Raw genomic sequence first — 68,848 nt, forward strand, 5'->3', positions numbered from 1 at the left:
TAACGGGAGCTCTGTTCCAACAGCTCTTGCAGAAAATCTGAGGATTTAAGATGCTGTAAGACACCCATTTTCTTGGGCAGCCAGAGCCTATTGCCTTTCCAAAGCCTAGTGCAGATATACCCCCAGAAGGATGGGATAAGCCAGGCATGGCAAAGCCTGCAGAACACTGACAAAATCTTTTTCCCCCTATCTATGCAACTCGGGTGATAAAATGATACAAATTCTTGAACCAAAAATGCAACTGAGAAGCTGAGATAACATAACCTGCAGAGTCAGTGTAAGGGCCCAAGGTGTCCCCCTTGATAGAGAAGCAGCATTTGGCAGCTGTGCCCTCTTCCATCTTCCCTGTTGGGTTTGCCAAGATTCCCAGCAAGACTCAGGAGTTAAGCACTCCGATCCTTCTGTTCAGGTCTGAATCACAGTCAGCCATAGATAGCACAGGGGAGAAGGTGCTGTTTCTCAGCCTGAAAGGTGAAAATATCTTGCAGAGTTGCAATAACTTATATGAAAGATTTCTACTTATGGGTTATCATCAACTTGTAACCAGAAGGGCTGCAAAGCTGATGATTCTTCCCAAACGGGCCCAGCTGACAGCTATTCACAGGGAAAAGTATGCATCAACTAAAAGTTATCAGAACAGTAATTTTTCCCTGAGATCCCCTACCAATTCCACGTTTGTCACTGTCCATAACTTCTGGCAATTCTGTTTATGCTATAGTGTATGTACCTAAAAGAGGCTGTGTAACAAATTACTGTCTTGAATGTAATCACATTTCTTTTGTCTGCTTCCCAGAACAAGAAAACAATATTGCATATACACAAGATATAATTATAAGTCAAAATGCTCAGCATTTAAACCACCAAGGCTCTGCAGCTAGTACAGCACATATGGGATGATGGGCCCTATTTCAGGCAAACAAGCAAGATGCTGTTAGAGTACACACTGCAGAGCGAAAAGGGCAACAGCCCCCATTGGGGTTGGGAGAAACTACTGTAATATAAATAATTTGCAAAAGGAGATCTCATTTAACATCCAAACTCAAAAGAGAAATAAAGATAGGCCATTGTGTTTAGGGCTGACATTTCAGATACTGTTTAGGTCAAGAGAAGTTTCCTGATCCTCTCCATTTACGGCTGAAAGTTAACGGAGTTTACGGAGAAAGTTAAGTCAAATTAAAGAATAAAAAAAGCACTGATGGAATCACAGCCTGCTCATAGGCATTTCTATGTACAAACTTCATCTCAAATCCAATAACTTCTGTAGCAATCCACTCAATACCACTTCTATCCAAGTGAATGAAATTTTACAGCAAAGTTAAGAGAGAAACAATAAAGCACCACATTAAAAATCAAGACAATATTATATTAGCTCTTCTGTGTGCATAGGAGATATCTCCTATCCAGGTGTTAAGTGGATTAACTTCTATTGCCCTGTAAGACGAAATCAGGTTTGCCTGGCTGGATTTAATTTCTGTTCTACTTATTACACTTCAGAGTTCCCATTAACTCCAAAGCATTTAAGCTATTTAGGAACTTAGGTCAAAACAGAAAAATCAGCAAGCCTCAAAACAGCGGTTAGACTAATCACGTTGTGAATGCTACTGTTCAAATACCCCATCTGCCTAATTTCAGTTTGAAACCAGTTCTCTCTCCAGAAGGAAGCTGGGAGCACCAGCCTGGACTTCCTTAGACACTTCTCCATCTGCTTTGCTGCAACAGCTTCATTTCATATATCTGATTCACTGAGATAGGTACAAATCTCTGCCTTCTGTGCCCAAAGCAGGTGCTCAGACTCCTCTGTCCCAGTATTTCATGCTCTGTATAAAGTAAAGAGTAATGCATCAGTACACGTCCAGTTCCCAGCATCAGTTCCACTGTCCCCTTGGAGCTGGACACGGGCTAGAGGCCTCCAAAGATGGTGACTACAATTTCAGACTGGGAACACCAGGTGATTCTCTTGGGGAGTCTCATGTTAGCATCATTAGTTCAACAGTTACTAATTATCTGCTTTTAAGGTAAACCTACTGGAGAATTGGTATCATACTCAGAGTAGTTACCAATACCATAATACTTAAGCAATTTTGTTAAGATAAAATCACCAACAACTTGTGATCCAAACATGTTTTTCTAAAAAGACAATTTTATGCTACATTAACAATCAGCCCATTAAACTCTGGAAATATTTCAGTGCAGTTCAGCTCAGGAAAAGGACTGCAAAACCTCTTAATCAGATCTTGCTATGCAACCACATGCATGCAGTAAAAATCCTGCATTTCAGGACAACACATTAACATACTGTTAAGTCTTGTGAACAGAAGCAGGAGTTAACCTCTTCTTAGCTCCAGAACTAGGAGAAGAGTTCTTCATCTGCTCTGCTAGCAAAATTAGCAACACAAAAAAATAAATCCTACCCTTATACTCAATAACCTTGTGAAGCCTGACTATTTTTTGCAGGATTATACTAGTCTCTTTCATGAAGAGCACGGGTGGTTCTCATTGCAATAGCAAGTCAAAAACTGAGTTATAGAAGCCTGGGTTTTGTCCTATCAGCCCATGTAGACTGAACAAAACGGACAACTGAATTGGGGGAGGATGGACAGACAGGACCTAAAATACTGTTGCACAGCACTAATATTTACATGAAACAGGTCAGCACAGGAAGGGCACTGACATCAAGGACTGATAATAAGTAAGGTAGCACCCAAATTATCTCAAATTTAAGGCTTATTTAATGCTACATATCTTCATCTTCACTTCATATATTCAATTTCATATACATCAAATAAATTAAGAGACCACTGGGAAGACAATGATGAAACAAGCACAGCTGTGTGATGTTAACAGAATATAGTAGCAGTTACATCAGAAAAACAGAAACTATTCAAAGGAAAACAGCTTCCCGGGGAAAAAGCAACTCAGAGACAACAGAATTGACTTTTCTCTTTAAGAAGAAAACATTAGCATAGAAATGGAGTAATGCATTTCTAAATTATTCCTATGTCACTTAGGTAAGAAGGAAGTGAAGACTGACATATTTGGCCACATAATTCTTTGGATGCAAGAGAAAAACAAATTCAGGTAACAAAATCAGGGAAGAGTATCGTTATACTGCAGGGTGGTTCATTCTGTGTGGAAAAACAAGTCCAAACAGCAGACTCAGTCACAAGATAATTGTGAAGTATCACATTTACAAGAGCTGTTTTGCTCCTCTACAGAACAATAACAATGAAAATAAATAAATAAAATAAAAGCCACATGTATAAACATCTTAATTAAAGCTTCTTTTTTTTTTTTAATTTAGATACAATACCAGTCTTCCCCAGAAAGCCACAAATCTGACCCAATGACAACAAATAGCATATCAGTTCAGTAATTAAACCTCTAGTTATCCACCAGCTCATTAGTTATGTGCGTGTTACTCAAGCACAAGATTTTTTTGTGTGTGAGAAGGTATTAATGCCATTACAGATAACACCCGTACAGCCTATGTTTTACAAACGAGTTCCCTCTAGCACAGACTGAAGTTCACATCAGAACTTCCTAGCACCTCTAATACATCTGGTCTGCGGTGCACTTAATTGTGTGGGGTTTTGTTTGCTTTGCATTCTGACTCAAGGAAGAAAACAGACTTTGTGGTAAAATTAAGTCCCATTAGAGACAGAGGTTACCAGTGTTTCTCCCTAAATGGCTGTGGTTTCTCCCTAAATGACCTAGGGAGGTGCCTGGGGGAAGTTACTGCCACAGGAGTGCAAGTAGCTGTAGGAAAATATTTGCAAGAGTAAATGACAATATCCTTGCCATAGCTTCAGTGAACCTGGAAGAAAGGTTTAGGGCCAGAGGAGTGGGTTTCTGGTCCAATCTTCCAGCAGGAAGAATAAGAGCAAGAATCAGCTGATACTAGGATAAAGACACTTAATGCTGCAGCCTCTGAGAGCTGGCGACCAGAACCATGTCAGACCTTTGCTGATCTTTCCTGAACCTTTCCTCCAGTCACAAGACAACTCTGTTTCCACAAATTCAAACTTTCAAGCCTTTAATGGAAACTGGTTAAACCCCCAGAAAAAATACAGGGGGAAAACTGTTTTATTTCTTTCCCCTGTTGTAACATCTTCGTGGGCACAAACGGGCAGTAGTCTTACTCCTGCGGCTCAGGAGAGCTTGCTGCAAGGATCTGCCCTTGGAAACCAGATCATGGAATCAGCCTTTAAAAGGGATGAAATCAAGAGTAATTCTTATGGTGTGAGCAACCTAGAGGTACAGCACAGCAGCACCAGCCCCTCACGGGGCCCCTGTGCACGTTGGCCTAACGCTCTGGTGAGCCTGGGGTTACCAGGCCGTGCCACGCACTGCTCCTGGCACCTCTTCCAAAAGCTGGGCCCTTCCCATCAAAGCCTTGCTGTTCTGTATAAAACAGGGTCTCACGATGCTGCAGCCCACAAGGGGGCTGTGCAGCCAGTTAACTGGGGAACCTGCTCTCTCCACATGGCATAACAACTATTTTCGTAACAAATTACATCAGAACACAAATTGGTTTTGGCCTCTTCGGCTTTTTATAAACCCTGTGCTGCTATTTAATCACCACTGTTGCATTTCCAAGCACTGGTTTAATTGTCTTGCTAGACAAGAGCTCCTGATAATACTGTAACCTTTATTTTTCCCTCCTTCACTGCAAAGTTGTGCTGAAAAAAGCAGCATCTGCCTTCTACTCTGATCACTCCCTTACTAGTTACCAGACGCTCATTTTCCATTTTGCCACCTCAAAGATGTTGGGAAAATGGCATGTGTTTTTGAAAAAAGTAATGTTTACAGCAAACAAATTCCCAGACATTTAGAGAGGCTCTATGGTGACCCATCTGTAAAAGCCTAAAGCTTTCTGTGGCAGTTACTGCATCCAAAATACCGTAGCAAGGAGGTACCTCAAGTGAAGAGATGAGTTGCTACAGTCTGTCAGCAGAGTTTCCAAAGGCTCAGAATGGTCAGCAAAAACATTTAGTGTTTGACTTTTGGTCACTGGTGAGGAACCCCTTTAAAAGTAAACCAGAAGTTGTTATACGTAGTATTTTATGTATACAAGGAATCAGTTTAAGTAAAGATGAATACCAGGGGCCCAGAAAGGATATTTTTACTAACACATCCCAACCAGCACATGCTGCCCCACATACAGGTAGTTGATGCCCTCTCTGATCTGACACATGCTTCAGCCTACAGGTAGAAAGCCAGGACACTATTATCAAGTCCTGAGCAAGTCTCAGAAGTACCACTTTATGATGTATGGCTCTATTTCACTCCTGCCCCAGGCGCTTCAGATTGAAAATAGCTTGTCTGCCACTCCATAAAATGAGAAGTTTTATCTGCAATTTCTAACAGCTTCATATAATAGGAAAAATATAATCAAGATAAAAACAGCTCTAAAGGAACAACAAACAACATTCACCCCTGGAAAAGCTGCATGGAGCTCCTTAGCCATAACTACAGCAGGAGGAAACATCACCTCTCCTGGCTTGCCTGCTGTTTATGCCTCAGGATGGGGAGCAGGTTTTCCTGTGGTCATACTGGAAGAAAGAAAAAATGAAGCTGTACATCCAAGTACAGATAGAAGCAAATTGACAGCAATGAGGTATATTCAGAACAGGCTATGCAACCCCCTCTGCTTCTTCGCCAGCCTCCCAGAAAGCCCAAAGGTTAAGTGAAAATAGCAAACAATTCTTCACCATCTTGGGAGTCTGCATTTGTATCAAGACACATCATGGAAGTATGGTAAGGTGCATTTAGGAGAACAGCAAAACTACTACTACACAGATGCTATAGTAGTGCCTCAGCATATATTGTCAATGGGTTTGGTTTGTTGTGTTTTTCCAAAGGTAAGCAAGATGTAATTTTGTCCATAGAAAGAAAAAAGCCATTGATATAAATTCTTTTTGCTTCTGTGAGACAGATCTAGAAGCTGCCTCATGTTTGGTAAGGGCCCCACTGCTGACCAGACCCGAGCCAATAAGCGATGTTGGTTTGTGCCTCTGTGAGAGCAGATTTAAGACAGGGAAAAAAACGCTGCGCCACACAGCAGCTGGGAGAGTGAAAGGAGTGAGGAACGGCCTTGCAGGTGCCAAGGTCAGTGAAGAAGGAGGGGGAGAGGTGCTCCAGGCGCCGGAGCAGAAGTCCCCTGCGGCCTGTGGTGAGGACCATGGTGAAGCAGGATGTCCCCCTGCAGCCCATGGAGTACCACGGTGGAGCAGGGCTCCACACTGCAGCCCGTGGAGGAGACCACGGTGGAGCAGGTGGCCCTGCACCGACGGAGGCTGCCGCCTGTGGAAGACCCCTGCCGGAGCAGATTCCGGGCCGGACCTGTAGCCCATGGAGAGGAGCCCACGCAGGAGCAGGTGACCTGGCAGGAGCTGCTGCCCATAGGGGAGCCAGGTTGGAGCAGTTTTCTCCTGAGGGATGGACCCTGTGGTATGGAGCCATATCTGAAGCAGTTCTTCAAGACCTGCTGCCTGTGGGAAGCCTACACCAGATCAGTTCACCAAGGACTGCATCCCGTGGGTGGGACCCCACAGCACAGGGGACGAGAGTGACCGAGAAGGAGCGGCAGAGAAGAAGCGCTGTAGACTGACCATAACCCCCATTCCCCCGTTCCCCTGTGCTGCTCTGGGGGAGGAGGTAGAAGAGGATGAATGAGGGGGAAGGTGCTTTTGGTTTCTTTCCTTTGTTTCTCACTTCTCTAGCTTGTTAGTAATAGTAAGATTTATTGTTTATCTCCTTACTCTGAGTCTGTTTTGCCCGTCACGATAATTACTGCACAATCTCCCTGTCCTTATCTCAACCCTTGAGCCCTTTCCATCGTATTTTCTCCCCATTCCTCTTTGAGGAGAAAGAATGAGAAAGTGGTTGTGGTAGAGCTTGGCCACCCACCTGAGTAAAACCACCACAAACACATACTTCAGAATCATTTTCTGACATCTATTTCTCAAGCCATCTTGAAGCAGGAGGCAGAGAGAAATATATTTTAAAAAATCATTTCAAGTATCCTGTTTATTGTTTCTGATGATTTAGAACTACTCCATTAGTACAAGCTGGCTTTTTTTAACTCAGGTCATAATTTGTTATATCTACATACAACACTTAAATAGAAGAGTTAAAATTTAAATTACACCCTCTTGACACTGCAGCCTCACAGCCAGCAAGAGACGTGTTCCCATTGCTGTAGAAAAAGCATCTCCGTCTTTTCAAAACGTACATTTAGAAACCCAACCAGCTTTACTAGGTTCTATCAAGTAAACTGCCAATTTAAAACACTTTTTGTTTTCTTGTTAGGTTAACAGAGGTTTTAAAGAGAAAAAGTGCCTCATCCAAGGTGATAATTGAGCAGTCCTCACTCCTCAGAAATAAAGGAAGAGAGAATACTGATGGCAACTGATGAAGCACTGAAGATAGACCCAGTAAAGAGGACCATAGGTAGAAGTTCTAATTAATAATCTCAAACTCAACGGAGATGGTGGGGTGGGTTTTTATTGCATAAAGCATTGGGCAGATGGAAACTGAAGATGCATCTAGAAATGGAGTTCATATGCAATTTTAAGGAGACAGTTAACTGAGCATCTGCAGTTTAAATAAAAATAGCTGAGGACAAAATGGTCTTATAATTATATGACCAAAAAGGCATCAAATAAAGGAGAAAGTAACAGTCCTGTAACACTTCAGAACATGGAAGAAAGGAGCAGAAAGAAAAGACAGAATGGCTAATAGAAATAAGAGACCCCAACAAAGAGGATTATGTAAGCAAAAGGCAAGCCAGAGAAGACCAGAGGTTTGTCCCAGTACAAGAGACGCAGCTATACATGACTAAGGACTTTCTCATGCAGTGAACCAGGTGATAGAAAATTCAGATTGTGTTGAGAGCAGGAACACAGGATGGAAAACAGAGGATGAAAAGGATTCTCAATGGTTTGATGGAATAATCCACTATTTATCCTCCACACTGAGTTGCACCAAAAGTCTCATCCAAAATGGCAGCTACCATCCCTGATTAGGAAACAATAAAAAGGAAGATTCCAGCAAACTTCAGAGTTCCTTCCATCTCCAGAAATGGCACATAGACATAACAGGACTAACAAGTTGTAACAAAGAAGTTAAACCACTTGGTCCCTACAAGGTGAACAAAGCCTTGCCCCCAGCTCAGCTTTGACCCAAGCTACTTGATATCTACATTTAATGCCCATAAGTGTGAAAAGGGGGAATTGATCTTGACATAAACAGGCTCTTAACATGATCCTGAGTCTTTCTTTTGGGAACAGTATCTTATAGAATTTGAGCTGGAACGTGTAAGGAAAAATAAATAAGATCCAAGACAGAGGATCCAAAAATATTTCTGTCTTACCAGTAAGAGATAATTTTTTCTAAAACATTTCAATTTTTCTAGGTCTCATCCATCATCTGCTTGACACAATATCATGATGTAATTAAATTGGGAAATATCACCAATTCTAAGAAGAATTAGGATATAATACAGAAAAAAATGGATGGCGCTATGAACTGGAATACTAACAGAGAAGTGACATTCCACAATACTACAAGATGTACAATTTTTTGCACTTCATAATAAGAATCTTCTCTATAAAAGAAATTCATCTATTTAAGACACCTAAGATGTACCTGTATTTCAGTACCTTAATTATTAACTGATGATGATTATGCAAAGCTTTGTGAACACACATCCTACTGCTCCTCAAACTTAAATAGGCTTAAATAGCCTTACTCGAAACAACTACGATAATTTTTTTTGTAGATTTAAAATTTTGAAGAAAACTTTAGAAATGTAAATTACCAAATGTGTTAATCTGTTCTGTAATTCTCCATCAAGTGTTAAAACTACAGTTTTAAAAAAAAAAAAGTGGTCTCATACCTATGTATCTGGATAGGACAGAAGTAGCTCAATTCAACTGCACTTGGCTGGGGAAGCCAAATACAAAGTGATTCTTTCAGATTAATATTCCTTATGATCTCTTAACAAAAAAAAAAAAAAAAAAAAAGTTGCAACACTGAAAAGGCTTAAAAGAAAAAAAAAAAAAACATTTCTAAGAACTATTTTTCTACATGGTATTTATGTCAATTTTTTTTCACCTTTTTGATGACTGATGTATTTGTATGCATCTACAATCCAACTATTAGCTGTGATCCCCACAGTGGCAGGCTCATTATCTGAAGCTGTATTTTAGCCAACTGAACATGATAGAATAGGCTTGTTTTGCACCACTTTCTTTTCATTTAAATTATCTAAAGAACAATGACCTTCAAGTCTGCAACTTGATTACATTCTCCTACCACAAAAGGATCTGATACCATGGTAGTTCTGGAATTTCTGAATCAATAGGTTATAACTGTCATTGCCACAATCAGCTACCTGTTTTTTTGCCCATTTTATGGCTGGGCCAGATGTAAAGTAGCTTATGACTGCATTCAAAAAGATATTTAATTTTTAAGCTTTGTCTCTACATAGAATCCAGACAAGGCATACTAACTGAAGAGCCTTGAAAACAAAAAAAGTCATATCATGAATATGCACAGAAAGACACCAAGATGACTCATGAAAATGTAATTGTTCTTTGCTGCAGATTTAGTTTTCTTACAGACACAAATTGTACACTTCTGGGAAAATCTGTGATATTATCAGACTGAAAAAGAAAAAATATGTTCCTACTGCCAACATTTATATAAAGGGCTTTTAAAAAAGGAGTTGTTTCCTCCAATAAAAATTAGGTTCTTAAGGCACAGAAATTTTCTTGGGTAAAACCAAAGAACAGAAACAGAAAGAAGGCACAGCACAACAGTTAGACATTATTCCTTTTCTGTTATTATGCTCCTTACTGTACAGTAACCTAGCTTTAAAGTAGCAGTAAGGCCCAGGGGCAGGTCATGAAAAAGATTCTTACATACGTTAACTGCTTTTAGCATGTTTTTCATGTTCAGCTGCTCCTTCAGCAGAAATTAAAGCTTTTGGATAGAGATGAGTCAAGAGAACAACTTCAGACCCTTTGTAATTTACTGGGCTAAAACTTGCATGGAAAATTCACTGAAAAAGAGTATTTTCCCAGCAGGTCCAAGTAGTACAAACTGAAAAACTTAATTTGTTCATGCACAAAGATATTTTTACCATTCTGATAAGCTATTAAAGAGGTTCAGTGCAGCAGGGTCCATCTAGGGCCCAGGCAGTCCACCTCCTGCTCAGCCCTGGTTTGGTTCAGTGTGGGAAAGCAGCGCACACTGGCCACAACCAAGACCTGGTTTCCTCTTCATCCAACTGCAGGCTTGTAAGAACCGTAAAAATGTACTAAGCATATCATTAAAGCATTTTCTTAGCTTACTTCCAGAAGGCAGTACTGTTCTTCCTCATGCTTCCTTTCTATCTCTTCTGCTTTGATTTATGACAGGTTTAAATTCCTTTTATGATTACTGTGTACTGCAAATTCACTCATTTATTTCCAGTTACGATTTCAGACCCGGAGTCCAAAAGTTTAGAGAAAATCATTTAAGCAAATGTATCATGAAAAGCAAAAGAAACCTCAAATGAAGAAAATTTAAAGTCTGCTTATAAAGATTTCAGAGGTGCAGTTACTTTCATTATAGGAAAATTAAACTCCTGGAATCAAAGTGAGAGTGCAAACAAATTTAGGAAAAAAGAGTATTCATAAACAGATGTATTACCCTAATTTAGAGGAAGGTAATTTTAACTCTTTGCTTTATGAGCAAGGTAGTCACCTGGTCTGTGACAGATGACTTCCAGTAATCTCTAAGCCTTCAAGTCACCAGAGCAATAGAAGGAAGCTGCTGGCACACACTTCTCTTCCCAACACCAAGCTCTACCCATGCTGTCATCATAGGGCCCTGAAGTGTTCAATCTGCCACCATGGCATCTGCCCATATTCCACTTGCCAGATTTTGGGAGAATGTGACTGAGCAACTTAAGTGAGCAAACAGGTGAGCAGTAAAAAGTATTAAGAGCTACAGCTAATCAGAACTTTTCAGACTAAAAACTGACATAGCAGAAAGTTTTATGAATTAATTGAGATTCAGTGAATGTTTTTGGTCAAGTCCCCCAATTTCCACATTTAAAAGCTACAGGACAGCTCCACCACAACCGCTCTCTCACTCCCACTCCTCAGAGGGAAAGGGGGAGAAAATACGATGGAAAGGGCTCAAGGGTTGAGATTAGGGCAGGGAGATCACTCAGCAATTATCATCACAGGCAAAATGACTTACCATAGGGAGATTAATGTAATTTATTGCCTATCATTAGCAGGCTAGAACAGTGAGGAAACTAAAAGCAAAGTAGAGCCCTCCTGTGTGGTCTCCTCTCCACAGGCTGCAGCTCCGGCCCGGGGCCTGCTCCTGCGGGGGCTCTCCATGGGCCGCAGCCTCCTCCAGGCCACATCCACCTGCTCCACCGGGGGCTCCTCCATGGGCTGCAGCGTGGAGATCTGCTCCATGTGGGACCCATGGGCTGCAGGGGGACAGCCTGCTCCACCAGGGGCCTCTCCACAGGCCGCAGGGGAACTGCTGCTCTGTGCCCGGAGCACCTCCTGTCCTCCTGCTGCACTGACCTTGGGGGCTGCAGGGCTGCTTCACACTCCTCTCTCTCCCAGCTGTTGCACAGCAGTCTTCCCTCCCCTTCCTTAAACCTGCTCTCCCCAAGGCCCAAACAGCATCTCTCCCTGGTTCAGCTCTGGCTAGCAGCAGATAACTTTTGGAGCTAGCTCTGCTCTGACACAGGGCAGCTGCTCTGCTTAGAGGTCACTCCTGCGGGCCCCTACTATCAAACCCTTGCTATGTATACTCAGTACAACAGTAGACAAGCATAACATTTAGACGTTTGTGGACAATCCCACTGAAACCCAAGTTTCCTACCAAACAGTTCTTCTGTATTCTCTTTAGACAAGAAAACACCCTAGACTTCTGTTTTTGCAGACATAGATATACCTCCCCCTTAGTGCTCCATCACCCTGGGCCCAACATTACAGCTGTAAGCATAGGACCAACCTTTTACAGCATCTTCAAAGTTTGTCTTGAGCTATACTGACACCAACAAGCAGGGTGACCCAAGAGTCTCATTTGTGAAGCAGTGCCAATTGCCTTAAGCCAGTCTTCACTCCACATGCATTTCAAAGGGCGTTATTTCAAACAAATTCTTACCTGGTTCAGTGGACTGAACTCCTGCCAAGTAACCAAGGTACGTGATGTGCATCCTGCAGCTGAATCGAAGAATTTGTGTACCAACAGTAATGTGTGGTGCAAATCCACGTGTGAAATCAGGGAGGACTGATTTACTTTGAGACCACTCAACTGACCCAAGACACAAATGGCTGTGTCTGTATGCATGCATCCTTACTCTGCCAACAGCTTCCCAGGTCACCAGCATCTCTCATTACTGTGGGAACATTCACCATCAAGGTAAGATCCACCTACCCTCACACTTACTCAAATCAATTAACATCCATTCAAGCCTTGTTATCCTATTCCTAAGATAACCACGGAATCAATGCCTACTTCATATGTATATGAGTAAACAGTCATTAATTTACATAATCCAATTTTAATCCATGAAATCACAAATTGTCATCCATAAGCCCACTCTCTCTCCTTTGCAACAGTGGTCAAACTTTAGTTGCGTACAATGAAAACCCAAAAAGCCAAAGAAGTTTCCCCAGTTTGTTTTTTGCTTGACAAAATATCCTAAGCTTTCTCGGAGACTTGCACCACACATGAAATTAAGTCACATTCTCTCATCTCTTTCCCTTCTAAAAAGTGAAGCACAAGAATATGCTTGGTGTTGCAAGCGCCTGTAGCCAAGCTCATGTGTGCAACAAGGCTTTTCATATGCCAAATCCTATATAATCCTTAATTCATTGGTGCTTATAGGTGATACCAGGTGCTATAAAATACAGAAAAACGTGATAGCCAAGTAACTTGAGTTAATGTAAATGGAATACAATGGATTTTAGAATGACACCAAAACCACAGCATTTACAAGTATCTTTAATAATCAACAGAAACACTCCATCAAATTCTGAGTTCACCTATTACTGCACTTTTGTTATTAAAATGAAAAATCATTTAATCTTTGATCTGCAATTTTAACACTGCTATTATTCAGCTCCACTAATAACCTTAAGTATCACTTCTCATTAGAGGAGTCTTCTCCCTGCCCTCCCACCTTGTCCCCTTCTTGTGTACCAGTTTTAAAATATAGTCTCAAAAGAGAGAAGTCTACCCAAAACTGCTCCCATACATTTCTTTTATTTACAGTATTAACATTGTTTTGAGAGTTGGTATGTATTCCAGTACTGATAGTCAACAGTTCTCAGGCATTGCCTACAGAACACCAAGTCAAAGCTTTATTAATTTCTCTGGAGACACACAAGTGGATTTATCTTTGCTTTTCCTGTTAAGTGACAAGACTGATAATCCACTAAGAAAACAGAACATTTTTTCTAGGTTGTGACATGGAATGAAAATCCTTTAGTAGCATTCTTTATTATTAGAATAAATACATAAAACAAATGCAATATATTAGCCACATTTTTTTTCAGATACATTCAGAATATAACAGGAAGAGATAATAGGCATATTTGTCAGAACTAACTGAACAAATTTTTACTAAGCCAAAAAACACTGAAGGAAAGTTGGAAAGCTTATGCACTAGCAGCAGGCAAAGACAATGAGATTTGTTTCCTTGGACAATTAATTTAACAATTAAAAGACAAACATATTCTAGTTAGAAGCAGGAACTGCAATGCACTGATGGAAGTGTTTAGCTCCGTGCAGTGGCCGTTTGAGGTTGTTCTGACTGCAATTGCTTTCCAAGGTATTCCCTGAAATACAAAAAAAAATAAGTTGAGAAACATTCTAGAGAACAGGGAGGTGGATGGTGGTGGGAATTAGAAAGAGGGAAAAGATTTTTACATTTAGAGCTGTTCTTTCAAATAGAGTCTACTATCATTTGACAGTCACTGGAGCTACTATGACAGTACCCAAGCTTTAGGTATCCAACATCTAATCTTATGAAATTGAACATCAGGAAAACTCTGGAAAAACAAAGAGCCCTCCTGTAACATTCACGAGTCCTGCTAACTGGTACAGAACACCCATGAAGTCCACAGATTTTTCTTGTTGAATATACTTTTTAAATAATTTGCCACAGTCTCTAATGTGTATCTCCTTCATGTGTTCACACAGACTTTTTACAAGTAATACTTTGTCAGTTTAACCCATAAATTGTCATCTTAACCCATATGCTAGCAAAGTCTTCCTATAGCTAAAGAGGCATTTAGGAAATTTAATTTCACGTTGGAAGAAATAAAAGGTATTAAAAGTCAACGCTGCTGTATATGAACAGGTCCTTTGAATTTTTTTTTTTTCCCCACTTGTTCTGAAGTCTACCTAGGCAGTTATTTTGTATCTGTCCTCTCAACAATCGAATAAACACCAAAGTTTCTTAGCATTAGCCTTAGCAACAATATCAAAATTCTACAGAAAACTGCACAATTCTGAGTCTTCTCATCTTTCGCTGTCTCCAATAAAAGCAGCTCAACACTTCACAGAAGCACAAGGAAGTTGGAAGAGGTCTTTAACAGTAGGTGGGTTGAAATTCGTTTTCTATAATAAGCATTAGTAATTGCACTGCTGTACCAGTTGAAAGAAAGGTCTCCAAATCTGTGGAATCTAGGCATTTTTCCACTTGCCAATCACACACTTTGAACCACAGTTTTCCTCACTAAACAGCTGTTTCAACCTATACAAGTTAAGCATTAGAAGCAAAGGAATGATGTTCAGAATTGAGTTTAGAAAATAATTAACTCAGAAGTATGCACTTGTGCTTTAAAAAAATCCTTTTCTAAAAGAAAAAAATCAGTTCTTATTGCCCATTCCAAAAAACTGCTTTTCAGTTTAGTGTCTTGTTGATCTGCAATTCCCTATGCATAACAATTTCTATTGCAGAATAAAATTTAGCAACACACCTGTATCACCCAACAGCATTTCTGTTTTAAAGCTAAAAACAGCTAGAAAAGCAAAATTCCTATAAAATACAATACTAGCTTCACACTCTACAAGCAATAATAGTAACATTTGCATGCGGAGCCACACTTGATGTTTTAGCACCTTCCTTCACAGCTTTATCAGGTGTTCCTGCAGGATTGCTGTATTTTAAGGCTAGCACTCAATAGAAATACTTTTGATCGTAATAAATAGGTTATCAGCCTCAAAGCAGAGGCTCCTGATGGCAAAGAAGGAAACAAACTGCTCTCTTATGGTTTGGCAGGACCCAAAATTATACCACCAAAATACATTTGACAGCCATCCAAAACCACAGCCAGCAAGTATGGAATTGCTTCCAAAATCATCAAATCTCCTTCTGCTCTTTCTTTCATTCATGCCTACATGCATGTACCAGTTTTATTTCTTCTCACATCCAAGCCTTGAAAGCAACTAATGCTTGCATGTAGATCTGCTCGCAGCACCACAAGCCTGCCAAGTTATTTATTCTTAAAGCACACGTGAACCACTTTGAACATGAATTTCCAAGGTAATTATTTAGAAGTAGGTATTTAGAAGTAGGAAAATCAATCAAGCTAACAATCCTTAGCAGTACAAATTGCAAAGCTTACACCAGTTCAGAAGCATACTCAAGACATAGTAAAATCCAGCCACAGTGCACTGTACTCAGCAAAAATGGCTTTTGAGAAGGCAGAGCAGGAGAATGTTTTATGAGCACTCACTAACATAATCAACCTCCACCTGCTGTTGTTAGAAGTATCAGTTAATCTTCAGTTTATCGCTTCCAAAGTATGTTTTATTGCTTAACCTAGGACCTTTCATCACCTCCCAAACATCTTCCACTAAAACTCAAGCTTCAGCAGCCCCCTGTTCTCCCTCCATTAAAACAGATACTGAAATACATGAAGATTTAAGTGTGTGCATGTGTATTTTTTTCCACACATGGGTATTTCATCACATCATGAGATTAAGCATCACTGTAAGCTTCAGTCTTCACACAAGCTGGGCACAAGCGTCCATCATCATGCTCTTACAGATCAAATGTTTAAGATTTGACTTATCCTGCATTTATCCTCAGTTAAATTTTAAAATACAAAATGGGATTTCAGAGCTACTGTTCACACCACAGAATTAAAGTTACCTTTAAGAACACAAGCATTCCAAACACTGCACTGGAAGATCACATAGAGATGAAAGATGAATAGACCTTGTCAGCAAGGTAACATCACAAAAAATTTAAAGAAGCATCTGACACAGATTAGGGGTGCACACTACAGTGGAAAGTTACAAGGAATTTAAGTGATTTTCGAAATAAAAGATATATCCATGAATTGGACCACTTCTCCCTATCTTAAACATACTGTTATTCCTTCCTTTCCTTCACAGCTGCAGGAAAAGCCCAACTTTTTTTTTTTTTTTAAAAGCATCACAGTCTTTTGCAAGCACATCAAGTTTCTAAGATGATTATGCTCAGAAGCAAAAGTATGACAGATGAACACGGCAACTACTGGTACAGGTTTGTGCCTGCCTGATCAGCTCGTTCTATAAGCTACGTACATGTAGTCCTACTAACATCTGAGATCACCAGCTTTTGGGACCCACATACCCATAGTCTTGCATTGCTTGAGTCTTACAAGTTATTGTATGTTTCCCTTCTAATCAGGTCAAGCAGATCTTTCTTAAAGAACACACATTGAGTGATTTGCTGAAGATACACAAAACTCAAAGAACAAAGCTGTGGAAAAAAAGAGTAAAAACACTGCCAAAATACAAATTCAGTCAATAGTTCTTCCCACTGGAGGGCTGCCTTTTGTCTCAAGTAAGCATTGCATTATAGCATAAAACACTACACACCTGTCAGAATAGTAAACATTTTCACAATGCACACATGATTTTTCTTTTGAATCATTTAAGGAGATAAAGGGAAATTAAATTCTGCATCCTGGTAATCCAGTAGTACTGAACATGTTTATGTATCACGCTTTATTCTTTAACTGCTGTCCAGAAAGTGAAGGAAAGCTCCTGTGCATTTAATGGTGCTTCAAGTACCTGGAAAGTTCTGCCCTTTTCCACACAAAGCAGACTTACCAGTAAGCACATCACTTCAGTACACTCCCCACGCTGGGGCTGCCAAGTATCTACAGAGTTCGCTTCTCATGTATTGAGGGTACCTTGCAGCAGTTCCTCTGAACTTACTCTGAATCAGCACTAGAAACCACCCAACAGAACAAGCAGGCAATTCATCCTCCAGCCAGCATTAATAACCAAGATGTAAAATTAATTGAGCAAAAAGGCCCAAGCACCTCAGAGATTTAAATTTGCAAGTTTAGCACTTTGGAACAACAAGTTCTACTCTTTTTTTAGTTTTCATCACACTGGAGCAGAAAGACCTTTATAAAGCATACAAAGCCAATCTAGACAACCTTGCAGTTACAGATAACTGCATTCAAACATGAAACAATCAATTCAACTTCCAAGAGCACAAAATATTACCTCTGCACTGTAGAAGCGTGTCCAAACATGCAAGTTAAGTATATCACTTTGTAGTGACTCAAAAGTCCTCAATAACTCAACTAAAGCTCAGACCAACAAAAATTGAAACTCCACATTTACCCCTCCTTGAAGTGAGGTGTAAATTATATTCCATATGAATCCTTTAATTCACACCAGAGAACCAAGTCCTTATACATTAGCAATTTCCCCTTTTTCAGACCTCATCTTTAAACACAGGTTTTCTAAGGTATCCTAAATGCTTTTTCCAACATGAGAAGGAAAAAAGGAGTATACAAGAATTTCTTGCATCTCAAACACTTGTTCTAATTTGTTTCTTAATTCAGTTATGCTCATTTAATTGGTTCTGTTTGCATACAAGAGACACGAACACACTGGAGCCGAGATATACTTAAACATTACAGCAATTGCAACAAATGCTGAAAGGTCATTTGGGAAAAGGCACAAGGAACTGAGCCAACTAGTAAACCAGCAAATCCACCAAGTATGGGGTAAGGAGATAACCACAAACAGGCACGAGAACCAGGCACAAGACTCTGAGAATTTTATACTAATTCTCAGATTCAGCAAAATCATTGTCAACAACAAATAATTTATGATAGGAAATTTTTAAGACACAGACCACATTTCCAGAGGTCACATGCCAAAAGGAACAAGCTTTGCAGTTTAAGTAGTATTCCTTCTAGGGTTATATTCCAATTTCCAGTCCAGTTTAGTCTTTAAAGGAACACTAATCAGAAACAAAACCACCAGAAAATTACTTTTTTGGTGACATCTTTCCCTATTATTCAGCATAGCACATGAAATTATTTCTTTGAAAAATAAAAAGCAAACTGAGCAGGATGGTCGATATTTGCAAAATATTTTCAGAGTTTCTACTGATGTGGAACAAATATCAAAGTGTGTTTTATAAATGGTGCAAATCTCATGAGAGGAGATACAATCATAAACTGCAAGGTCCTGGAGAGCACATGCACAATACAAACCAGTCTCTAACTATACTGAATGAACCTTTACAAAGACACATTTACATCCAAATGAAAAGATGGAGCACTCATGCTAAATATAAAGTATGCCTATAATTAATTGGATTTTTGCTTAATTTGTCTCACTCTACCTGGCAACCATGCTCTTCAAAAATTATTAATCTTTAATCAGAGAATCTTCTCAATAATAGTTAACTACCAGAAAAGTTTGAGAAGAAATACCATTGATAATGAAGGCCACAGAAGATAAATATGTTTTGGATTTAAGTCTACTGTGTTAAGCATTACATGTCTGAGTGCTTGGAGAAACAAGGGGCAAACTTCATGGCCGCCAGTTAACTATCATCACATCTGCACTTGCTACCAGGAGCAAGTAAGGTACAGAGGCTATCTCAGGGGTTGCATTGGCTTTGGAGAACAAAATTTATGCCTAAGAGAAGAATAATGACATGCTGCGTGTTCAGCGCAGGCTCCAGAACAACAGCTTCTAAATATACCATACTGCAAATTCTAGGCAGTTTCAGATTTTTTTATTTTTTTTTTATTACTGTCTCTCTGCACACCTAGTCATTTTAAAAGATGAGAAGCAAGTAATTTTGTCTGGGATGTGCACTCTGAAAATAGCACATGAATCTGTTGCATATTCAAAGCTTACCTGAATGTGTTGCTTCCTTCAGTACGCCATTTGTTAATTTTATTCCCAATACCATACTTGATTGTGCAGAGTATGAGAACAGAGGATGCTGAACAATGGGAGTTCAGATGTGTCACTGATGCACATTGATGCCTATTCATTGAATCACATTTTATTTGAAAAGCCTTTTCATTTGAAAGAGGTTTCTAGCTCAGAGCCCACGCAGGTAAAAGGTCCCTGGGTAGACCAGGCATTACACCTGAGCCCAGAGATGCAATCCCTCACTAGCAGCAGCTCACTAAGGCAGGAGTAGAAAGGTGCAGCACAGTTCAGTGCTTTATTCAACGGGAGCGATCGCCGAAGATGCTACCAGTTCAGCCATTACCTTGACTCAGCCAGAAGAAAAACAAGCTTGCAGCCAGATTCACCGTGATTTTAGCACTTGTATGAAAAGTGAAGAAAATTTCACCTATAGGGGTTAAGCTACCACATTTTACTTCAAACTTGCATGAACAAAGAGCACAAGTGGCACATCTCAGCTCACTGACAATAGGCCAGTTCCTCCCTTGTCATAACAAGTACACCCAGGCAACCTCCACTTGTCAGCCCTCCACCCTCCTTTCTACAGCAGTAGAGCACTCATCTTAGCACACAATCTGTAAAGTTGGGAAAATAAGTCACCTAGGGGGAAGGGACCTTCAGGATCATCGAGTCCAACCGTTCAAGTGTTATGCTGTGAGGGACATGGTTCGTACGTAGGGATATGTGTAAGTCCTGTCACTTTAGAACTTAATTTGGTACTTTTTTATTCTGCATCATAAAAATATCACTCCAGCAATAGGTTCCGCAAACCAGTTCCTATTACTAAAATGGTCAAGTTGGGCATTGCCTCTGAACACCATCAAAAACAAAGATGCTCCTCGCACACAGAGAAGGCATAAATGGAACAGGACAGCAGAAAAACCCACAGTTATTCCCACTCCAAACTCCCTCATCTGCCGGTAACAGGCTTTCATCAGCAGCAGTGTCAGGACTACGCACACACTTAGTTAAGTGAAATTAAAGCACAGAATAAGTTACCATTTAAAGATATAAAGCAATGCTAAAGAAACCTTCACTACCTGCTTCCTCAAATGCATGACCATTTAACATGCAAACGTAACCAGAATATTTCACCTGAAATTACCTCATCAGGAAAACTGACAGCAGTTGCTGCCTTTGCCAAGGAAGTTTTGCCATTAAACAGAATGCCTGACAGGCTGATTTCTTCCCCATTTATCCCTGACTTAAAATCCCCTAAGGAAAAGCCAGCTGAGCAGCCTGTAATGAACTATTCAAATTACTTAGAAGTTAATTGTCTCCAAGTTGAGGTATTAGCAGCCTAATGATACAGCTGTGTTCTAAGCAGGATGCCACTTCAGCTGCTTCATGACACTCCCACACTCAGGTACAAGAAGTTTGAGGCTTGGTGCAAGCCTTTATTTTCTTGTCCTTCTCCATTAGGCTCCAGATCTAGGAAAAACTCCACTGCTGTCATGCACGCATCACAAACAGTAATGCAGGGCTGTACTGCAGAAATTAAATTCAAGGAAAAACAATTGCCTCAAGTGAAATAACTGGAACTCCAAAACATATGAAAGCAAGGTGAAAAACGCTTATTTCCCCACCTCTGAAGAGCAAGGTAAGCAAACTTTGACACTGCTAGTTAATCCATATTATGCCAAAACGAAGCTAAACAAGCAGGCACTCCAACTGCACTATGCAGCATTTAAACACTCCAGAACTAAGTTCTCTCTCCTCCCCAAACAAGCTATGAAACTGAAGAGCTCCCATTTCATATCAAAAGCCAAACCTATACCAAGACAAATTTATCTTCCTACTTCCAAACAATGCGTCATTTCTCTAGCACAAACTAATATAATTGCCAAAGTGTTCTCCTTATAATGGATGAGCCAAGGACAAATCACTCCCAGAGACTCTTTCCAACAAGCATTAAAAAATTCCCTTGAGAGGTGACAATACAAATCTGAAAATGGCGCTAACAAATTTTCTATTGACACCTCTGGAGATCTGAAATGAGATTTAACTGCAATCCCTCATTCTCAAGTCTAAAGGTTCACAAGCTGGGAAAGAAAATCAAGGGAGGGATGTATTCACACCATAAAAGAGCCAAGACTAATCCAGAATAGCAGATTTTATATATTCAAAATTAGTACACGAGTTGAAATTGAGAAAAGCCAGGCTAGGCATCCAGGAAAACTTCCATTGTCGATGAGATACATGCTAGAGAAAGACCAAAGATTAATATTTTGATTACCAGATTTTCAAGGCATCAGAAAACACAGCAATTAAGACCCTGTAGAAGACAAATTCAGTAACCAGCCCTTCCATGTTGTGATCTCTATATAGCAGTGGAGAATTTATGATACTAGGAATGTTTCAAATATGTCAAAGCAGCATGAAGTAAGAAAAAAATACTGCTAAAAACAGCCATGCACGGTAGAGTGCAATACATTGCACTGCCCTCAGATTACGTTGCACAACACCACACCTCATCCCCATCTCCACACACTCAAATTGAATGTTATTTACCAAAGTCATGCTTACAGGCAGAGAACATTCACTCTGGATTTGTTGTAGGACATGATTTAAATGTTTAAGTGTTTCTCTGTTACAGGAGGCTGCCCATAGTATGAAAGGAAGAAGCAGGACAACATGAATTTTATAATATGCATGAGTTAGAAAACCAAATACTTCAAAAAATGGAGGAAACTAGCACTGTTTTATAGAAGATATTTTTCAGGCAAAGGGGTCAGGAGGCTTCTGTCATCCTTGATAGCCTGTCTTCTACAGAAAGTAGGTCACAATGAACCTTACAGAACATACTTGGGAAAATTCCTGCCCCTTACCACTTTGACACTGTGTTATCATCACTAATCAGCATTTAAAAAAAAAAAAACACAAGAACATCCAATAGAATTTATAGGTAATTCCAACAACCAGTCTTTTAGAATTAAAATGGTTAAGTTCAAAATTAAAATGGATGTTTCTATCTTCACATCTGTGTTCTAATGTATGCTGCACTTCACATCTGTGTTCTTATTCTTCCACACAGAACAGGACCTTTATAGGTGAGGCACTTGAGAGGCGGTGTGACCCACCAGCAAGTTCTGTGGCAGAACACTCCAAGACTTGAAGATTTGTGGAGCTTTATTAGGAAACTAGTTGACAAACAATGAAATGAAAAGCCTCACTTCAAATCCTATTCTAGGCAAATGATGAAAGAGAAACTGCTGAGTGGTTTTCAACTTCAACTAACCAGCCAGCCCAAAAGCCTTTGTATGCCATGGGCTCAAGAAAAACTGCACTTACGTCCCTTAAAATGGAAACAGAAAAATACCAGTGTAAAGAGGCAGAAGAGATCAGAGCAAAGAACAACAGTGCAAGAGAACAGTCAAGCATGCACTTCGCAAAACAACTGTTACTTAAATATTTGAAATACCAATTCTTATAACCACATCAGCCAAGACTAGTAAGTTTGTCAGGATGCCTATGGACATTCTTATAATTTTCAAGACTTTATAGTTTTGCAAGCCTGAATTGCAGCTCATATTAAGCATTAAGCAGTTCAACGAAGTCCAGAATTTCACTAAACCAAATTACTTATTACTTCAGTCCCATAAGGTCAAGCTACAACATTCAATGGCAGTAAAAACATATGGAGAATGTAGCTAAGATCCTACACATCAGCATTACAGACAAGGATTATTGAGTCTGACTCCATATAGGACCACCCAAAAATCAAACCAGATGTCATGGACTGTTGTCTAAATGCTTCCTGAACTTCAGCAGGCTTGGTGCCTTGACCACTTCCCTGGGGAGCCTGTTCCAGTGCCCAACCACCCTTCTTGGTGAAGAACCTTTTCCTAACTATCCACATCACTCTATCATTTAACAAGTGTAGTTTCATCATATTGAAGTGTTATTCCCACTCACCACCCTTAAAGAAATTGGTTTTCATTTCTCTTTATAGCCCAACATCTGTTACTAGTATATTAAACAAGCCTCACATACCAGTTGTGAACCATCAGCTTCTGCACAGCCAGCAGCGCATTGTAACGAACTTGTTGGTCCTCGTGATGCATGTGGTTCATTACTAGCTGTTTACCACCAAGTTGTTCAATCACTCTGAAAGACAGAAGAGCAAGTTTTTTCACATTACTTCAGCTTCTGGGTAGCAATGCTATCCAACATTTTCATGTTCAGGGCATTAAAACTTGAAGTAACGTACTATTATTTTATTACAAGTATTTACTTCCTAACATACACATCTTATTTGACATGTTACCAATGCAGATCTCTCATACTACCTACTGAAAATATATATATATATTTTTTTTTGGAGAATCCACATCAGAACAGGAGTTTGCTACCCACTACCATAAATTTTGGAATAAAGCAATCATCAAGCAGGGAGCCCTTTTCACAGGAAGGGTGAAAACTTTACGCAGCTTGCTAAAGAACTCAGTATTGCCTTGAGAAGGTTGGCAGGGTACAGCACTATCGAGTATTACTTAGGGGAAGGTAGCATCCTCTATTAATTGATGACATCCAAGTGACCCCCTTTGATTAATAATAAATCTCTAACCCAGTCCAGCACTGCTTACTGTGCTAGGTATATCAATACCTAAAGATCAAGCCTAATCTTCATGGCAGTTATCAACAAACTGGTACTGCTCACAGGGCTTTTTGCCACTCAAGCTATACTGTATCGAGCCACAGTAATTCTTGTACAAGATGCTGAACTGGCTGCTAACAGTTACAACTGCCAAGAAAAAAAAAAAAAAAAACAGTTTAAGCTGCATCTCTTACCACAGATTTCATAGTAGTCAGCCAGACCTTAATATCTATGCCAAATCCCATACAAAAAGCTGATGAAGCCTTGTATCATTTCATGAATAAATTGCTTCATAAATAAGCTGGATGGCAACATACTTAATCCTATAAAAGGTTGCATCCAGATGATATTACACGCAGAATTTTAGTCTTTCATAATAGTTTGGAGAAAATTTGCAAGGAATGTGTAAACTGATTACTCACCAAGTTGTAGTGTTGTTTTGTTTTTGTTTTAAAAAAAATTGGTTCTCCTACTTATCACTGAGTAGTTAAATATGATTTCTCTGTTAAGAGGCTATCAACAGCATTACTCAACTCAATGCTACCCTGATATTCTAATCTTGCATTAGCTGCCTATTTTATTTTTTATTTTTGCAAATTAACGCATTACTACTGCATAACACACCATGTTTTTGTAAACTACAAACAAGTATAAAGACAAAGCGGAGATGAAAAAAAACTTATTTCATAACTCAGACAAAAACCATCCTGGAAACCCCAGGGAATATTATTTCCCAAAAGCATTAAAACACAAGGATGTTTCATACAAAAGGCACGGATTGAGAAAAGTGCAGTTGCTTTAAGCCAGAAAATCCTCACCAAGAATTCTCTAAGTTATTAGTAACAAGATGAATTCATCAAACCTTTACTCCTGACTTTGGGTTTCTCACATTTCTATCAAGTTAAACCTAAAACCACTGTACACAAATACAAGACTATGAAATAAAATGAAGACCCTTTTCCTCATTACAAGACTGACTTGAACACTGAATTTCCAGAAAGTTAAAGAAGGTAAAAGGGGCACAAAACTCAAAGCCTTCCTTTTGCAAGGAGCATGCAAGAATCAAATGGAAAGGTCAAATTTGACCTACAATCAAATTGAAGTATTTTAGATGACAGGACAACCCCTGACTTTATGGCTGAGAACATGAAGAGCCCAAGAATGGTGTCACTGCCCTTACAAAACACTTCCTAATTGTACAAATCACTTCCCAGCTACATGTTTTAGTCTGAAATGTAAGCAACTAATGAGGAAGGTTCATAGTAAAGCTTATTGCTTCAATTGCTTCAAGTTCCAAAGCTGCTTAACACTTTTTTTTTTACCTGCTCAAAAACTTTAAGTTCTTTTCCCTCCCCTCAATTTCTAGCCATTTTAAAGTAAAATACAGCTCAGTTGGCCAGTTACAATCTTTGTACATCTTCTGCAGACTCTTCCCAATAACAACAGTGCAGTACAACAAGACAGGGGCAATTCAAACAAGTCTTCTGGATGCTGAAGAGAGATTTTAATATAGCATATTAAAGGGGGAAGGGGAAAAAAAGATAATGAGAACAGATTAGACTATTAAAACAAAATATATTAATTTGAAACATACAGTACATATCTAAAAGCAGACTAAAGTGAAAAATGGAAAGCAACCAACCTGTCCCTGAACCACAAGATAAGGAAATGAAAAGCTTGAGGTGACAATCTTAGACATGAAAAGAAATTTCGGAGTTGAGGTGATTGTAAACACGCCATATGCAAACTGTAGAGGAGACTGATGTTTGATCTGTGCTTATTTTAATGACAAACACCAATTACATACTTTATTTCTGCTGTTATATTCTCAGCAAATGCATATTACTGACTTATCAGAAGCCCCCAGTGCTTAGTGGCCTTAATAGTCTGCACTATGATGAACAATTTTAAAGGCAAGTTAAAATTATGTAAGCTGACATCATTAGAGAACAGTCATACAAAAAATGTAGCATTTGACTTAAAAGATATTTTCTTTTGTCAGACAAAGAGGAAGGTCGGTGACCTTTTAACTCCTGAGTCTCTGCTGCACGTAGCTGGTAAACTCAAAAAGTTTCAGGATTTAATCAAACACTTCAACATTCAAAGGCTTAAAGAGGATCCATTTAGAAGACAAGGATAAACACTTAGAAGAAAAATTTACTTAAGATATTTGAATTCTCTCTTCTAAACCATTGAAAAGCATCCATTCTCCCAGTGAGTCACACAATAAAAGTGTGAAATGTCAACCAAGCACGGGAGCAGTAAATAGCTATATACCGAATACCACTGTGCTAAGGAATGGACTTTTCAATAAGAACTGACACACAGTCCTTTGGTATTTTAAGCTTTTAGCCCTAAAACTGTTTAACTGGAACTCGTTGGATTCCAATGAAATTCCTTAAAAGAAACAGGCGTTTCAGTTTGTCCTTCAGAACACGAACCTAAACAATCCAGGTCTGCACATAGAAAACAAATTAAGTATTAGAAAATGATAAAAGAACATGGGTTAGAATGGTAGTAAGGACACTTGTCATTTCCAGTGTTCACTCCTTTTGAAGGAGGATACAGTTGTGAATAGGTTTACCAGCCTGGGAGGAAGGTAGCATAGCAGCTGAGCAGAGCTGAGGTCCCACCAGAAGTACATTTTCCCAACCAGAAGCAGAGAAATACAGGTCCTGTTCATCCACTCATTTGACTTCATAGCTTCAGTCCAGCAACTGTACAGCTGTACTAGACCAAGCATTACACTACACTTGAGTATGCATGCAAGCTGCTTGAGGATTATGCAGCTATCTAATAAAATTATTTCAGACAAAGGACAGCTTGAAACAGGAATATTCAGTACTAATCCTTCAGCTTTGCCTCCTTGCAGGCAGCAGTATGTTTCCACCTTAGAAAATATATTGCCTCCACTCCAACATCACTTGTCATAAATCTCTTCTGGAAGACACAGGAGCTAATCAGCAAATACACAGCACTTCTCAGTGTAAGTGGAATACTGAACACCTGATTTTTTTTCTTAGCAGACACAGTTAACTTGTCCCAATAATCTAAAAATACCTTCAGTTCAAATTGCTTATACAAAGTCTGTGAGTACTTGAGCAAGTCTTTCTAGCATATGGCATCAAGTTGCAGTCTGGTGTTCATGATGCTGCTAATGTCAAGATAGCAGTCTACACAAGAAACGTTCACGCCATTTCCAACAAGCCCAGAAAACCATGCCATCCTCCCTGTTAAACCCTATGCAGAAACCAAAACCTGACAGCTTCATTGCTAGAGAAATTAAGTCACATGTCACCTTGGTGACTGATGAGCATGATTTCTGCAAAACTGAAAGGCCCCTTTCTGTTTCAGCAGTCTCTCTTCATTAGAGATGCAATTATTCAGCAAGTAATTTCTTAGCTCAGAGTTAAGCAAAGCAAATACAGTAGTGTCTGTGTATTTTGACTAGAATTCAGGTTTACAATAAATTAACATTTTCAATTAAAATTTATACTTATATAGCCACAAGATGACACAGTAAAAATAATGCAAAAACTGAGTCTGTGCTAACGCCACTGAAGTTACAATGCCAATTGTTTGTGACAAAAATCTTCTTGATGGTTTTAAGTCACAAAATAGACTTAATCCTTGTGGAAATAACCCATCACTATTCTAAGTCCAATGTGTATAGTCCAATAGTTACTGAGGGCAAAAGCAACAAGGTAATTAAACAGCTGTTCTTATTTCTTCCCATGCACATCTGCTGCTTTAGTCTGAAAAACTTACTCAAGATTGCTTTAGACATAGGAAAACACAGACTAGGTCTTTGACTTCATATATTCTAGCATCCCTTAACAGTGGAGAAAACTTATCTGTAAACACCTTCCCAATGAATTACCTTAGTCATCACCTGCAATCCCTATGTAACATTTTAATATAAATTAGAAAAAAATCAGGTAAAGTGTATAGTAGCCAAGTGTTAAGCATATTGGCCTTTTTCTTACCGTTTCCCACGGGGATAGTGTCGTACATATTCTCCCACATCATGAGCAGCTACAGCCAGCACTTGTGGATCATCCGAAACTTCCAGAAGTTTTGTCAGGATTCTAGGAAAAACAAGTCCCATGAACTTTTTTCAAATGTGTCATTGCATTTAAAACAATAGAGACCTGGCTTTCATTAACAGATAAAAAGTATTTACTAAATTCCAAACAAGTCCAGCATCACTCGCTTAAGAAGTCAGTCATAGTTGACGGCAGAAAAAACAGTGAGTTCAACAGTAAGTTGAAGTATATTAGAGTTAGAAAAAGAGTAAGATGGTAGATAAAGGAAAATAAAGTGACGGGGCTTGAAGCGAAAAGAGAATTGTTTGTCAAATGCCTTACAACATAAGAGAAATTCTTAGATACAAGAATCTCTCCACATTTTTGTTTTTGCTGTGTGGTTGTTTTTTTTTGAAGGAACTATTGTAGATCACTGTCTTTGTGTTAGTACAAGTACAATACATCTAGCTAAACTATCCCAAAATCTGGAGAGAAGAACAGAGCAAAGTATTTCCTGTAGTAACTGCAATACTAAATCTCAACATTATATTCATGTTGCAGTTGGCAGCAGCTCTTTTTTTTTTTTTGTCTGCAATACTGAATATTTAAGAACATGCCCTCAACGTGACTTATCAGACTGGGCTTGATGAAGTCTCAGTGCAGACTAAAATGCACCTAAATTTCAGAATCAGTACATTCACTGTCTTCCAATATCATGCATATTTCACTTGACCTCCTGCCTGCTGTTAGATCTTGCACTCATTAGTGAACACCAAACAGAAAGATGGCCACATACTATCAGTTAATGACAACAAAATTAGACAACTAACAGCTCCCACAGAAGTTTAAAACCCAGACACCTTTTGAGTACATGCTTCCAGAAGTCAGCAAATAAGTCCTTGACCACAATAAGAATAAACTTAAGCTTCAGCTTCACTTCATCTAACAAACTTACACCAAACTGTGTCCCAAGTAAAAACAGACTGTATATATCTCAGTAACACTGATTTTCCATGAAATAGTACCACTACTTTCGACTCCCAACTACTCAAGAGAAAAGCTCATTGCTCATATTAATGACAAGACAAAACACAATTACAATTAGCATAATTAAAAATGTTTTTAACATGTCTATTATTATAGCTGTTTTTCAAGTGCAGGCATTAAAAGATTCAACTGTACACATCTGCAGCTGGGTTAAGCTAGAGATATTCCCTCTATCATCAATACATTTTGACCAGTAGAAGCAAATAAATAATTCAGCTTTTGGAAAAAATTAGAAAAAGTACTAAGTAAGGACCATCCATTCTAACAACAGAAAGATGCTCTGACTTGCATCTCATTCTACACATTCACACAAATAAAGCATTAAATACAGGCTCAGTTCAATATTGAAAATATTAAAGAATGATATAATTCAAGACTTGAAAACCTACTTGAGTAGTTCATAGTTCTTCTCATTTAATCTTACAGCGTTCTCCCGCCAAAACTTTTCAGACTTGTGCACAGGACTCCACTCCAGCCTTCCCGACTTGAGCTCGGAACTGTACTCATCGAAGGAGCTGCAGAACAAAAGACCTGAATGAAATACTGGCTATGTTGCCACAAATAGAGTCTGAACCATACACCGAAGCCTGTGCCTAGCAAGACAGTTGGAGCACAATTTGTTATGATACATTTAACGCAATTGGAAGACTGCTGTCAACAGCACATGAGAACTGCTCCCTGTCTCAGAGTTCAGCTGAAAAATACAAAAAGGCATGAAATGTAAGACAAATGTCTTCAAAACATAATCCCTCCATCCACTCCAAAACAGGAATCCTGAAGAAAAAACACATAACACTATGCTTTTGGGAATTTGTTGGCTGTTTTGCTTGGTTTCTGTTTTTAACTTCCCTAGTCAAGGATCCTGGTCCTTGTCTTTCATAGAAAGAAAGTTTTGATAGCAACTACAACACAGTCCAATTTACACACAAGAGCAAAAATTAGGTAAGCACTAGCAAAAACTTGAGTTAACGTGGACAGCAAGATGTATGCTAATTAGTCTTTAACTTAGATTAGAACTCCTATAAACCCCTTCTGAAGTTGTTTTCACATAGTTATCAGTTAAGAAGATTATATATCCAGAAGTGAAAAATTTATTTTCTATTCAGCCAGCATATACTCATTTTGAATAGGAAACTTCTCTAGATAGAGAATGTACGGAGATTCTGGTTATCAGCTATCATTTAAGTATCATAATTCCATATATTATACAGCTTTAAAGAAAAAAGGTTTTTTACAAACACTCATATAATTACACTTTTTGAGAAGTTCCTACTTAAAACATACCTAAGGTCTTGCACGCTCTCACCAAGCTTGTCCAGTAGAAACTTGATATCTTCACTTATGTCTTCATCATCATATTTCTGCTGATCCAAATTCTCTAGCTGCTTTAAGACTTTACACTGAATCATGGCAAGAGCATACTCTTGGCGAGTTTCTCTCTCAGTTGATTTCTCCAGCAAATTCTAGAAAAACAAAAGGTTGTTTTTTGTTTTTAAGGACAGACTGTTTTGACCGACTAGTACCATTGAGAAATTCTTATTGGAACAATTTATTTTAATAAGTGACCATTAGGCAGAATTGAGCAATTCCTGAAATAACGTCTCCAAAGAAGTACGACTTTACCAAACAATAGCTGCTTTACACCTACATTTAGCGGTGTCACCTAGGGCAGACACCGCTACACAGGAGTATTCACATGTGTCACTGTAGCAGACCAAGAGGAATTTTAAACAAAAAAATTGGGCTCTAGCTTGCAAAAGCAAAGTAATGCAACCATGCAAGATGAAAAGCACAAATAACACTGCATTCAAGTTTGGGTTACTCAGACTCTTTTCCTCCTAGATGGTATGCTACCTTAAATATAAGAAAGTATTAATTACCTGCTTTTTTTCATTTTCCATGTTAAATTGGGCTGACTAGAAAGACTATTCAAAGAAAAAAGGCACACTTAAATACCCCACATCCCAGAACCTCTACCATGAACAATTGGTTTTATCTGGAATTATCGTTTTAGCTTTGGGTGCAACATCGGTACAGAGCATGAAAGCCTTTTTAAGAAAAAAAAGGAGTCATCTTTCTATCTAAAAAGCTAGCATCTGGATTAGATCAGCTTCTTTTGAAATTGGGAACATTCTATGTATTTTTATTCAAAGAGATGCTTATTGGTAAGACTGGAATTAGAAGCACAGAATGTAATAGTCAAGTTCCAATGTCATTTATTCATTACGTTTCTACTCAATCAGCTTCAAATTACGTTGTTCAGAGCTAGCCACCTACATTTTCCACGAGATAAATTCCACGTAAAAGATGCTGTCCTTAGCAAACAGAAGGTGTGTCCATATAAATAAGCCTTAACACCTACCAGAAATAAGCTATGCAACCACACAGAAGAAATTAGACTGCATCATTAGTTATATCACAGAACCCCTATACTTAAGTTATTAGTAAGGTAGAACACTGCAAAAAACTACTAAAATTTGCCTATTGAAAGTAACTCGTATTACTGCTTTTAAAGTTAATTGTATGTGGCCATTAATGTGTGGTAAAAGATGCATTTCTATTTCAGCAAGAGAAGGTAATTTACACAAAGTAATGCAAAATTACCTACTTAGAGTTGTAAGTGCTAACAAAAGAACAAATCATGGACCTTGAACTTAAATTTTGTCTTTTAAGGAGCAGGTATATAAAGTTTCCACAGAGATATATAGACAGCTACTCCAAATACTATTATATAACTCATACCAAAAAGCAGTATTCAAGCTTTTTATAGTGAAAGGATGTATTAGGAAAATACAAACATATGACTAAGTAGAATGGATCACTGAACTATTCACTGATAAGTTTCACAGTACAAAATGAGTCACAGCTACGAGAAGGGCATAAAATGCAATGAAATCAAAGAAATACAGAAAACAAGGAAAAAATTTTAATAGGTAAACAGAGAAACTAAATGATATAACATAGACAGTTGCTTTACAGATAAAAATGTAATTACATACTTCATATAACTAACTTACCAAAGAGGTAAACCAGAACAAATTAGAAGTCAGACAGTAAAGAAAATGTACTCAAGTCGTTAAGCCTCATGCCAAGCCTTTGGCAGGACAGCAGGCATGATTTGGAGAATTCTCAAGCCTACTTCTTTATACAGATCACACCCACGACCCCCAAAACTCATACTGCAACCTCTCACACAGAAAAAGGTCTATTTTGCCTCCACTACCTATTTTAACTTTGCTTCAGAATTCACAGTTCTAACATCTAATTTCTAATCTGTATTTCCTGGCAGCCAGTTTAAAACCTCATGCTCATGCTACCACTTACCTTCAGTGTTGGGAAAAAGAAAACAGCCAATTTTCCCTGAAGCCTGTAACAGAACCATCTTATTCTTTCTCAGCCTTTATTTATTAAAAAAGCTTCTCTTGATTTTTGTCTTGTCTTGCAAAACACACCAACCCTAAGAACTAGAAGTTTTTTCTCCTGTTTATAACTTCAAGAATTGGAAGAAGTTGAAAATGAACTGCTGAGCCCCTCAATTTTTTTTTTTTTATTTTTTTTTAGAAGTTGTCTTGCTGTAGCTCCCTGCCTAATCCTAGCGTCAAGGCCCTAAAGCACACTAGAACATCTAAAGAGATGGATACAGTAAGAATAGTCCAACTGGATACCTCACATCACTGACCTCCTTTAATAGGATAAAAATCATGTTCCTATAATCTGCCTCATCCAGTTTTTCAAGTGACAGATGCTTTTGGTTAGAGAGACCATTTAAGTCATAGATTGAGCACCTTCACACAGCTAGTTACAGCTGATCAGCAAGTCAGTAAGCAACAACTACCCTCTCCTCGTCCAAATTTGTCTTCAACAAATCCTCATTCATCTTGACAGAGTAACCAAGACAAGGGTTTTGGACTAGGAGATAGAATTCAAGTCAAAGAGCTACCTGATTAAAATATATTAAAATATATTAATTTTAATTGCTTCATAAGGCAGAAATGTATCAGATATTAATGAACTCCAGTCTTTTAGACTAGGACCAGCAGAAAAAAGTATCTTGAACTCAAGCAGCCTGCACTAAGAAAATTTTTATCGATCTCATTTTAAGAGACTGAACAATAGTCATTACCCACAGCAGCATGTCTACTACCAAAACTCAGCTCACACAAAAAGGGACAATTAAGCTTTCATTCCAGGATACCTAATGCCTAACAGAAACAGCTGTGCATCAGCAGCATCTAACATCTGCTCACCTGAGAGAAGATTGCAGTCCAAAGACACTTACCCGAAATGCTGCAAGGATGATTCTAGTCACTTTCTCTTTGACTGACTCCTGAAGAATATCCGACAGCACTGGAACAATATTATACCGGCGGAGATATTCACACATTTGAGGGCTAAACGCCAACAGCCACACGCAGAAAATCATCTGATACTGGAGCTGGAAGCCACATTTGTTGCTCAAGACTCCCATGATACTGAAAAATTAACAGAAGTGTAATTTGATTTTAAATTAACTGCATACATTGTATTGTTCTGCACAGAAACATGAAAATAAATGTGTAACAGGAACTTATTGGAAAGAGCTGCTGAGATGCGTATGCAACCCACTTCACAGTATCCTGCACCAGTATTTATCATTGCATGAGCAGCTTGTTCAGAAAGCCATCTTTAAAAAATATGCTTATTTCCTCCTCAGCCATACAGCCATAAAGAAGCTTTTCCAATTTGAACTACGGTGGTAGTGTATCCACCTTCAAGTTTACTGAGATTCTTTTTCCAGTGCGAAGTTTCGAGCATTATATGTCATTCCAGGAGAAACGGAGCTGCTTTTTCAGTTGAGAAAGAAGAGTAAAAAGGCAGAACAAAATCTACAAGGATTGAATTTGTTCCTGTAATTGTATTTCTCCATCTAACATCTGAATTGAGCTGAAGTAATCACTAGTTAACATGTGAGTTTTCAGGAAAAAAAGGTTATAGGTGTAACAGGACAAACATACAGAGTATAACCAGCGAAGAAATGGTATCACGAGACCTCTGAGGAAAAGAATTATACAGAAGCTTTGTTCAGCTCAACTTTTGAAAATTTAAAAAGCAATTTACAAGTGCATTCCAAATAAACGCTAACCCAATTAAAAATTACTTTCAAAACTTCTCAACAGTGAAAAAAGGTTGAAATGTAGACTTACAATAAACTATTGAAGTGTTACAGTATCAGCTTCCTTAGTGAAAAATTTTGTTTCAGTAGCATCATCTTGACACATATTTTGACCTTTCATTTTAAAATTAGAATAGTTCAGTTGAAAGGGACCTACAAAAATCATCTAGTGCATCTGCCTGACCTCTTCAGACATAACCAAAAGTTAAAGCATATCATTAAGGGCAGTAACCAAATGCCTCTTGAACACTGACAAGCACAGGGCATCAACCTCCTCACCAGGAAGCCTGTTCCAGTGTTTGACCACCCTCATGATAAAGCCATTTTTTCCTAACATCCAGTCTGACCCTCCCCTGGCACAGCTCTGTGCCATTCCCAATCATCCTGTCTTCAGTTCCCAGGGAGCAGAGGCCAGCACCTCCCTCTGCTTCCCCTCCTCAGGAAGTTGCAGGGAGCAGTGGGGTGACCTCTAGTCCTCCTTTTATCCGGACAGGACAATACAAGCATCCCCAGCCTCTCCACACAGGACGTGCCCTTTACCATCCTTTTTACCAGCTTTGTTGCCCACCTCTGGATGCTTCAAGTACCTGAACATCCCTTTATATTCTGGAGCCCAGAACTGCACAGAATATTCAAGGCGAGGCCATATCAACACTAAACTAAAGCGGGAGAATCACTTTTTTGGACCAGATGGCTATTCTTAATGCATCCCAAAATAAGGTTTGTCTTCTCAGCTGCCAAAGCATGCTGCTGGCTCACATTGAGCCTGCTGTTGACCAGCACCCCAGGTCCCTCTCCACAGGGCCACTCCCCAGTCACATTTCCCATCCTGCAGCTGTGTCAGGCATCACAAGTGCAGAACCCAGCTTTTAACCCTCGCCAAATTTCATACCACCAATGACTGCCCAAAATAATTTTACTGAACACTTTGACTTTTCTCCAGCTCAGAGAACAGTGCCATTTTTTCTTAAAATGAAAACTGTATAGCCACTGTCCCCAACAGACATACATGATAGAAAAGTTATTTACAACTTTTAAAGATGAGTGATACCATCCTAGCCTCATGCAAAACTAATTGTGAAGTAAATTTGAACTAAGGTCTTTTTTATTTTATATATGGCTTCAAATAGACATGGGATCTTAGCTCTAGAACATATTTCTTAGTTTCTCCTTTCACTAATATACTGGAATTATTTAATTTCAAACTGAAAGACAATGATGATAATTAACAGAAAATTATTTCTTCAGTTTTTGTTGTAACAAGTAAAAAAAAAAAAAATCAAAGCATCTTCAGCTGAAGGCAGTCAGCAGGTCTATTACCCTTCAAATATTTATGTATACTCCATGAAGAGTAAAGCAGCATTAAGGCCTCACATTGGTACCCACATCTGCAGTTCATTTGTCTGGCTGTATGAATTTTTTAACACAAATACGTTTTGTACTCCAACAAAGAAGCTGTCTTTTGCAAGAGAATTCTATTCCGAAAGAAGTCATTGGGGAAAATGCTATTGTAAGGTCAAGTATATCCAAATAAATTTAAAAAAAAAAAAAAAAAAAAAAGCTCACCAGTTTACCCCATCTGCTTCTACCCACGCAAAGCGATATTCGTTGACCCTTAGCATCAGCTGCAGGCATCCAGCAACGCACTGCACGTACTGGGAGCTCTGGGTGGAAAGAAGAACACATCACTTCTTACAAGAAGAGTTAGGTGGCAAAGGCTAAAGCTCAGTTTTCCAAGCTAGGCTCTACTGGCATATTTCAGTACACTTTTCTTCAGCAACACTTGTGAGTTAAAAAAGGCTCACCCATATAATGCTTTCCAAGCCCCTATTTAAATTAAAAAAAAGGACAAGAAAAGGAAAGGCAGAAAGCAAAATACAAACAGAAGCATTTTGAATAGGAAAGAAGTGTTATGCAAGCAATGCCATTTTACCATGCCAGCAGTAGATTATGGATAGCTCATTTGAACGTGCCTTCTTTTAGCACATATGAAGGCTACCTTCTGTTTGATTATAGTGCCAGAGCCATTTGATCAACTGAATCAATTACTACTCTATAGAGCATAGCAGAAAATAAATCAGCCAACTTTTACAGAGCCTGGTTAAGTCTGCTGGAGGCCTTTGTAGTCAGAGGAACTGAGCTCAGTTTCTTCCCATTTCCATTCTTGACTCAGAGCAGCAGCGATGCCATTACAGCTTTATGTTTTCCTATGCATGTGCCACAGAGGACCACGCTCACCATAACGAGATGTGTATTTACACAAAAAAGATAACATTAGGAAGATGAGTACACAAAGCCATCCTCAAACTTTAGCCCTGCATTTTAATTTTTTCTGTATTCATTCAAGTCTTAGCACATAACACCGTGCCAAGAAAAGAAAAATGAGTAAAACTTTCACATCAGAAAAATGCTGTGAGATGCATCGCTGAATTCCATTTTCATCCAGATTCCTTTATGAACTGTCACAGACTTAATCATTAAACAGCTTTCTAACTCTAAATGTACGTATTTTTCATGTAGTAACAAGATCAGCTGAAATTCAAAAATGCTTTTTTGGTCATTAAAAAGAAAGATCAAGGTATTACAGAAGTGGCATTTTATTCTCCCTTCGTGCTCAGATTCTGGTATTATCTTCGCTAACACTCAGACACCCTGCAGATAAAATATTTTTTCCTATAAGCCTTTTTCTTTATTAAGTGTCTTAAAAGTCTCATGGTAGATCAGTCACATAACTCAAGGTCAAACCTTTCAAACATTTACTGGAAGAAATAAATCAGGCCAGCCCATAGGAAAATAAGATAAAATAAACAGAACAGTATCTGATGAGGGTCACAGAATGAATTTATCCTTATTTTTAAGACCTTTTTGTAAAAAGTGATTCCAAACACCTAGATCCAAATCAAATAACATTTATTTCACTGGATAGCTATTTGCTCTCACATTTTCATGCAAATTATATAGTATAAACACAAACACTTCTGCCCCAAGTAATGTATTAACTTATCTGCATCACCAACCTGTGTACTACTGAACTTCTTAAGGCATTCTCTTACAACCCTATTACAATTGAAATTTCTGAGGTCCCAGACATCACTTCCAATCTAAAATTTTACAATTGCATCACCAGTTTACTCTGATATAAATTAGTTAGGACCTGCTTGGAAACGCAACCCAAGCAAGATCTGAAATCAGAAACAAAATCAACAGCAAACTTGCCCAACTTAATTATCCTGGAACATATTTGTACCATCAGTTCTGCTGCTTTGGGACCCTGCAGTGGTACATCCATGCAGTGCTAAAGCACAATGAACACATTTCTAACCAAACTGGAACTGCTAAACAGCTCTGCAGCAAGTGGTATGGCGTGCAATAGAACTATTGACTGTCATATGGCCATATGACAGAGCCTAACACAACCTAACAGTATGGGACATTGAACTACACACAAACTACTGAAATACTTCAACTACCACTCTCAGGTTGTAATTTCCCCCCTACCTATGGCCATACATAGCAGTCTTTCATCTTTACTATTTTAAATCCCGGTCAGGTGGTAATTTAAGAGGCTTTTCTCTACAGGAAGCTAATGCTTTAAAGCTATGACTGCTTTTAGAAAGGAAACAAATTCCAGGCTCATATTTAAGTCTTCTGAAAGACTACAAACACTTTCAGGTTACAAGAGGAACAAAACCCACACAATCCCGCTCCACGTTCAAAAGGCAAAATAAACTGCCTCGCTGCGCCACAACAAAGATGAAAATCAAGTGTTATCATCACTTGCATTTGCTATACTGCCTAAATTCATCTTGGAGCCTAGTACCCATTATAGCCACAAGAAATTTAATGTAAATGAACACTGATGAGAAAAGAACAATCCACTTTCCCCTGAATTCAGGCTATTCAAATATGAACAGTTTATAGCTTCAAAAGCACTCTTGCAATTTCATGCTACAGAAGTTTCCGGGGCAATGTTTGCTTTAACAGTTGATGTGCTGTAAGTTCTGCACATTACAAGACCCAGAAACTTCGTACCTTGTCTCATATTAGTCAGACAGTTTGGTGCTAAACAGCATCGTTCAAATATTAGATGAATTTGCCCACCATTCCTTCAAGTTTTATCAATAAGGATACCAGATACATCTACAGTTTTCACAACCCAATCCAACTTTGGAAATACATACTTCCACTGCCAGCATTTTCTGTGAAACCGGTGATTTTTAAAATACTTTTGTTTCTTGGCGCCATCACCTGGCACTCTGTTGTACAGTTCCATTTGAAGCATTTTCTTTATTATGGATATCAGAACACCTCTGCACCTTAATCCAAGGAGTGGTTATCACCTGCCTTAAACAGCAGATTGAAAAGCTCAAAAGAAACACTCACATCACTTGTGGAGACTGCTCCTGCTTCCACAGAACCACGTAACTTCTAGGGAAAAAAAAAGTGTAAAATCAGAGCTGTCCTTCACACATATGGAAAGGCTGTTCCCAACACCGCTTCAATTTTCCCATCCCTCTAGTCATAAGATGTTAAGAATTTATTAGATATTTTTTCTGGTTAATATATTATGATAATATATTGTATTTCTTTCACACACACCATCATGTCTAGAGGAATATGCTTATCGTGGCATGCCACAATTTCATTTTTTTTCCTTTTTAGCTTAAACATAGATTTAAGACTTATCCACCATTATCTTTGGATTCAAAAGCTCTTTTGAATCTTTCTGTAAGAAATTCTAAGATTCTTTCAGAGAAAAACAGAATTCTTAATAAAACTACAATTAGGAAACCTATGCAAAAATACACTGTTACTAAACATACTGAATTATGTTTCTCTGTTCTCTGTAATCTACTTCTGTTTTGGCACTACCTTAGAGAATGATGAATCACTAGGTTTTGATAAGGACTGAGGTGAAGAAACAGGTAAACCTCAAAACAGGAGGCAAAGGAGGAAGATTCATATCTGAAGGACATGCCAGCAGGAAGCAGGAGGTAATGCCATACAAGTTCTGTCCAAATAAATCAGGATTTATTTAGTTTCAAGTGGCAACTACAAAAAGACTTATAGTATAGTAAACTGGAAAAAAGTTTCCACATTCAATTCCTGTTGCCATGGGATTTTTCCTTCCTAGAAACAAGCTAGGAGAAGCAAAACAATTCAGTGAGACAGAAAACCCTCATGGTTCCTTACTGCCCAGTAGACAACGTACAGTAACCAACAGAAAAATCAAGTCTTATTTTTTAATTCAAACTTTTAAATGTAGAGTCACTGTAAAGCTTAAACAGAAGTAGCTTTTTACCTGTGAACTTAGCTGAGTTTTAATCCAGTTGAAATAGTAATTCAAGTCACTGCCCTCCATAAGTTCTCTCCCCCAAGCAGCCAGTTTGGCAATAATTCTTGCAGCCTGAAAGAGAATGGAATTAACAGATTCTCAAATCCAATAGTTTCAGTATTCAATGTCAGAGAACAGTCCTACCAGCTCCAGAAATCAAGTTTAGGTAAAGGATGGCCCCTTACAAGGAAAACAGGTTTCTATCCCTGTGCCTAGTAACTTGGTTTCTTCAGCTTTCTTTTGCTTCTACTTCCTACTGGTGTATTTTCACAAGGTTATCAGATTGCTGTAGCTGCTGAAGTTCAAAGCCCCAAAGAACTCAGAACAGGCCTATCAATGGGATATGCCTGCAGGATTCTACTGAAGTCAGAAATCCACCAGCAAAAAGACACTTAATAATCTAAGACATACATGAGCACGCTTACTTTAAGCAATTAAGGCAAATGCCAACACAAATTTAATAGTTTGCAACCATGTATTTTGTACTTAAGTTCAAGCAAGTCATTTTCAAGATGGAAGAAGGTTCCAACCTACAGAAAGAAAAACAGAAAACCAGAAGGAAAGGTAGAACTTAAGAATGAAGTTGAGACATAAAAATGGTGCCAGACTAAGAGTTTTCATTAAGTCTACAGCATAAGACTACACACAACGAATCAGAGGAGTGCATTTCTATGCCAGCCTTCTCAAATTATCTTTAAAGTAACTAGGTGCTACAGCCTGCAGCAGATAAGCAGAAATATCTGAGCTAACTTATACATAAAGAAACAGTCTAAAAAAATTACTGAAGCAGATGTTAGTTTGCCTGCATACAAATCCACAATGCAGCGGGAAGACTATTGCAAGCACCTTGCCACTGTACTGCAGTGGACTTAATTTTCTTCATAGCAGCCCACATGGTGCCCTGTAGGCTGGTGACCAAAACAGTGCTGCTAACACACCAGTGTTTTAGGCGTTGCTGAACAGTGCTTGCACAACACCAAGGCTGCTTCTGTTTCTCACTTGGCATTCCCAGCAAGTAGGTTGGGCAGAGGGGCAAGAGACACAGCGAGGACAGCTGACCTGAACTCAAACAGCTATGTTCTGAGTTAAGTGTTCAAGGCCAGCCTGGATGGCGCTTTCAGCAACCTGGGCTAGTGGAAGGTGTCCCTGCCTGTGACAGGGGGCTGGAACTGGGTGATCTTTAAGGTCCCTTCCAACCCAAACCATTTTGCGATTCTATATAACATCACACTCAGTAAGAAAACTGGTATGGAAGCTTCCAAAGTAGCTCAGTGACTGGCTAAACATCAGTCTGCTGGTGGTGAGGGATTGCTTTTCCATCATTTGTTGTTCTGTTTTTTGGGGCCTTTTTGCCCCATTTCTGTTTGTTGCCATCCCACCACCACCACTCCCAAGCCTCCTTCACTTACTAAACTGCTTACTCTCAAATCATGAGTTTTCTCACTTTCACCATTCCAATACTCTCCCATCCCACTGTGGGGGACCGGACAAGCAACAGGGTGGGGCCTTTTTTCCAGCCATCCAGGGCAAACCCACTACAACAGCAGCTGCTGTTTCCTCCCTAGTATGCTTACAAACCATTTTGAGCAGACTTCAAGCAGCATTATAATAATTTGACAGAGTAAAGTTCAGCAAGATTTCTTGTCACAGGATTAGAACTTAAATTCTAATGTTCATACAGGATGATATATATGTTCATATAGGAGCATTGACTGGCACTTGTTACAAAAGTTACTTTTCTAGTTATGCCTTACTGTGCCTAATTCTAAAATCCTTTCTTTTCTGAATCCTTAAAATCTACTCTAGTCTCCCCGAAAACCCAAACATCAGCAAACAATACAGCTTTTCCTTCTAAAGAGTGGTTAAGTCCAGCTTATATTAAGAATGACTCCAACTAGAAAACTTTGAAGTCCAGGCAGTAGATTAAGTTTCAAACTCCAAAAGGAAAATAAAGCCAGCATTTTTCTCCATCTTCAGAGGTGGATTCATTTGAAGCTTACCATATGCACAGTGAAAAGATCTTGTCGATTCAACATCGGCAGGAAGTAGGACCATGCAGTGTTTTTACCACGTTTTGCATAATCAAAGAAGATACAAACACGCTGATGATTTTCCTGTAAAAATAAGGAGAGGGCAGAAGATCATAGACTTGTAAGAGCATTCAACAAGAGACAGGTACTTTTGCTCATCATTATATGATAATACACTTTATCAGAGCGTATCCAGGATTGTAACAGTGCCTGGAAATTTTTCAGTTCGACAGTTATTTGCAGATGCAGTCCTTTTCAGCACACTAATATTGAAGTTGGAGATTTGAGAAAAGTGGAATTAAGCTTTGAAACCCTAATTGTATCTCAGTGTTCCAACACCTGTTACAGTAAAAATTGATATATCCTCCTGATCAACCACAACGAGAGACTAGTTAAGTGATGCCATTTGTCATTATGCTTGAATAAAATCCAGGAAGTCTTTCACATACTGTCACTTCCACACTCCTCCCCTTTGTTGAGTCTGGCTGTGTATTCTATGAACAAAACCACAAGCACAAGCTAGCCCTGCTTCTCAACTCCCCTCAGTGGGAAGCAAGCTCTTCCAAAGCTGCAGCTAGTTCACCTTGGGCAGCCTGAGCACCAAGACGACAGAACCACCACAAGTCTGTTCTGCAGAGCTGCTACACTGAACCCCAGGATATCACAAGTGCCTGAACTCAGGCACTCTGCACAGCTGCTTCTAGCATTTAATGTAATAACCAGTGCGCAAAGCAGCTTTAACCTTAAAGCAGAGCAGAAAAGAAGCCACACAAACCTGAAGAAGAAAGAGCAGCTCTAAGTGCCTGAAATATATTCTTAGAGAAAATAAAGTACATGAAGTTGTGTTTTTCCTCAGCACTTCCACATATTATCTTGTCTGGTGGATAGTAAGCTTTTATTATAAAGAGATGTCTTCCCTTTGAAGTCAAGCTACTTCAAACAAATACACAGTTTCTATCAAGGAAGACAAAACTGTTCAAGACACTGTAATTAGGAAACTTGCACAATAACAGTATCTCAGCCTCCACTATTGCACGAATTTTTCAAACTCCACTAACCAAAGAGCTTTCCACCACTCATACAGCACACGATTAACAATATGTGGATGAAAAAAATCAGCTGGGCAAGTCCACTTATTGGAGTACCTTCCATTAAACACAAAATCTGAACATATCCAAGATCCAAATACTGGCATTTTACCAAGTATCAGAGTTGCAGCCAACCCTTTCTTTACAGTTTCAAAGTTATTGCACCAACCGGGCTGCAAATTTCTGCCCTGCCTCCTTCCTAGGGAGGATCAGATGTCGCTAATTATCTGATCCTCATAACTCTTCCAGAGATTCACCATTCAAGCATTTAATACTCTGAGACATATCAAAAAGCTCAAAAACTCAATTTCTGTTGTTCAAACTATGGAATGAAAAAAAAAAAAAAAAGACTTAAGATCTCAGAAACACCATGCCTTCACAGAGAGCCTCAGCTCTGTGATAACTAGTTTAAGGAAAAATGACAGCTTGATCAAATAAAGTCACTGTTAGCATCTATACTTGTGCTACACAAAGCCTAGCTAAGAAGAGCAAAAATAAGGTCAATGAATACAGTTTGCAGCATAGTTACAAAGGAGACGGGTCTGTAAGCAGGAAAGCTGAAATAACTTCAACATGCTGTCAATCAGAAAATCAGTCTGGTGTTTGCTGTTAAGGTGAGGCACAATGACAGGAGAAAGGACTGGAGAACAGCTGATGGCCCTGAAATACGTAGTGCTGCACCTTTCTAGGCAGCTGACTAGATCAATAAAGAGGAAATCCTAAACATCCAGATCAACAGTTGATTAATTATCCTTTTTCAGAAATGCCAGATGTTAAGTGAAGCTCACTTGGGTGGTATTGCTCCCTCCACTAACTACTCTGCAGAAGTAGAAATCTTAAAGATTTCACAATTAACAGACTGTGAAGTGTGATGGGGTCACTAATTCAGAGAAATCGTTCCAAGCATTTAGCACATGATTAGAGAAATGAATGCTTTCTTGGGGATCCAGTACGCAAACACTCTCCATCTGCATAAACAGAATGGTGATGTTCTCAGAAGGCAATTTCCACATCAGCCTCCGAAAGAAATCTTCCTTAGAATGACAACCAAACCCCTAAATAGAACTGCTGGAACGATCCTAGACAGCCAGCTGGGCTTCTAGCACACTCAAAGCACAGTTGACATGATTTTTACAACCTCACAAAAAAAGTATTGAAAGAAAATAGACACAGATTGTCATTATCACAGAGAAAAGCTGGATGTTATTAATTATTATAGCTTCTAGAAGTTTCAGCTATCAAAGATGGCTTTCAATTATTGTTCCTTCATCTCATGAACATACAGCAGGCATCCTTGTTCAGAACAATTTCACTGGGAGAATCAGTGGCACCATGAACAACTTGTTGCTTAAAATCTTGGATGTACTGAATTAAGCCCACTAAGGCAAAAAAAGGAGACATCAGTTCCACTATTGTGGATTCTTCCATGCTCGACAGTTGCAGAGCCCTGCACTAAATTCAGCCACAGAATTAGTGGCCAATAAATATCCTGCTCTCCAACAAGAACCTTGCACCTTGGAAGTGCGCAACAGAAGGTCCATAAGGTATCATTGTCAGCATTTTTACCATCTGAACAAGATCAAAACAAAGTAGAAGCCCTGTTTCAGCTTTGTCTAGCAGAAGCATGAAGGGCTAGGCAGCTCTGGGGGGGATGTGATGCAGATACCTGCACACAAAACCTCTTTGCCAGCAGCAAGATATCTCTGAATAATGAAGTGTCACAGAGCATTACAAAAGCCAGCACAGCCTTTCAGAAACTGAAGCAGAATTTCTGAAATGAAAAAGACATCCCAATTCAAACAAAAGCAAATATACATAGAGAAACTTGCACTGACACCTCTTTTCTGCTCTATCACCAGAAAGCCTGAACAACTTTAAATCATTTAACTTTAAGTAGTTCACACTGCTGTAACATGGTAAAGCCCTGAATACAGAAACATCAGTGCATGACCATAAAGTCGAGAAAGCATCTGCATCTAGTTGAACATGACAGAATCAAGTACATGGTTATTTCCAGCTACTTTCTGTAACCAGCTAGAACTAATGCAGTTGTTTGTGTGGGCCAGAGATAACCTCTACCTATGGGGTAAAGCACAGCACAGGAGAGGGTATCACTTATTGCATGCTGTAGCTACAGGGGATGTACTAATATCAAGGCCCATAAGCACAAGACCCACTAACATTCACTAGACTTGAACTTGACCAAGTAAACATACCAACATTCCTTTAAAGACTTGAAAATAAGAGAGGTTATTGACCTACTTGCAGCATATCATCAACCATAGTCAGAATGTACTGAACCGTCTGCTCCTTTGAGATGTGAGTCATCAAGTTTATAAATGTTTTAGCACACTAGAAAATAAAAGACATTAAAATTAATATTAACAAGTGTGTTCATTCCTTTTGATAATACAAAACAGAACCTCATTAATTCGCAGTTAAGTCTTACACATTAAGCATCCCAACATTTTATTCAATTGCAGTAAGAGATGAATACATTTGGCATTCTACAACAAAGAAAAGTTTTCTGTCACTGATTATTACCCTTTACAAATTGTTTTATGGCTTTCAAACGAGATAAATACTCCCCAGCAAAAGTCAGCAGCTTTCTTGAAAGACTGATTAGGAAAATCTCCATCCTATATTTAGCAAAAAGTAATTTTTTATACAAGCTTTATACTTCTTCCACAACATCTTAACTGTATCATCAATATTAAAATAAAGTTGGTATGAAAATTTCCTTCTATTCTCCCTCCCTGAAAAGGTATCATTAAAAAGAAAGGAAAATTACTTGGTTGCCTTCAGTTTGCAACAGCTCTTGTTTCTCTTCTGGATTTCTTTTCTGTTCAAATCTTTGAATAAATTCACAGTCTTCACCTGAAATCATCTGCCCTCTGAAAAGCAAAGTGTGAAACCATTAGCAACACACAAACAATAAATTATTAAAAACCTTACTTTCTTCAACCTGGTATCTCAGCACAATCATTTTCACCAATCCTATATCCCACAGCAGAACATAAAGAGCTCCTTTCTGCAGATAGTCTCACGTGAAGAATTTAAAACTAGTAACAGAACAATCGCTCTGAATCCTTCCCTGTGCAGTGCTTCTGTTCAACAGCATTCTCTAAATCATTCTTAAACTTCCAGAGGCTGAACATGATGGAAGTAGTTGAAAGAACTGAAATACATACAGCTATCACTTTATGCCATAATTATGAGTAATAGTCTAATCCAACCTGAAATAAGTGGTGAAAAATAAAATTGTTATTTTAAGTTTGCCATAAGCATTGAAGAGAATTTTCAGAAGTACGTAGAGGTTGATTCCTAATACATTTTTAGCTTTCATAAATTAACATTTCAGCTTTTCCTGATAATTTAAAAGCTGATACGCCCAAGAGCCCATCCATATACATAGCAAGAGGACTTGAGACAGTAAACTGCTGCAGGACAATTACAAGCTAACAGATCTCCATTTGGTCTTTTCCTTAGCTAAAACAAATAGCAATATTCAAGGGGTTACTGCCACCAGAAAGCTGTTGACTCAGCTGAGGAGCTGGCAGAATATCCTTGGGGTTTGTTTATTTTTGTTACAGTGCAAAACTTACCATCACACCAAACAATGAGCAAGTCAAAATAGCATAAGTCAGGTAGTCTTAGGATAAGAAAACTAATTTTAAATCAGGTAGTCCTGAAAATCCAAGACCAATAGGTGACCAGCTTTACTAGTTAATATCAGGAATGCTGCAGGAAAGAAGAAAATCGTGCACATCATCAAAATCAAATCACAGAGGATTAAAATATTAGACAGGAGGCTGAGGGGAGACCTCATCACAGTCTACAACTTCCTCGTAAGGGGGTGTCGAGAGGCAGGAGACCTTTTCTCCATTAACACTAGTGACAGGACCCGAGGGAACGGGGTTAAGCTGAGGCAGGGGAAATTTAGGCTGGACGTCAGGAGGGGGTTCTTCACAGAGAGGGTGGTTGCACACTGGAACAGGCTCCCCAGGGAAGTGGTCACTGCACCGAGCCTGTCTGAATTTAAGAAGAGATTGGACTGTGCACTTAGTCACATGGTCTGAACTTTTGGGTAGACCTGTGCGGTGTCAAGAGTTGGACTTGATGATCCTTAAGGGTCCCTTCCAACTCAGGATGTTCTATGATTCTATGATCTCCTCTTAATATTTCCACTGAGTCAACTGCCTCCTCCACTTTTCAAAGCTATATAGCATGATTCTTTTGACCCATCTTTTCCATGTCCTGGGTCAGTTTCTGGATGTTCTGTGAATAAAGGTTCCATTAAAATCCTTGTAAACCCAAGTAAAAGCGCAAGTTTTCTGTGATTGTCTCACTCAAACTCATGAACTACAGAAATATAAGATGTACAACATGTTCTCATTTCTATTCTTCCTTAAACAGTTATATCTCAGGAAAGCCTCATTAGAGGCATCTTTTTTCACACTTACTTTTCAAGCAAAAACATAAGCAATCCGTACATTGTGTGCCATTCTTGTATTCTAGCTGTTTGTTTGTTTTTTTTTTTAAGAAATATCTTCATATGTGCTGAGAAAAGGCAATTAAGACTGACTACACAGAAGATTCATGCAGCCTGTGGTAGTCTTTGACAGTAGTTTCTACTAAAATTGAATTATAGAGAAAAAATAATTAGCCAACAGTGACCATGCTGCCACTGCATGCCTTTTAGATTAAGTAGTCTTCTTTCTCACCTATTAAAAACAGAGTTTGAGTAGTTGATGAAAAAAAGAGGACAATTCATTTGCTAACAATATTGGCCATAATGATGCATGACTAGCAGCCACTCTTTTTTCAGTCAATGCTGGCCAAGTCAGGAACACCTGGATGCCAGCAATAAACAAGTGTTTATAAGAATACTGCCACTTCGGAAGCACTTCAAAGATGACTTAAGGTGAACCCTTAATTTTCAGCTTTAATGGTAGAAAAAAGCCTCAGCCCAAGAAGTGCAATGCTTGTTTACAGGCAGGCTATTAGAAAACATATGCTGATTTTCAAGGAAAAGTGGGATTTCCCAACCCCTTTAAGCAAACAAGGTAACCAAAGCTTCCCTCTATCCCTATTCTTAACAACCATTTGATTTCATTGCTTTTATTTTCCAGGACATGTCTACACAGTCTTTTGTCAATATGTAACATTCTGACTGAGCTTCAGCTGTCTGGATATAATCAGGTTCGGACCAAGGGTTCTGTAATCCTGTTATCAAAGCTCTGTGTTTGAAACAAAGTCCTGCCTTTGAGGGCACTAGCTACAGGACCGTAAACTGATTTTTAAAAGCATGAATGTGAGATCACCACTTTTTAAACCTCTTGGTCTCTCACAATGATTCAGAAACTTGTGATTTATTTTTGTTATTATACATTTTCTCCAACTGCTGTTCCTCCTTTTCTTTGTCTGAATGACTTAATTAAAATTATGGACTTCCCTCCCCTTAAAAAAAAAAAAAAACACTAAGTACCATCTGCTACAAGTGTGAAGCTTGCATTTAGGGCTACCTACCACGATGTCAAGGCATGATTTCTTTTAAGCAATTATCTATAATACTTTACAAAAAAAAAAAAGTTAAAACCTACAAGTTAGGAAACTTCTCTAAGACAAGATTTGCTTTTGAAGTCTGAGGTAACACTTGAACTGCTTTAGAAAGTTCCCACCCCCAGGAAAACTAAAACAAGTATTTTAAAATCAGAATTCGCAACCATTTGTGAATTACTTGAAGACACATGGGAAGCTAAATACAAGTCAGCCACCAGGCACCTCAGCTGATTAAACAGGGAGTACTGTCAAATGCTGTATACCTAGAAAACCTGCAGTGCAGTAAGATGTAATCTCTGAAACGAGTTCACTTCTCCAAAAAATCACTTACTACCCTTAGAAAACAAAACCAAAGTTTCCTTCCTTTGGGAAAAGGTACCCTACAAAGGCATTCTGACACCTTGAGGCAAATGCTGACAGCAACCCCACAGAACAAAACAGCAGCATATCATATTTTCCACTGACAGCAAGCACCAACATCTCTAAATTACTAGGAGTTTCAAGATCCAAAGGCAGGAAAGGCTGTACGGAATTAATGGCCTCAACGACATTTAGTTTCCAAAAGATAACAAGATCCCCTACAGTTTTAAGGTTTGCTAGTTTTTTCTCCCCCAGAAACATCTGTTCTGTGTTGAATTCTAGCTGTAAGTTTCACTATCAAAGAAACAAGGTTTCCACAGCCTAATTTTGGAATGGTGAACACTGGAAAACGCAGGTGACATGTCCAGTTGTCGTACCTAAATATTTCACTTTTTTATGCCAATAACACACATAGAAAATATCAAAGTCATCAGCTGAGTTAGTTTGACGTTTAGTTTACAGTTACAACCTTCAGAGATGAAATAAACAGTATGCCAGTTAATCTTTAGCTTGAGTTAACTCTACAGAAGTCAGGCTGCTGCAGCCTGACCAACTGCTCGTAAGCTATTTTATTTTTCCACTGAGGAACAGAGAGAGCAGAAAGGAACTTCAGAAGTCCTTCCTCTGTGACCCAGACCCCTAGAGTGCTGTGAATGGTGCAGTCTTTAAACCATCTTTACACAACTGTCACAGCCAGATTAAAAAAAATAAATTAAAATCAAGATTTCTTGGGAAGTTTCTTTTTTAAAACTCTAAGTACAGAAATGCTACCTAATCCTTAAGAACACAAATTATGTCACGCCTGAGTTGGTGTGTTAATTTAAGAAAACCAGACAAAATTCCTTCCTCTAATGTAAAGATATCTGAAGACTTCAGTAAGTCTCCATCAGTGGTGAAGGCTTTACGTGGAAGTTCACCTCACAAACTGCACAGACTGCCAGAACAGCAGCACAGAAGAGAACAAAGAAGTGTCCTTCAAAATCATCAGTACACCAGCTTCCTTCTACTCTATAGGACAGAAGGAACCACTCTGACCTGCCCCGAACAGGTCACCAGAAGCCAGCAGTTTCCAGTCAGTAATACAACATGCCTCATTCTAGAAATGCCAGTCAATATAGCTGCACTAGCTGACTTTTCAACAAATCCCTTAAAGCACTAGCCTCAAAGACATTATCATGACCAAATTTGGCTGTTGTAGAAAGGACACGTTCAAAAAACAGAAATAATCTTTTCCTCTTTAGAAATCCCAGACATTCTGCTAATATTTTCCAGTAAGTAACGATAAGCAAGCTTGTCAGCCAAGGAGGCACAGTTCACAATGCTCTGCGATCCCTCTGGCACCACTCGAGTTCATCCTTGGAGCCACCTCAGTCAGACAGCCTGTTATCAGTAAATACAAAACACAGGGATTATGTTTATTTCAGAGCAATAATAAACAGGACACGCTGTCATTGACATATAGAGGGCACCCAGAACTGAGCAGTCTCACAGTATGGTGACAAACATTAGTCAGATGCACTACAATAGCCTCCAAAACCTGACTAACCCAAAGAGAGGAAATAACTGACACATTCTCCTTTCACAGACTGCATATCAGAACAAAGTCAGATCCAAGGACCTGAATAAGAACCATCAAGTCCGCCTGCTGGTCAGAAGTTATATGGGAAGTTGGTGACGAAAACAAAGCTGCCCAATCCTCATCGATCACCACAGAGAGAGAACCCCAAGAATGAAGGTGAGTTATAAATGGTAGACCACATGAAACACATTCAAGTAATTAATACTACATTATATATTCAAAATATAGCCCTCTGCCAAACAGAACCATCCCCTACACCAACAACAGCTCCAGCTTACCAGCCCAGTAGCCTGAACCACTAGAGATACAGAGAATACCACATACTCAACAGACCAGCAGTAAATAGCTGTACTTCCACCATCCAGTTACTGCCAATTTCCAACTAGAACAGCACTGAAACAGCCACAGAGGCTTCCCCAGAACACATTTCCTATCAGATGGGTAACAATGCATACAGTAACAGCAAAAGCCACGCAGAGACGTGTCAACAAACTCTTGGTAGCTGCCACTCTCAAGTTACCACACCAACCTTGCTCTTTTGCACTGCCACTGTAATGCCATCACACTACTAACTGAACCAGGAATCACCTGAAAAATAACCCAGAAAAAGGATGTTTCTTCAACAGATCAGTTCTTTAATCCAGTTTACCATGAAGAGGGGGAAAAATAATTACAACTGAACAAATGAAATAGGCAGGACTGAGCTCCATAGCACAGTGCTCTGTAGTAGGCTGTCATTCATGAGCTTCTGCTGTAAACGCATTTCCCAGCTTCCCTGTGTACAGTTTTGCAATCTTTTTTATTTTACTGTCTAGCAAATATTTACATATACATCACAGCCATCTGGAAGAACAATCATCTTTTGTGAAGTGGTGCAATGATAAACACAAAGCATTATCAGCATGGTCTGTACCTCTATAATCATCAAGATATCTACCACTTCAGTTACAGAGCAACTAAAACTGAAGTAATTTGCTGCCACAGGGGGACAATCAAGAAACAATACCAGTTCACACTTTGCTGGTATTCTTCGTAGGTACTGGTCAGGAGTGCAGGGATCCAAGTGTTTCACATTTTACTTCAGATTAGAGTGAAGAAAAGTAGCAAAGGTCTGTTATTTTCCTTTTTCCCTACCTCATACACAAATTTATTTTCCTCAGCTTGTCCCTGTATCCTCTTTAGACGATATTTCTCCCACCAATTTCTGTGCTGTTACTTTCTGCTCTTACCTAACAGCGCAGCTCTCCCCAGACCAAAAGTATCAGCTACATTAATAAAATTAATAAAAAGCATTTACCTGCTTCAGCTGCTGTCCAGGACAATTTGTCCTTTATTTAAGGCACGGTTTGTTTTCCCAGACCAGTTTTGCTAGCAGAACTTGTGTTTACACTAAAGACACTTTACCAGTAGAGAAACTCTACCTACACCTAAAACAACTCTTACTGTAAATGAGATTTATTTCAGTATCTGTCTGATAAAGCTAAAATTGAGAAAGGTTTTTCACTGGTAAGGAGAAAAGCAGACTCTTTAACCAAGCATTGACACAAAGTTACATTTGTTATTACTGTCTTCAGTTCACATAAGTAGAGTTCCTTCTTGTAATAAGAAAAAATTCCCCAACTACTTGTATTTAATATAAACTTTTTCCAACCCTTCACATGACACCGAGACAGATTGTTCCACATTGTAACAATATTCCAGTGCAACCCAAAAGCCCAAGAAGCCTAAAAAGAAAACAAAAAAGATTTGTGGCGATATTTTACTTACTGGAGATAAGACTGCCAATTTACTTTGTTTGCCCGAACTTCAGCAGCTTTGGCAGCAATGATATTCGTTGGGACAGCAGCATCTACAGCACCTCGGATATCCATCTTCACTGATATTTAAAATGCACCTGGAAATACAAGTCAGATTTGAAACCTTTTGTTAAAGTCCTAAAGAGCAGAATATTTGCTGATAATTAAGGAAAAAAATAAGACTTCTTTTCAGTAGTCCCATTTGCAAAAAACATTTTAGTACTTTCTGAGAAATTAAAGTTATATAAAGCATCTGAAGTGTGAGTTCCCTACAGCAGACAAGGGCATACTATACTTGGACACTAAACTCTAAGCAATCAGAAGTTTCCTAAAATAAGAGATATAAACCTGTATTAAATAACTTCCCATCTTATCAGTTCTCAATTAATCAAGTTAAATTATTTCAATAGATGCTACACTTCTAGAATGTTCAAGGAGCCCTACAGACAGTAGAAACCATTTTCCTTCCAAATCAGGACTGACGATAAGACTTCAAATCCTGTGCACACGTGCAGCTGTCTCCTAACCATACTTCAGGACTGATTTAGTTATTTGTCTCTTAATGTAGAGGATAAATAAAAGAAGCCTACAAACACATGAACTACAGTTTCAGAAAGAAAACAAAAACACCAGTCATATAGACGAAGAGCCATGCTACACGGACCAGGAGAGTGACCTTCACCACTTCTGCTTTCTCCTTCCCTTATGATTTAATCCCCAGCTGACTGATGCCCCAACAAGGCGCTGCTGGCAGGGCCGGCCGCAGCAGCAGTTCCCGACGCCCTGAACCGGCTGCAGCCTCCTGGCCCGGCCTGCCTCTGGCCCCTCCCGGCTCCCCTTTACAACAGGGACCCGGAGCAAACCGGCACCCGCTGCCCCACCCCCTGCAGACACAGCTCCCTCGCGTTACTGACCAAAAACACGACTTTAACCAAAATAGAAATAATAAATGAAGAAAAAAAAGAAACAAAAACACAGAAACCGACCTCCCCTTGAGCCCCCACGACCGGCAGACACCCGTCCGGCGTCCCGAAGCCCCCCCCCCGCTCCCTCACCCGTCGGGAGGGCGGCCGGGGGCCGAGGCCCGTGAAGACGGCGGGAGGCCGGGCAGCCCCGTCCCGCCCCGCTCCGCTCCCCGCCGGCCGCAGCTCCCCCGCGCCGCTGCCGCCACCACCGCCGCCGCCGCTCGACTGGCGCCGCCGTCACGTGACGCCGCCGTCACGTGAGCCGCGACGGCGGCCGCCGAGGCCCAAGCCGCGCAGGAAGGCGGGGCGCCACGGGGAGGGCTGGGGGCGGGGCCGGAGGGGCTGAGGTGCCGCCTTTAGGGGGTGCCCGGGTGGGGGGGAGCCATGAGTGTAACTCGCGGAGTCATTAGGGTTGGAAAAGCCCTCCAAAATCACCTGGTGCAGCCACCCCGTACCACCAGTGCCACCCACAAACCGTGTCCCCAAGCACCACGTCCAGCCCTTCCCTGAACACCCCCAGGGACGGTGACACCACCACCTCCCTGGGCAACCCGTCCCAGTGCCTGACTGCTCTTTCTGAGCAGAAATGTCTCCTAACTTCTAACCTAAACCTCCCCTGGCACAACTTGAGGCCATTCCCTCTAATCCTATCACTAGTTATCTGTGAGAAGAGGCCATCCCCCAGCTCCCCACACCTCCCTTTCAGGTGATGTGCAATGCCCCCTTGGGCTTGCAGTGAAGCAGTAGGAGTCATCTCCTTGACCCAACATCCATCTCACCCACTGAATATGCAGTCACTGCAACCGTTTTTTTTTCCTTTTTTTATTTTAATACCCATCATTTTCTCACTTTCTAACCCAGACACTGCAATAAGGCAAGCTTACTCTTTCTTCCAGCTGGAAATTTGGCAGCTGGGCCTCAATCTCCACTTCTGGTTGAGAGGGCGGAGAGACAGAATTAGGCCTTACTTCAACCAGTTCCTGTTATATGAGTATTTGTCACTTCTGCCTCGTGGCATTCTGCATTTCCTTCTTCTCCACTGCCTTTTTATGCTGTGTTTAATTCTGCTCTTCTTTCTGGTTCCAGCATCAGGCACCCGGAATGAACGTACTCACCTTTTCCACAGTCATTTCAAGTCCCATTACCAGTGATGATAAATATGGCTCTGCTCATTTTATAAACAAAAAAGCCAAAGCACAAAGGATTTACAAGACAATCTGAGCAAGCCTTGAGGCTTTTAAAATGGGACTTGCAGAATGAAGGCATCGAAGACCTATATGGTGACCCTACAGGCTACCATTCAGCCCTCATCTAACCTGGAGGCACTTCAGGCTTTCCTTCCTTGAAAATTCCTCAGTCATCCGAAATAATATTTCTGTTCAAACCCCAGATTTCCCAGCACCTCCTGAGCACACTTCTGGCTTAACCCATATACAGTAACCAAGTACTCTGGTTGAACTGAAGTACAAGTATACATAGGACTGATTCTTAGTTCTAGTCCCTAATAACAATATTGCTTTGTAATATACAGTGTTCATGTAAAAAAAAAAAAAAAAAAAATCAATTTGGTGCTCAATTTGATATCTTATTTGGACAGTACATTAGGTCGTCATTGGTCCTTTTCGGAGCAGACAATTTTTCTATTAATTGCACCATCTACAAGAATCTAGCGCTATCCAATCAGTCTGGCTAAAAGAAGAGAATTTGCTATTTGCAGTCAAAGTTTTGATATTATAGGAACAGGGTCATTTTCCTACAGAAAAGCACTTTGAAAGGATATGATTTGTCATGTTGATTTTTGAATGGCAGATTCTAGCTTTATAGCTTTTCTCTAACCTTGGAGAAAGGTGTAATGGCTGGAAGTATGTATCTACTGAATTATCAGAAAGAGAAATACAAAGAGAGGAGAAGTAATTGTAATAGTAATTAATCACATTAATGTTGTTACAGGTGTTCCAGGGGACATTTACAGAAATAACAAACAGCAAACAAGACATTTATACCAGGCAAGTTGAACACAATACACCCTATTGGAAAATGAAAGCAATATATGGCTCTTCAATATACCAGTATAATAGTACACTTACGTAACATATTTTTCTACACCATGTAAAGGAATAAAAGCAAAATGTTAACAGAAAACCACCGCAGTTCTGTAAGGGACAGTTATGTCCCACATCTTTGCTGGAGTTCTTTGTGAGTGTGGAGAAGGTTGCTGCAGTAGACTCCACCTGGCTGATACAATCCACTTGGATTTCCAAGAAGTGTTCTATGAGATGCATATGCACATGCTTTAAAAACAATCAACCAAGCAACAGCAACAAAAACAAAACAAGGGGAGAATTATATTAGACATCAGGAAGAAATTCTTTACTATGAGAGCAGTGAGGCACTGGCACAGGTTGCCCAGAGAAGCTGTGGATGCCCCATCCCTGGAGGTGCTCAAGGCCAGGCTGGATGGGGCTTTGGGCAACCTGGTCTGGTGGGAGGTGTCTCTGCCCATGGCAGGGGGGTTGGCCCTAGGGGATCTTTAAGGTCTCTTCCAACCCAAACCATTCTGTGGTTCTATACAGCAGAGGGTAGAAATAAATGAACAATCCCATCGTATGTCATGCAGATGAGTCATCCTCAGAGGAAGACTACACACAGCTGGATCATGAGAGTATTTTCCTGTTCCCCTTTTATTTCTTGTAATAAGGACTATGTATCATTGTCTCTCATATACTCTGCAAATTACAGCAGTGTTTTGCACACTTGCTGTTTAACCTTTAGGTATTTACTACATCAATTGGCTGTCTCTTGCATGTCTACACAACTTTTTAGCACATATAGAAGTAGCTTAGGAGGCTTATCCAACTGAAACATAAGAGTGAATACCTTTCTTTAATCCATAAAATACTCTTGACAAATAATAAGAAAAAATGACAAAAATTGTAAAGAAGGACATTTTCAAAGTGGTACCTGTACACTAGAAAAGGACAGAGAATAGCCTCACCTTTAAAGAGTTTCATTCCTAAAACAAGCACCTCATTTTACCTTAGGATGATTCATCCACGGCTTCAGACCATGTCTTCTGAGTGCTCATGCTTCCATTTTTCCAAGGCTTAAAACTCATCCTTGCAGGGCAAAGTGGAAAGGAACAGCAGATACACCGCTTGACAAGAGAGGGATGAGAGCCATAAGCATGGGCTTCTTTCAGCATGATAGGATAAATAGAACCAATTATTTTAAATTTTTAAATAATATCTAGATAATATGCTTTATATTTTCATGTATTTATTTGTAATTTTAAATGTGTTATAGGTATACATTTCAGCTACAGATTAGTCAAAGACCAAGTCACTTTGTGCTTTCAAATGGACTTGACTTCTACAATTCTGGTTTGTCCCTATTTACATCTCATGTTTTTTCCACTCAATCCATCTCTCCCAGCAGATTTTGTGTTTGCCTCACATTAAGATGCCATTGTCACAGGAATCAGGGAGGACCTTGGGGATAGGGGATTTTAATTTGTTGGTTATTTTCTTTTCTCTCTCTTTTTTTTTTTTTATTTATTATTATCTCACTTTCTTATTATCTCATTTTCTTTTCTCTTCTGTCTAAAAGAGGAGCGTTGTCACAGAAGAATCTTCCCTTTCACAGGCACAGAAGCGATTTTTCAGTGTGAGGTGCTTCACTGAGCCTTTCTCCTGAGTAATTACAGAAAGATTGGCTCACACGTTTGTTTGTTTTACTGCTTCAGCTGTCTTGGTCTTCTCCTCTTATTTTATCTCACTTTAGTGTCTGTGTCATTATGGGAGATCATTATTCTGTGAACACTTTTTAAACAAGAGTAAACCCTGCTTCCTGAAATCAATGCAGAATGCTCTGGCTTCAATGTCGTAGAACTTGGATCATTTCTATTTTTAATTAATCAGATCCTGGCCTAAGGGATCCGGTAAAGCTAATACACCACAATTTAGCAAATTTCTTACCAGGCAGTCTTCTGTTTGTTCCACTACCTCTTTCAAATTGTTTTTTGCATTCTCATTTAGGGTGCCACACATATCTTACCCTCAGTAAGAACTACATTTTCCAAAGAAAAATAAACTACAATTGTGTTGTAATTAATACATCTTCAATCTCCCCCCTCCCCCTAGTAGAGTGGAATAATGCTAAATTGCCCAAAAATTGAAAGTGAGGTACTGGGCAGAAACAGGGATAGAAAGGCCAGAGCAAAACTAACTATTTTCAGTCCTGAGAAATAAATGCAGCTGTAGTTAAAATAGACGGCTACGTTATTTTAGAGAGTTGGGAGATGTGTCTCTCAGTCTCGTGAACATGCAATTCTGTGTTGAAAGCTTGAGAATCTCAGACTCTTCAGCCCCTCTTTACAGACTACAGCATCTCTCCTCAGTCTCCACTGCAGTCTCATCTGCTTCATGCTGGTGGCACTTGTCTACACCAGCGGTTGGCTCCTGAAAGTGTAGAAGGAGCACACTTCTCTGGGAATTTGCTGCAGCACCAGGTGAAATGAAGCCCACCTCTGGGGTAAAAGGATAAATAAAATAAAATAAAATAAAATAAAATAAAATAAAATAAAATAAAATAAAATAAAATAAAATAAAATAAAATAAAATAAAATAAAATACAAAGTAGATCTTCTAACTTCATCCTCTCTCACAGAAAAGGCTAGATCAGAGCAGTACCTTCTTGGGGGAAGAAGGAAATGCTGAGCTGCCCAGTGCTGTTGATGATAAGTCTGGCCAGAGGACAGAAATGAAGGTGGTAACCTAAACCTCAGCAGTAACTCTGCCAAAGTTGGGCTTATTACCAGGGCTTATACAACAGCTTTCTTACTGTGCAGTGATTTCTGGTGCAATTCAGCTTGTTAAGCCAAATGTTGGGAACAGTGTTCTCTCGTTGTTCTGTATTTTTCTCCTCAGCACTTACTGGATTTTTCTGAAGAAAGGCAGAAGTGTGAACGAGCCACTTGTCACAAGAGGCACTATAATGGCAGGTGGCATTATACCCACCTTATAGATCTAGTGCTGAATTGTCAAAATTTTTGACTCTTGGCAGAAAAAAAAAAAAAAAAAAAAAAAAAAAAAAAAAAAAAAGTTTCTTTAGACATTTTTCAACTTGAAAAGGATGTAAGCTTTCAAAATAGATGGATTATCCCATCCTACCCTTTCAAAATAGAAACTCTTTGGGTTCATCATTTATAGTAAATTATCATTTTGAATAGTTTCAGCTAATTTTAATAACAACACTAATATAAAATATAAAATTATTGACACTGGACATATTTTCAAATGGTGAACAAGCTAAAAGACTGATGATTTTCAGTGCACACTAACATGTATGATTTTTACTTTCTTCTCTCTCCAGGAAAATATATTTTTTTAATGATCCTGAATATTTTGCCATAGAAGAAACACTATAACTTGCTCAACTCTCATTAAAGCAGATTTGTAAGCAGTGTTGCAATTAATACTTGAATGATAAGTTCACCATAGCTCAATATTGCTCTTACTTTTTCTATGTTTCTCCCATCTCTATTTCAAATACTGAGCAAATGTTGACAAACAGGAGTCAGTCCTCTACAAGGCTAAGAGAAATAAACTATTAATAATCTACCTGGAGTCTGAGCCTTTATATTTAGTTTGTCTCTATCCGCAGACGTGGCTGCTGCTAATGTGGTGTTTTCCTCCGGGCTGGAAGGATTACCACTAGGCCATCTGTTCAGTCGTTTAGAAAAAACGTGATTGACAAGTGCCACTGACCTAAGGCAGACATCTCTATTTGGTGCTGTCTGCAGAGTATAACTATGCGGTGGGTTGCGACTTGCTTTCTTATAGAAAGTGTTTCATGGTTGATACTGCCTATTTCTCTTACATATATTCCACCACTACACACCCTTCTTCCTCCTTTTCAACTAGCTAAAACCTACAAAGCAGTAAATCTAATCTTTAAGCTGGCATGATGCTCAGGGGATGAGGCACCACAGACATCTGAGGGCAGATAATCCTGTTTGTCTCCAGAACGGTGGAGACCACAGGAGGATCTGGCAAGCTGCAAGAGGCCCTGACATTTGCCCATCGGCAGAAGGACAAGCGACCTCTATGTTGTTGTCATTCAGCCCAATGTCTGGGATTTGGTTTTGTTTCATTGTTAAATAAAACCTGTGCTTTTACAAGAAAGGTCACTGCAAGATTGGATTCAGGAAGAGCCTTTTATTTCCCGATGTGGAGGCAATTTTTGCTGTACTTCAGGACTCACAGCTACCGTGCAGACAACTCTCAAGAAAAGGACACCCTGCAAAGTGAAAATGAAGAGGATATTAAAACAGTACAGCCGCTTTTCAAGGTAAGGCCTTTCTCAAGGTTACATCTAAGGGAGGGCAACAAAGGTGGTAAAAGGGCTGGTAGGCAAGTCCTGTGAGGAGAGCCTGAGGACACTTGGGTTAATTTGGAGAGAAGGAGGCTGAGAGGAGACCTCACTGCTCCCTGAAGCTCCCTGAGGAGGGGAAGCAGAGGGAGGTGCCATCCTCTGCTCCCTGGGAACTGACGATAAGACACTTAGGAATGGCACAAAGTTAAGCCAGGGAAGGGTCAGACTGGGCATGAGGAAAAATGGCTTTATCGTTGTCGTGGTTCCTCTTGAGTGGGCAGCCAAGCTCCACCACAGCTGCTCTCTCACTTCCCCTCCTCAGAGAGGAACGGGGAGAAAATATGATGAAAAGGGCTCCGAGGTTGAGATAAGGACAAGAAGATCATGCAGTAATTATTGTAACGGGCAAAACAGACTCGGCATAGGGAGATAGTAAGATTTATTGCTTATTACTAAAAGCTAGAGAAGTGAGAAACAAAGGAAAGAAACCAAAAGCACCTTCCCCCTCATCCACCCTCTTCCACCTCCTCCCCCCCGAGCAGCGCAGGGGAATGGGGGTTATGGTCAGTCTACAGCACTTCTCTGCTGCTCCTTCTCGGTCACTCTCGTCCCCTGTGCTGTGGGGTCCCACCCACGGGATGCAGTCCTTGATGAACTGATCCGGCATGGGCTTCCCACAGGCCGCAGCTCTTCCAGAGCTGCTCCAGATATGGGTCCGTACCACGGGGTCCATCCCTCAGGAGAAAACTGCTCCAACCTGGCTCCCCTACGGTCACCTGCTCCTGCGTGGGCTGCTCTCCACGGGCTACAGGTCCGGCCCGGAATCTGCTCCGGCAGGGGTCTTCCACAGGCGGCAGCCTCTGTCGATGCAGGGCCACCTGCTCCACCGTGGTCTCCTCCACAGGCTGCAGCATGGAACCCTGCTCCACCGTGGTACTCCATGGGCTGCAGGGGGACATCCTGCTTCACCATGGTCCTCACCACAGGCCGCAGGGGACTTCTGCTCCGGCGCCTGGAGCACCTCTCCCCCTCCTTCTTCACTGACCTTGGCGCCTGAAAGGCTGTTCCTCACTCCTCTCACTCTCCCAGCTGCTGTGTGGCGCAGCGTTTTTTTCCCTGTCTTAAATATGCTCTCACAGAGGCACAAACCAACATCACTTATTGGCTCAGCTCGGGTCAGCAGTGGGGCCCTTACCAAACCTGGGGCAGCTTCTAGATCCTTCTCACAGAACCCCCCCCTATGGCCCCCTGCTACCAAAACATTGCCATGTAAACCCACTACAGCAGCCCATGTATGGGGCCTTTCTGGGCTGTTTGTGCTAGAAAAAGCTACTGATTCTGCACAGCTCCTGTCTTTGATATAAGTTCATTTGTTTACAAAGCATGTGAGTAAGTATGCTTCTGTTTCCCTGAACACAAGAGAGAAAAATGAGGTTTCCTCCCTCTAAGTTTTCATGTGATCCTTCCAGGGGCAAGGAGATACTGGAAGGAAGCAGGGAGAAGGAGAGGAGGGAACACTTACTGATCTCACTTGGGGAAAGCTTCATCAGTAAGATAGCAAACTATGACCACTCATAGCCTAGTGCAACACTGTCAGCCCCCCGGATGATAGCTTAAAACTCAAGGCAGACAGTGCTTTTCCATACTGTGCATCATTTTGTATGTGTGATAAAATGTTGCCAGCCAAGTGCGTCCAGATGGGCATTGCTCCTTTGAAGAAATCATTAAAACATGTCAATTTGTGGGAATCTAGGCTAGAATGTGCTCTCACATGGAGCATTGGTGCAGGGCAGAAAGCTGAAAAAATTCTCCATGCTTGTAACTGAAGGGAGGGAGGAAGCTTTGCAAAAGATTGTATAATCATTTAAGTTGCTACTTCATGGAACTCGAATATAAGGCGCTTAAAACACTGTGAGAACAAGGAGTGTTGTGGTCTTGCACCCAATACTCTAGTGTTGATATACAAAATACTTCCCTGACATATCTGAGTTCTCCTTTCAGCTGACTTTAGAGGGAGGATTTTGGAACAGATGTTCTATCTCATGTTATATGCCTGTAATTTCCAGGCTAGCTTATGGCAGGTTTATAAACACTCGTGTTTTTTTTTGTTTTTTTTTGTTTTTTTTTGCATTCCCTTTAGAGAGTTCTGCAAATGTTTGATAAATCTGGATGACTGGTGCAGGTTTTAGGGAATATGTAATTTGGCATGTGGAAGGTGCTGGTCACTACCTCTGCTCATAGAGGGGATGGCAGATTTCCTAAATGCAGCTAGCTAAAATGATGTCTGACAGGCTGTTCTGGGCTGTGTGAAAGGGTCACTCATCTCCTTGGGTTCCTGTAAATCGCTGGAGTTCCAGATCAGGGTAAAATTTTCAAAGTTGACAAAAGTACCTTAACGCTGCTGACTTCTTAATTTTAAAAGCAATTTAGGTAGGGGCTTACACTGTTGAAAACTATAACTGCCTTTGCAATGCCTTTCTAGTTGGTCTTCCTTGAAAGAATATAAAGCTATTTACCGAGGAAAAATTAAAAAGGCTAACTTTGTCTATTTCTGCTTGCAACCTCATTGAAATGTTATCTATGAGGAGTAAAATTTGGAAGTGAATTACTGAACTGAGAAGATTGTCAGGGATAGTAATGGGTAAATGTTCTGACCTTCATTGTATAAATGATTACGTTCAAAACAAGTGCTTTTTTCCTCCATGCTTTGTCTTAGGAAAGAAACAATGAAGCCTGAGTTATTTTTCCTTCTCCAGAATCCATGTCAGGAAGGGGAATTTCCTCAAGCAGCTCCATCATAACAGATGAGGGTTTTCCATTAAATATTATTGCCCAGGCTGCAACCAGACCTCATTGCTTGTGCCCTTATTAACTAGGGTGGCCCTCAAAGACTAATTGAAACCTGAAAAGATTTACCCCACTTCTTCCCCTCCTTTGCAACAGAGGGCTCTGTCTGGGCAGCAGGAGGGAGATGTGATCTATGAAACCACAGCAGTTTTATTTCCAAGTTTATGTCGTTTGTTGTCTCCAGTGGCTGGGGGTCACACTTCCCATCAGGATGTCTCTGAAGTGCCCCGACGGCCCCACAAGGACGGTGCTTTGTGCCTGAGAGTGCAGGTACCAAGCATGCCCCAGGCAAGCTGGTGCTCTATACAGACAGCCACCGCAGGAGCTTGCAGTGACACAAGGACTGAGCTGCAAGGAAGCGACCGTGCCTTGTAAGCAAGCTCCTTTCACTGGAGTAATGAGCGGTGCTGCTGCTCCTCTGACAGCAGCAGTCCCACCAGCATGGTGGGACAGAAGGAAATTCAGTCTAAGCACTGCAGAGCCCCTGTCAGAGTGTTTTGTGGTCAAAGAAGGAACAGATTGCTGAAAGAGGGAGCAAACTGGTTTCCAGACCCACGCCTGCAGACTCTGGTCTCAGATTAGGACACTTAATCTCCTTTGAAATTCTCTTGGTGCCAGCACCTGAAGAAGCGGAGGCTGGTGCACTCACTTCTTCTGCAAAAGGCAGAGCCCCCTGAGGTTTCCCCAAGAAGGGCAGGAAAAAGCAGCTGATGAGGTTGTGAATCAGAGGCTTTATTTGAGCAAGGTTTGAGAGACGTGGGGTGGGGTGGGGTGGCGTGGAGGCATGCTGAGCTCTCTTCGTCCATAGCTGCGGGGCCTGTTGGTGTGTTTGTAGGACCATGGCTGGGTAGGGACGGGATTCTTGTGTGCTTCCTGCTCCTTTGGTGGCTGTGGTTGTAGAACACTGCCTCCGCCTTCAGGTCAGTGGCAAAGGAGGGTCTGTCAGTGGCAGATGTTCGTGTGCTCGGGGCTCTGTGATGGGGTGAGAAAGGAAAATGATCAAAAAGAGCAGCCCCAGCCTGTTGCCAGGGTCAGCCCACGTGTCCCTGAGAGAGGCTCTGTGAGCCTGACAGCAAGGCTGTCCATCCCGGGTCTCCCTCATGGGCAAGACTCAGCCGTGTTGGGCCAGGCCTTCCCGCAGGCAGTGAGACCGTGGTGGGGAAAGGGCTGGGGCGATCTTATCTGTCCTGGAGAGTGGGGAGAGTTCTCCATCAGGGTGCTGGAAGAGAGAGTCCAGGAGTGTGCCATGGCTTCATTCCCTCACTGTCAGTGTGTCCAGCTGTAATAGAGGAGGTGACAAACAGAGCAGCCACCCCTGGCAGCGCTGGAAGCCATCCCTTGCTCCCTGTGCGAGGCTCTCCCAGCCTCACAACAGTGCCGTCCATCCCACATCTGTGACAGCCAGGAGATGTCAATCATAGCCCAGCCATTTTGTGTTGGGGGTCGCTTATCTGTCCTGTAGAGCGTTGGCAGCTCTCCCTTCAAGCTGAGTGATCGAGGGCAGTGAGGCCAGGTTGTGCCATTGTCTGGTCCCATCGCTGTGTGTGTTTCCAGCTGTAAGAGAGAAAGCCAAAGGGCAGCAGCCTTCCCCTGTGGCCAGGAGCAGCGCCTGCCTCCCAGCCTAAGGCTCTCCCAGCCTCACAACAGTGCTGTCCATCCAGTTTCTCCCTGTGGGCCAAGAATTATCCACGTTTTACCAACTCCACAGGCCCTGAGACCATGGTGGGGAATAGGTTGGGGGTAGCTTATCTGTCCTGTAGAGCGTTGACACATTTTCCAGCTGAGGTCTGAAGGGGAGAGAGGCCAGGAGTGTGCCATGGTCTGGTCCCAAGCTGTGTGTGTCTGGCTTTAATAAGATACAGAACAACAGAGCAGCATCCCCCTGTGACCAGGGCAGCACCTGCCTCTGTGCCCGAGGGTTTTGAGCATCTCACCACGTCCGTCTGTCCTGTCGTCCTGATGGAGCTGTCACTGGTGTCCTGGCCCAAGCGTGTCGCTGTCCTGCTTGCAGTGATACTGCGGTGGGGTGTGGGTTGGGGTGATCTTACCTGTCCTGTAGGGCGTGGAGAATTGCCTGGCCCAGTGCTGGAAAGGAGCAGCCAGGAGCGTGCCATGGTTTAGTTGGGTCAGTGTCCTGCAGGGTGCTGAGAGCCATTTTTAGGTGAGGGCCTGAAGAGAGAGGCAAGAGGAGCTGAGTTCCTCTGGCGGAGTTTTGTGTCCACCAGAGCTGAGGCTGAAGCAGGAGCAGGCAGCCGAGCAGCCTCCCCGTCAGCACAGGCAGCCATGGCAGGGCTGCATGGCCACTGGGGCCAGCATTCTGGGTTCTGGGGCCGTCCCCAGCCCTTTGTGACATGGGGCACCCCCTGCCTGCTGTGACATGGGCGCTGCACCGGGGGTGGCAGCAGGTGATGCGGAGCCCAGGAGTTTCAGTGCATGGGGCATTTCTGGATGCGCCTCCTACAAGAGTCGGGAGCGGGACTGTGCAAAAGGAGCGCCGTCCCCTGGGCTTTTGTTTTACATCAGTTTGTTTCTGGCAGTCGGGTTTGTAAGCAGGAGGTGGCCAAGCTGACTAGGAAGAAGCTGGCCTAAAGTGAGCTGTGATGGCCAGCCATGGCAAGGCTGGTACATGTGAGAAATGTGCAGGAAAGCTATGAGAGGCACTTAATCCCGAAAGGTAGAAAGCATGGTTCTCTTTGATTTCCAGCAGTGGGGCAGCCCCCACAGCAGCTCCACCTTGGGTCCGGCCCTCAGGTGTTATCCAAAGGCCCGGCTTTTGGGCCTGAGGTGTTTGTAGCAGCCTACGCACTTCCCGGACAGTGACAACACTTTTATTTGGCTTTAAAAAAAGGGACAGCTTCTGAGTATGGGGAGGGTTTGGCATGTGTTTTTTTTTCCTGTAAAAAAATTCAAAGGGAATTTTCTTGGTTTAGAAAGAAGGAAGTTGACTCTCTTGATTGAAGAGTGACAAATAATAGCATACAGAGGAAAAACAAGATGAGAATATATCACAATGAGCAACTGAGAAACATATATTCAAATCCAATTTTACTACTTGTATACACATTTTCATGTGAACTTCTGAGTTCTTGTTCCAGTTCTTGTATGCTCCAGAAGTTGGTGTGTCACAGAACTGAGCGATGTTAAGGCGTAAGCTGCCTCTAACAGGCTGTTGGCTGGTCTCGGCTCCAGTTCACTGAAAGCGGAGCACATACTCAAGTATTTTGCTGAGCTGCAGTATTTATGATTTAGAAGTGCAACAGCTATTCTGGTATTTCCAGTAAGAAGGGTCCAAGAATATCTGGTCAGCCTGAATAACCCCGAGCAATTACCAGCTGTTGCATTTGTTTGTGGAATCACTTCACACCATTCATTAAGCATCTTCTAATGTCATGCATGAGATTTGCTGTGTTTTAGGCTTTGTCCTCAGAATTTGGGCTGTATTTTGTCCTCTGGCTCCCCTGGAAACATTGTCAGCTGATGGGAACCCAAGCAGGAACTGGCTGAGAAGACAAATTCCCTTTGTCATAACACTGTACAGTGCAATTTCTTGGTAAAAGAGATCACCATTTGTCCTACCAGCTCCCTGGCAGTAGCAGTTCACTTCTCCACCTTGAAGTATCTGATTTTGTCCTCTTACACCTGCTTTATACCAGTGTAGTTTATAAGAGCCTTAGCAGACTTGTGATTTAGGCACAAACACAGCAGTGTGGTTAAACTCACCTTGATTTTAATCAGAACGAAGCCTGTACTTAAAGCTAATTTTGTACTTAGATATGCAACTGAAGATTACTTCTTCATTCATTTATGAAAGGAGAAAATTGAGCCCACAAATATGTATGGAATAAGGCAGGTATCTGTTTTTTGAGATTCTATTTCTAGTTTCCTCCTCTTTTTCCCATTTTTCTGTACTAAAATACTATCTTTTTTGGATTTCCAAAGACTTGATGATGGTGTTTTCTGTAGCTAAACTGGCGTCTCCAGACTTATGCCAACAAATTTAATCCATGTGCTTTCCCTCTTTCTTTAGCAGTCTCAGTAGACCTACAGTAGCTGTTAAAGCAGTTCTGCTGCTAAAATTCTGTTTAGCTTTGCCTTTTTTTTGATATCTCTTTTGGAAAGATTGATGTCTGCAGATACTTTTCAGCTTTAAATCTTTGAGTTTCTTCAGGACTCATAATTAGAGATGATGGGGCGGTTACCTCTGTCACAGAGCCTCTGCAGGATGCCCCAGGTGTGTGCAGCCACCTCTGCTCTGTAGATGGGGTAAGAAGGGGAGCCCAAAGCCTTTCATGGCTCGCTGGTGTAGGAGCATTTTACCTGCTTTATTTCTTTGCCACAGCTCCAGCGTTTTCCAAGGCGACCAGGAGATCTGCTTAGGCATGCTAACGGGTGACAATGTAACTGGTACTTTCAGCCCACTACTGCTAGGATAGCTGTCCCAGCGTCCCCTTGCTGCTAGCAGAAGAGGCCCTCTTGCTGGCAGTTGCAGTAGAGCAGCCGAGACTTGAACAAAGACCAGGAATCACAGAATCACGGAATTTCTAGGTTGGAAGAGACCTCTAGATCATGGAGTCCAACCTTTGACCTAACACTAACAGTCCCCACTAAACCATATCCCTAAGCTCTACATCCAAACATCTTTTAAAGACTTCCAGGGATGGTGACTCCACCACTTCCCTGGGCAGCCTGTTCCAGTGCCTCACAACCCTTTCAGTGAAGAAGTTCTCCCTAACATCTAACCTAAAACTCCCCTGGCGCAACTTACGCCCATTCCCCCTCGTCCTGTCACCAGGCACGTGGGAGAACAGGCCAACCCCCACCTCGCTACAGCCTCCCTTGAGGTACCTATAGAGAGCAATAAGGTCGCCCCTGAGCCTCCTCTTCTCCAGGCTGAACAAGCCCAGCTCCCTCAGCCACTCCTCATAAGACTTGTTCTCCAGGCCCCTCACCAGCTTCGTCACCCTTCTCTGGACAAGAGTTTTTCAGTTCCTTTCCAGGGCTGGTGCTTTGCTGAGGATTTCGCTTTGTGGCTTCTCCATGCTGGTAATAAAGCCTTACTGCAGGAGGTGGGGAGTCCTTCGCTGAGCCAGGTCAGCCTGCAGTCCCTCACAATCAATACCTGTGTAGAAAATAAAGATAACCTTGCCCAGCAGTCACTGAATTTAGGTAATCAGGACACTTCATTAACCTCTTCTCTTGAAGCGTATAAAAAACACACTGCATTTCCTGTTGAGCAGTGATAGCAGGTGGCAAATATTAACCCAAAAGGTGTAACTCCATAACAGGCCCCCTGGCACAGCACACAGTCAGTCACGCTGAGCACCCTTGTAATTCTACCCCAAAGTCTCAGTGCTTTGTACCATGCCCTTGAGCTATATGATCATATCTCTGCAAAGAGCTCCTAAAATATGAGCAGAATACGCATCAACAGCCTAACGCCCTGTGCCAGTGGCACACACTTCACCGGGTCCAGAGTGAGCAGAGGCAGCTCGGTCTGTTCCCTGCCCAAGGTCAGCGTATCGCTTATTGGCTCGGCTCTGGTCAGCAGTGGGGCCCTTACCAAACCTGGGGCAGCTTCTAGATCCTTCTCACAGAAACCACCCCTATGGCCCCCTGCTACCAAAACCTTGCCACGTAAACCCACTGCAATCGTGAGGGTGGTCAAACACTGGGCGGGCTTCCTGGAGAGGTGGTTGATGCCCCGTGCCTGTCAGTGTTCACAAAAGAAGATATCCCACATAAATCAAACACAGTCTAATGCTAAAACCTATTAGGGTGTTACAGAAAATCTTCTCTAGTAAATCTGTAGAGCTGAAACATTTTCCCTAATTAAAACCAGCTGTCATCTATCCTCTAGATTTCATCAAAAGCCTGAAAGCTGTGTGAGGGCTGAACCAAAATAATTTGTGGTGAGCAGCATGCTCCTGTGCAGCTCAGTGGAGCAAGAGAGACAGGCGTAAGACGCTATCTTATTAAAACTTTGATGCAAAAATAGTACACCTTTGTGTTTGCTAGGGAAGAAGATGTAATAGCAAACTCGGACACTCTTGGAATAACAAAGCTGGGGGGAGGGGGGTCAGACTAACAGCACCAGAGTGGAGAGAAACTAATCGAAGAAACTAATCTCTTTGGTAAAAGGCAAGACGGGGGAAGAAGCCATTCCCTATTCCTTAACAGCCCTAGAGACATTCAAGTTAAAACAAGAAATGGCTTAAAACAAATGGTTAAAACAAGAAATGGCTTCTCCATCCCATCTTCTTCCCCAGTGCATGTCTGTTTCCCGGTGGCCATTTCGTTTGAATTACACACAGGAATACACTCATCAGAAATCCTAAATGACTTTCGGAGGTTTTGCTGAGAGGAAATATACAGCCTGCTTTGCCACTCTTAGGACCCTATTCTTAATAATCAACAAAGTGCTTCTCTTTCAAAATTTCATGTCATTCTGCCTAGTTATCTGTCCATTTAGCCTGGCGCCTTCTTGGCCTTCTTGAAAGCAATAGGAGTTCTCTCACAGGCTCAGTGGCTTCTGAATTTAACCCTCCTTAGTCACAGCTCCTGGAACCCATACACTGAGTTCTCCTCGGCTCGGGTACCAGGTTGTACACCATGTCTCTTGCCTGAAACTGTGTTTTGTTGATGTGTCTCTGAGAACATGGCGGACAGGACTGACTTAGGGACATAACAGAGCGTGACCTATTATTTCACTGCTCTGTAAAGGAGTTTTTCTCCAGAGGGACCTAAATGATACTGCAAGGTTCAGGGTCTCTCACTGTCCACAGTTATTTAAACAGCACTGCCAGCTTCCTGGCTTCCACTGGCTGTCTGTCCCATTT

At 40.7% G+C, this 68,848-nt stretch overlaps 1 protein-coding gene across 1 annotated transcript; it reads right to left on the minus strand.

Moving 5' to 3' along the window:
* Nucleotides 1-13,009: 13,009 nt before the first annotated feature.
* ATP6V1H (ATPase H+ transporting V1 subunit H) lies at nucleotides 13,010-52,970 on the minus strand. The gene is made up of 14 exons (XM_032182158.1): nucleotides 52,884-52,970; nucleotides 51,800-51,926; nucleotides 45,323-45,425; nucleotides 44,794-44,883; nucleotides 41,414-41,527; nucleotides 39,381-39,485; nucleotides 38,462-38,506; nucleotides 35,645-35,742; nucleotides 33,206-33,398; nucleotides 30,211-30,389; nucleotides 29,316-29,441; nucleotides 27,841-27,942; nucleotides 23,251-23,364; nucleotides 13,010-13,862 (listed from the first exon to the last, which is right to left on the minus strand). Exons 2-14 carry the CDS (start codon nucleotides 51,901-51,903, stop codon nucleotides 13,802-13,804), a joined length of 1,434 nt encoding a protein of 477 aa, XP_032038049.1. The 5' UTR covers nucleotides 51,904-51,926; nucleotides 52,884-52,970; the 3' UTR covers nucleotides 13,010-13,801.
* Nucleotides 52,971-68,848: the final 15,878 nt, after the last annotated feature.

The sequence above is a fragment of the Aythya fuligula genome, chromosome 2 (assembly GCF_009819795.1).
Source record: "Aythya fuligula isolate bAytFul2 chromosome 2, bAytFul2.pri, whole genome shotgun sequence".
NCBI lineage: Eukaryota > Metazoa > Chordata > Aves > Anseriformes > Anatidae > Aythya > Aythya fuligula.

Excerpts from the sequence above, each read along its gene's own strand:
- ATP6V1H (XM_032182158.1), bottom strand. The coding sequence starts at position 51,903 with ATGGATATCCGAGGTGCTGTAGATGCTGCTGTCCCAACGAATATCATT. Across the intron at positions 35,743-38,461 it reads GAGCAGTCTCCACAAGTGAT|AGCTCCCAGTACGTGCAGTG; the intron begins GTGAGTGTTTCT and ends CTTTCCACCCAG. Across the intron at positions 23,365-27,840 it reads CACTATCCCCGTGGGAAACG|AGTGATTGAACAACTTGGTG; the intron begins GTAAGAAAAAGG and ends TCTGTCTTTCAG.